At 44.5% G+C, this 72,089-nt stretch overlaps 1 long non-coding RNA gene across 2 annotated transcripts; it reads left to right on the top strand.

Annotated features, from left to right (window-relative positions):
* The first annotated feature begins 8,128 nt into the window (after positions 1-8,128).
* LOC142665879 (uncharacterized) lies at positions 8,129-44,481 on the top strand. Of its 2 annotated transcripts, none has more exons than XR_012851593.1 (4): positions 8,129-8,458; positions 20,251-20,340; positions 24,365-24,429; positions 43,730-44,481. It is a non-coding gene; the product is annotated as an uncharacterized LOC142665879 (long non-coding RNA). The 2 variants fall into 2 exon arrangements; XR_012851592.1 differs by having other exon boundaries at positions 24,365-24,417.
* Positions 44,482-72,089: the final 27,608 nt, after the last annotated feature.

Here is a 72,089-nt window from a genome sequence, read left to right on the forward strand (position 1 = left end):
GGATAGACAGGGGGTGAACGAGGATAGATAGGGGGGTGAACGAGGATAGATAGGGGGGTGAACGAGGATAGATAGGGGGGTGAACGAGGATAGATAGGGGGGTGAACGAGGATAGATAGGGTGTGGGCAAGGATAGATAGGGGGGGTGGGCAAGGATAGATAGGGGGGTGAACGAGGATAGATAGGGGTGGGCAAGGATAGATAGGGGGGTGAACGAGGATAGATAGGGGGTGGGCAAGGATAGATAGGGGGGTGAACGAGGATAGATAGGGGGTGGGCAAGGATAGATAGGGGGGTGAACGAGGATAGATAGGGGGTGGGCAAGGATAGATGGGGGGGTGAGCGAGGATAGATAGGGTTGTGCGAGGATAGATAGGGGGGTGAACGAGGATAGATAGGGGGGTGAACGAGGATAGATAGGGGGTGAACGAGGATAGATAGGGGGGTGAACGAGGATAGATAGGGGGGTGAACGAGGATAGATAGGGGGGTGAACGAGGATAGATAGGGGGTGAACGAGGATAGATAGGGGGGTGAACGAGGATAGATAGGGGGTGGGCAAGGATAGATGGGGGGGTGAGCGAGGATAGATAGGGGGGTGAACGAGGATAGATAGGGGGTGGGCAAGGATAGATGGGGGGGTGAGCGAGGATAGATAGGGGTGTGCGAGGATAGATAGGGGGTGAACGAGGATAGATAGGGGGGGTGAACGAGGATAGATAGGGGTTGAACGAGGATAGATAGGGGGGTGAACGAGGATAGATAGGGGGGTGAACGAGGATAGATAGGGGGTGAACGAGGATAGATAGGGGGTGGGCAAGGATAGATAGGGGGGGTGGGCAAGGATAGATAGGGGGGGTGGGCAAGGATAGATAGGGGGGGTGAACGAGGATAGATAGGGGGGTGAACGAGGATAGATAGGGGGGTGAACGAGGATAGATAGGGGGTGGGCAAGGATAGATGGGGGGGTGAACGAGGATGGATAGGGGGTGGGCAAGAATAGATAGGGGGTGAACTAGGATAGATAGGGGGTGGGCAAGGATAGATAGGGGTGTGCGAGGATAGATAGGGGGTGAACGAGGATAGATAGGGGGGTGAACGAGGATAGATAGGGGGGTGAACGAGGATAGATAGGGGAGTGAACGAAGATAGATAGGGGGTGGGCAAGAATAGATAGGGGGGTGAACGAGGATAGATAGGGGGTGGGCAAGGATAGATAGGGGGGTGAACGAGGATAGATAGGGGGTGAACGAGGATAGATAGGGGGTGAATGAGGATAGATAGGGGGTGGGCAAGGATAGATAGGGGGGTGGGCAAGGATAGATAGGGGGGGTGAACGAGGATAGATAGGGGGTGGGCAAGAATAGATAGGGGGGTGAACGAGGATAGATAGGGGGTGGGCGAGGATAGATAGGGGTGTGCGAGGATAGATAGGGGGGTGAACGAGGATAGATAGGGGGTGAACGAGGATAGATAGGGGGGTGAACGAGGATAGATAGGGGGGTGAACGAGGATAGATAGGGGGGTGAACGAGGATAGATAGGGGGTGAACGAGGATAGATAGGGGGGTGAACGAGGATAGATAGGGGGTGGGCAAGGATAGATAGGGGGGTGAACGAGGATAGATAGGGGGTGGGCAAGGATAGATAGGGGGGTGAACGAGGATAGATAGGGGTGGGCAAGGATAGATGGGGGGGTGAGTGAGGATAGATAGGGGTGTGCGAGGATAGATAGGGGGTGAACGAGGATAGATAGGGGGGTGAACGAAGATAGATAGGGGGTGAACGAGGATAGATAGGGGGGTGAACGAGGATAGATAGGGGGGTGTGCGAGGATAGATAGGGGGGTGAACGAGGATAGATAGGGGGGTGTGCGAGGATAGATAGGGGGTGAACGAGGATAGATAGGGGGGGTGAACGAGGATAGATAGGGGGGTGTACGAGGATAGATAGGGGTGAACGAGGATAGATAGGGGGGTGAAGGAGGATAGATAGGGGGGGTGAACGAGGATAGATAGGGGGGTGAACGAGGATGGATAGGGGGGTGAACGAGGATAGATAGGGGGGTGAACGAGGCTAGATATGGGGGGTGAACGAGGATGGATAGGGGGGGTGAACGAGGATAGATAGGGGGGTGAACGAGGCTAGATATGGGGGGTGAACGAGGATAGATAGGGGGGTGGGTGAGGATAGATAGGGGGGGTGAACGAGGATAGATAGGGGGGGTGAACGAGGATAGATAGGGGGTGAACGAGGATAGATAGGGGGGGTGAACGAGGATGGATAGGGGGGGTGAACGAGGATAGATAGGGGGGGTGAACGAGGCTAGATATGGGGGGTGAACGAGGATAGATAGGGGGGTGGGTGAGGATAGATAGGGGGGGTGAACGAGGATAGATAGGGGGCTGAACGAGGATAGATAGGGGGGTGAACAAGGATGGATAGGGGGGGTGAACGAGGATAGATAGGGTGGTGAACGAGGATAGATAGGGGGGTGAATGAGGATAGATAGGGGGGTGAACGAGGATAGATAGGGGGTGAACGAGGATAGATAGGGGGTGGGCAAGGATAGATAGGGGGGGTGGGCAAGGATAGATAGGGGGGTGAACGAGGATAGATAGGGGGTGGGCAAGGATAGATAGGGGGTGAACGAGGATAGATAGGGGGTGGGCAAGGATAGATAGGGGGCGAGCGAGGATAGATAGGGGTGTGCGAGGATAGATAGGGGGTGAACGAGGATAGATAGGGGGGGTGAACGAGGATAGATAGGGGGTGAACGAGGATAGATAGGGGGGTGAACGAGGATAGATAGGGGGGTGAACGAGGATAGATAGGGGGGTGAACGAGGATAGATAGGGGGTGGGCAAGGATAGATAGGGGGGTGAACGAGGATAGATAGGGGGTGGGCAAGGATAGATAGGGGGGTAAACGAGGATAGATAGGGGGTGGGCAAGGATAGATAGGGGGTGAACGAGGATAGATAGGGGGTGGGCAAGGATAGATGGGGGGGTGAGCGAGGATAGATAGGGGTGTGCGAGGATAGATAGGGGGTGAACGAGGATAGATAGGGGGGTGAACGAGGATAGATAGGGGGTGAACGAGGATAGATAGGGGCGTGAACGAGGATAGATAGGGGGGTGTGCGAGGATAGATAGGGGGGTGAGCGAGGATAGATAGGGGTGTGTGCGAAGATAGATAGGGGGTGAACGAGGATAGATAGGGGGGGTGAACGAGGATAGATAGGGGGGTGTACGAGGATAGATAGGGGGGTGAACGAGGATAGATAGGGGGGTGAAGGAGGATAGATAGGAGGGGTGAACGAGGATAGATAGGGGGGTGAACGAGGATGGATAGAGGGGTGAACGAGGATAGATAGGGGGGTGAACGAGGCTAGATATGGGGGGTGAACGAGGATGGATAGGGGGGTGAACGAGGATAGATAGGGGGGGTGAACGAGGCTAGATATGGGGGGTGAACGAGGATAGATAGGGGGGTGGGTGAGGATAGATAGGGGGGGTGAACAAGGATAGATAGGGGGGTGAACGAGGATGGATAGGGGGGGTGAACGAGGATAGATAGGGTAGTGAACGAGGATAGATAGGGGGGGTGAACGAGGATAGATAGGGGGGGTGAACGAGGATAGATAGGGGGGTGAACGAGGATAGATAGGGGGTGAACGAGGATAGATAGGGGGGTGAACGAGGATGGATAGGGGGGTGAACGAGGATAGATAGGGGGGGTGAACGAGGCTAGATATGGGGGGTGAACGAGGATAGATAGGGGGGTGGGTGAGGATAGATAGGGGGGGTGAACGCGGATAGATAGGGGGCTGAACGAGAATAGATAGGGGGTGAACGAGGATGGATAGGGGGGGTGAACGAGGATAGATAGGGGGGTGAACGAGGATAGATAGGGGGGGGGTGAATGAGGATAGATAGGGGGGGTGAACGAGGATAGAGGGGTGAACGAGGATGGATAGGGGGGGTGAACGAGGATAGATGGGGGGTGAACGAGGATAGATGGGGGGTGAACGAGGATAGATATGGGGGGTGAACGAGGATAGATAGGGGGGTGGGTGAGGATAGATAGGGGGGTGAACGAGGATAGATAGAGGGGTGAATGAGGATAGATGGGGTGGGTGAGGATAGATAGGGGGGCTGAAAGAGTATACATAGTCGGGGAGCGAGGATAGATAGGGGGGTGAATGAGGATACATATGGGGTGGGCGAGGATAGATGGGGGCAAGGATAGATAGGGGTGGGCGAGGACAGATTGGGTGGTGTGCGAGGATACATAGGCGGGGAGCGAGGATACATATGGGGGTGGGCGAGGATAGATAGGGGGGTGAGCGAGGATACATAGCTGGGGTGCGAGGATACATAGGGGGGTGAGTGAGGATAGATAGGGGCATGGGCGAGGATAGATAGGGGGGTGGGCGAGGAAAGTTAGGGGGTGGGCGAGGAAAGATAGGGGGTGAGCGAGGATAGATAGGGGGTGAGCGAGGATAGATAGGGGGGTGAGCGAGGATAGATAGGGGGTGAGCGAGGATAGATAGGGGGGTGGGGCGAGGATAGATAGGGGAATGGGCGAGGATAGATAGGGGGGTGGGCGATGAAAGTTAGGGGGGTGGGCGAGGAAATATAAAGGAGTGTGTGAGGAAAGATAGGGGGGTGGGTGAGGAAAGATAGGATAGATGGGGGGGTGGGTGAGGATAGATAGGGGGGTGGGTGAGGATGGATAGGGGGAGGGCGAGGATAGATGGGGGAGTGGGTGAGGATAGATAGGGGTGTGGGCGAGGATAGGTAGGAGGAGTGGGCGAGGATAGGTAGGAGGGGTGGGCGAGGATAGATAGGGGTGTGGGCGAGGATAGATAGGGGGTGGGCGAGGATAGATAGGGGGTGGGCGAGGATAGATAGGGGGTTGGCGAGGATCGATGGAGGGGTGGGCGAGGATAGGTAGAAGGGGTGGGTGAGGATAGATAGGTGGGTGGGCGAGGAAAGATAGGGGGTGGACGAGGATAGATAGGGGGTGGGCAAGGATAGATAGGGGTATGGGCGAGGATAGATAGGGGTGTGGGTGTGGAAAAATAGGGGTGTGGGTGAGGATAGGTAGGAGGGGTGGGCGAGGATAGATAAGGGGGAGTGGGCGAGGATAGATAGGAAGGGTGGGCGAGGATAGATACGGGGGATGGCAAGAAGGAGGGAGGGGCTTGTGGAGGGAGGGGCATAATTGTTGTTCAACGTTGACAAAATTATTTTATTTTTGTTACATTTTTGCAACACTTTTTTCTCAGTGTAATGATCCCCGTGTCCTTCTCTTATACACCCACAACAGCGCATTAATCAGGTGAAGTCCAGCTTTCCATATAGTGCGCCAAAAGGTCTAAAACGATATCTAGTGAGACCTAGTTCCTTCCCCTGCTTAAGTTTCCATGATATATCTGAAACTAATATTCTTATATACCTTCCATTATTCCATTCCTTCTCCCCATAATATATTTATTTAGTCCCTGACCTATCTTTTCAATCTTCCGGAGGTCCCATAATCCTAGTTTTAGTACAAAAACCTAAGACAGTTGTCTACTCGCCTTCAATATGCATGACATCATTGTGGGGGCGTGGCCTGGACTACTTTGGCTACACTAAAACATTATAAGACTAATCAGGAGCAACTTTGACCATAAACTGCAAAGGTCTATAAACTCTGACCGCACGCGACATATAGATCAGAGCGGGTTAAATCTAATTAAGAAAAGAACATTCCGGAGGTTAGTATCCCTTTAAATCTATCCGTACAGAGTCGCTCCATCTCCGCTCTACAGTGAGACGTATGAATTAGTAAAGAAAACGCTTTGAACAAGGAAAAAAAAAGATTTTAATTAGATAAATACATTAAAAAAAGATTTAGTGACTCTCGTTGCCGCTAGCAACTGTAATAATCATTAAAATTTCGTGTCGGGGTAAAAGAGGGAAGAGACGTCTGAGGCGTTAGAACATTTTTTTCTAATGTTATCATTTATTGACTAGACTCGAGTAAACTAATATTACAGATACAGTTCAGTCTATTCACGATAATGCGCGAGCCGAGCAGCGCCGACGCCTCGTCCGGGAGGAAACTGATTAATCCTCGCAATAAGGTATAACACTCACTGATAACTAGTGTAAGACGTTCGCAGAGCCGGCAGCTGCGCCGCAAAAAAAAATCAACGCCCATAAAAAGAAGTTACCACTAATTGACTTTGAAAAAAAAATATTTCTACAAATTTCCGATTTTTTTATTCTGGCAAAGCCGGATCGGCGCGGTCGTTAGGGAGATGCTGTTATCGGCTCCCACGCCCTGACTTCGTAATTGATCATATTTTAAAGTTGACTTTCTACATAGGAAAAGTAAAAATCTGTGTCGAGTCGTTTCTGTCATCTCCGTATATATCAGTATAATATCAGCATCTAATAATTCCTGTACTGATGGGGCAGGAGAAGAGGCCAATCCCCACTTCATTCCCCATCCCACCCCGTGACTGGCATTTTAAGTTCATAGGTGGGGGGTAGACAATCAGAGGTAATCGGAAGGGACAGGCACTTTGGCAAGGTCATGAGAGCAGCAACTTAAATAATGTTTTTGGCCTTCTATGTTGACGTATTGAATTGCTGTGATGTCACTGACTGCAGTTATTTGAGCTGCTGTGATGTCACTGACTGCAGTTATTTGAGCTGCTGTGATGTCACTGACTGCAGTTATTTGAGCTGCTGTGATGTCACTGACTGCAGTTATTTGAGCTGCTGTGATGTCACTGACTGCAGTTATTTGAGCTGCTGTGATGTCACTGACTGCAGTTATTGAGCTGCTTTGATGTCACTGACTGCAGTTATTTGAGCTGCTGTGATGTCACTGACTGCAGTTATTTGAGCTGCTGTGATGTCACTGACTGCAGTTATTTGAGCTGCTGTGATGTCACTGACTGCAGTTATTTGAGCTGCTGTGATGTCACTGACTGCAGTTATTTGAGCTGCTGTGATGTCACTGACTGTAGTTGTTTGAGCTGCTGTGATGTCACTGACTGCAGTTATTTGAGCTGCTGTGATGTCACTGTCTGCAGTTATTTGAGCTGCTGTGATGTCACTGACTGCAGTTATTTGAGCTGCTGTGATGTCACTGACTGTAGTTGTTTGAGCTGCTGTGATGTCACTGACTGCAGTTATTTGAGCTGCTGTGATGTCACTGTCTGCAGTTATTTGAGCTGCTGTGATGTCACTGACTGCAGTTATTTGAGCTGCTGTGATGTCACTGACTGCAGTTATTTGAGCTGCTGTGATGTCACTGACTGTAGTTGTTTGAGCTGCTGTGATGTCACTGACTGCAGTTATTTGAGCTGCTGTGATGTCACTGTCTGCAGTTATTTGAGCTGCTGTGATGTCACTGACTGCAGTTATTTGAGCTGCTGTGATGTCACTGACTGTAGTTCTTTAAGCTGCTGTGATGTCACTGTCTGCAGTTATTTGAGCTGCTGTGATGTCACTGACTGTAGTTCTTTAAGCTGCTGTGATGTCACTGTCTGCAGTTATTTGAGCTGCTGTGATGTCACTGACTGCAGTTATTTGAACTGCTGTGTTGTCACTGACTGTAGTTATTGAGCTGTTGTGATGTCACTGTCTGCAGTTCATTAAATCACAGCAGCTCAAACAACTGCTGCCAGTGACATCACAGAAGGTCAAATAACTGCAATGACATCACAGCAGCTCAATAATTGCAGTCAATGGAGAAAAGGAACTCAAGAGTGATGGGGATTAACTTGACACATCACAAGAGCTCAAAAAATTCCAGTCAGTGACATCACAGCAGCATTAAAACAACGTAAGTCTTCTACCATCACCAGCGCAGTAGGGATGTTAGAAGCACCATGTCTGGGTAGTAACAATTATATATATTTTCTTTTTTTTAATATCAGAAGATTTCCAATATGCCCCTTTCTGACTATTTCTCCTGGCTTCCTATCAGTATTATTATATAGGGTTTGCGCCAGGGATTCACAGTTGGTGGCAGTTTTTGCTGGTCTATCCCTCCTATGATTCACCCATTAGCTCTGCAGTATGTTAAGCTCTTGAGCATTCCTTAGTAGCTGCCAAGGAGAGATAAGGATTGTATGCGCCCTCAGATATGTTCTCTGTAACACATCCGCTCCCTCGCTTGGCACAGCACCCTATCAGAAGCCGCCACACATGTCACCAGGCCGGGGATTCACTTACAGGGGGACAAGGCCAAAGCAGAAGATAGTGAAGATATGTATTTGTGGCCCTGAAGGAGACGATTGACGTAGACTCACAGAAACTTACCTCTTGTAGATCCCTCTCACTTCACCGCGGCCCATCGGAATACATGGGCGCAGGTGATGAAACTAAAAAGGTGCCCATACCCATTACAACAATAGTCAAAAGTATTGGACCGCTGGTGAAACAGCCCGAGGTATGTAGACTTTATCATCAATTTTTTTGTTATTTATCCAATGCATTTATAATAAAAATTCAACAACTTTGCAAATAGTCTTGATTAGAAAATCTGCTACGGTTTTGTGTATACAGCTCCTATGCAGACCTATGTGTCTCCATGGTGACAGACTACAAACACACCCTGTGTGTAGTCTGATACTGCAGTCATGTGTTACCCCACTCTCTGTTATACTGTCTGTGGGTTAGCACTTAGAGAGGGTAGGGGGAACGGAAGGACTGCCGTTTCAGATTACACAGGGATTGTAGCTTGTAACCATGGAGACACAAAGGTCCGCATAGAAGCTGTATACACAAAACGGTAAGAGATTTTCTAATCAAGACTATTTGCAAGGTGGCTTCTTTTTTGTTTTCGATGCATTGGTGCAATAACAAAAGTGGTTGCAAAAGTATACACACCCTTTCTTTGAATTTTCTTCGTTCACTTGGCCGCGGAAGACCTCTCAGCTTGAGTTGCAAGTTGCAACGTGGGTGAACGTTAACGTCAGCCATTGCACATTGGCGCTTACGATTTCCATTATCTTGTGTCTTATTTTGCTCAAATGCTACCACTTTTTGTACCCCATGTTCAAAAAGAAACTATGGAGTTTTATGAATCGAAATGCGTCAGTATTTTATCACAAATTGCGGCGGAAAAATGGATTACCTTCAGTACGCCAAAGTTATGTGTCTTTTTTCACAAAAAGGCGTGGCTAAGAGGAGTCGTACAATGCGCCAAATCTATTAAGGACGTGTGTCATATTTTGGTGCTATTTATTGGTGTGTCTGTATGCAGCCATGAGGTGGTGTAAGTGACATATTATGCTACCTGCGCTATTTTGATATATTTGGCGCCATTTTCTCCCTTAGTTTATGCCTCTCACCCCTCTATTGATACCTCTCTCCCAGTCGCAATGCGTTTCTGCAGACGGCACCCTTAGTACGGCTTGTACCCATTTCACGAAGTTGTGAGAACTAATTAGTAAGTTCGGAGCTTATCGCCTGCGCTGATCACGCTGAATAGTAACACAGCAAAGAACTTACAAAAAAAACATTTTCTTATTTTAGTACAAAAGGCGACAGATGAAAAAAAAACAAAACTCATTACCGACTGTGGAGAATAAAATGCTAATATCCAGTATACTGTAAATCGAATTGGCTTAAAAGGGCAACTCCACCTTGAACGGGTGCCATGAGCAGACACTGCGGCAGGTGTGGGTAACACTTGTCCCATCGCAGCACCTGTTGTCTATGATATACATTTGTTGAACAGATGGCTGTAGGGTCTGGTGTGCATTGATCGCCAACTGCTGCAAAACTACTACTCCCAGCATGACCTGACATCCTACAGCTGTCAATGAAAGTTGTAGTTTTGCAACAGCTGTAGATCCAAAGGTTGGAAACATTGGCCTGGTGCCATATCTTGTCTCTCCTTGAAAGCCTTGAAGGTGGCTGTGCCGCTTGCCTTCATGACCAGCACGACATGACAGCACTGGGGTCAGGAGTCAAAGAAGTTCAGTTTACTTTCCATAGCATAACCACTATGTGACAGGCACAATTGCCGCAAGAAGCACCCACAGAGTTTACAGCAGCTTAAATAACTGCAGTCAGTGACATCACAGCAGCTCAAATAACTGCAGTCAGTGACATCATAGCAGCTCAAATAACTGCAATGACATCACAACAGCTCAACTAACTGCAGTCAGTGACATCACAGCAGCTCAAATAACTGCAGTCAGTGACATCATAGCAGCTCAAATACCTGCAGTCAGTGACATCACAGCAGCTCAAATAACTGCAGTCAGTGACATCACAGCAGCTCAAATAACTGCAGTCAGTGACATCACAGCAGCTCAAATAACTGCAGTTAGTGACATCACAGCAGCTCAAATAACTGCAGTCAGTGACATCACAGCAGCTCAATAACTGCAGTCAGTGACATCACAGCAGCTTAAATAACTGCAGTGACATCACAGCAGCTCAAATAACTGCAGTCAGTGACATCACAGCAGCTCAAATACCTGCAGTCAGTGACATCACAGCAGCTCAAATAACTGCAGTCAGTGACATCACAGCAGCTTAAATAACTACAGTCAATAATATCACAGCAGCTCAAATAACTTCAGTCAGTGACATCACAGCAGCTCAAATACCTGCAGTCAGTGACATCACAGCATCTCAAATAACTGCAGTCAGTGACATCACAGCATCTCAAATAACTGCAGTCAGTGACATCACAGCAGCTCAAATAACTACAGTCAATGACATCACAGCAGCTCAAATAACTGCAGTCAGTGACATCACAGCAGCTCAAATAACTACAGTCAGTGACATCACAGCAGCTCAAATAACTGCAGTCAATGACATCACAGCAGCTCAAATAACTGCAGTCAGTGACATCACAGCATCTCAAATAACTGCAGTCAGTGACATCACAGCAGCTCAAATAACTACAGTCAATGACATCACAGCAGCTCAAATAACTGCAGTCAGTGACATCACAGCAGCTCAAATAACTACAGTCAGTGACATCACAGCAGCTCAAATAACTGCAGTCAATGACATCACAGCAGCTCAAATAACTCCAGTCAGTGACATCACAGCAGCTTAAATAACTACAGTCAATTACATCACAGAAGATTGCTAAACTAGTCAGTGATATCACAGCAACTCAAATAACTGCAGTCAGTGACATCACAGCAATTCGAGACACGTTGGAACTGGAAAAAAAAAGGTTAATGGGACCCATATTAGGCTAGGTTCACAACTCGTTTTGGGCAAACGTTTGTGGTATACGACAACGTATATGTTTTTAAAGTTACAAAAACGTATGCTTTTGTAACATCCGTTTCTGGTTTTCCGTCGTATACATTTGCGTACGTTTTAACCTCTTCCCAACATTTGTCGTATGGATACGTCAAGGAAAGCTAGTGCTTCCCATAATTTGCCGTATCCATACGACGGAAGCTGAGTCGGTGTCATCATCTCCGGGAGTCTGCTGTATGTTACAACGGACACCCTGCTGTAATGGCGGGGACCGATTAGCTCCGATCCCTGCCATTAACCCCTTAAATGCAGAGGTCAAAAGCAATCGCTGCATTTAAGGTGTTTGCATCTAATCGCCACCCCAGCAACGAAATTGCCGGGGTGCCGATGGCTACAATGGCAATCGGAGGCTTAATACATGCCTCCCGGTCTGCCTAATACGGAAGCCTTCAAGGCCACGCCAGGAGGCGGTGCTTAATAGGCTTCCGGTACCGACAGCAAGATGGAGCGGGCTCAGAAGCTGAGTCTGTGGAATCAGCGGCGGGTGTTAGCTGTATGTTACAGCTGACACGCTCCTGTAACGGCAGGAACCGGTGCTAGCTCCGATCCCTGCCATTAACCCCTTTGATGCAGCGATCGGAAGCGATCGCTGCATCTAAGTGGTTTGCTGCAAATCGTCAACCCTGCCATGTGATCGCAGGGCTGCCGACTGCTGCTATGGCAACAGGAAGACTAACAATGGCCTCATGGTCTGCCATTACGGAAGCCCATTAGGCCCCAATGGAGGCTGAGCCTCATCGGCTTGCTGTCAGTTAACGACTGACAGATCTAATACATTGCACTACATAGGTAGTGCAATGTATTAGAAAATAAATCAGACAGTTGGACCTTCAAGTCCCCTTGTGGGACTTAAAAAAAGTGTGGAAAAAGTGAAAAAAAAAAAAGTTGTAAAAAATATAATAAAAGTTTCAAGTAATAAAACACAAATCGCCCTATTTCCCTTATCAAGTCTTTTATTATTGAAAAAAATAATATAAACCGTACATATCTGGTATCGACCATAACGGCCTGAACTATAAAAATATTATGTTATTTATTCCACGCGGGGAACGCCGTAAAAAAAAAGCCCCCTAAAATGCAATGCCAGAATTGATGTTTTTTGGTCACTTTGACCTACTAAAATTGGAATAAAAAGTGATCAAAAAGTCGCACGTACCCAAAAATTATACCTATAAAAACTACAGCTCGTCTCGCAAAAAACAGGCCGCCATACACCTCCGTCGACGAAATTTTTTAAAAGTTATGGTTCTCACAACATGGCGACATTCTTTACAAAAGTAGATTTATTGTGCAAAAAGTTGTAAAACATAAAAAAGTGCCATAAATTTGGTATCGCCGGAATCGTACTGACCCGCAGAGTAAAGGTAACATGTCATTTATAACGCGTGGTGAACGCTGTATAAAAAAACGAAAACATGATGTCAGAATTGCTGTTTTTTTGGTCACCTTACCTCCCAAACAATAGGATAAAAAGTGATCAATAAGTCGCATGTACCCCAAAATGGTACCAATAATAACTACAGAAAAAAAACAGCCCTCATACCACTACGTCTATGCCCGAGGGGAATATTTCTTCTGTTTCAAGAGGCGAAGGGGAGTGCCCAAACATATCTGCTGGCAGCGAGGGCGCCCGTATTATACCAGGACAACACTTCCCGGGCAAAACTCCCCAAACTGTTAGGCCTTATTCACACGAACGTGAAAATCACGCGCTTCGCACGGACCTATGTTAGTCAATGGGGCCATTCAGACAGTCTGTGATATTCCCGCTGCGTGTGTCCGCTGCGTAAAACTCACGACATGTCCTATATTTGGCCGTTTTTTGCGCATCACGCACCCATTGAAGTCAATGGGCGAGTGAAAATCGTGCACGGCACACAGAAGCACTTCCGTGTGTCGCGCGTGATTCGCGCAATAGTAGATAAAGAAATGAAGGGAAAAATAGAAGCACTTCCTTCATTTCATTTTCTAAACATCAAAACCGCGTGTCATAAGGCTGACATATGCGTGAAAATCAGCGTTTTGCGCGCGTGGCAGCAGCGTGTCAGCTCCGTGTGCCCTGTTCATATGGATGCGCGGCTGCGTGCTTTTCGCGCAGCCTCCATCTTTATGACACTCCATTTGGATGTTTGTAGCACGTGGTGCTTTCCTGTTTACATTCATTCTTTTACAGCTGTTGCGCGAATAACGCGCGTCCCACAGAAGTGCTTCCGTGTGGGGCATGCGTGATTTTCACGCACCCATTGACTTCAATGGGTGCGTGATGCGCGAAAAACGCAGAAATATAGAACAGGTCGCAAGTTTTACGCAGCGGACAAACGCTGCGCAAAAAACACAGACTGTCTGCACTGCCCCATAGACTTGTATTGGTCTGCGCGAGTCGCGTGAAAACCACGCGGGCTGCACGGACGCAAATCACGTTCGTGTGAATCCGCCCTAACACATTAACAATACTGAAGTGTTTAGACAGTGAATAGATATTCCACGGGATGTCTATTCACAATCTCTGCACTTCGTTACTCTGTCTGTGGTAGTTACAGCAGAGGAAGCGTGATCTCGTTGTAACCTGTCATTTACCGCGTAATCTCGCGAGATCGCGCGTCCTCGGCTGTAACTAGCACAGACAGAGTAACGAAGTGCAGAGATTGTGAATAGACATCCCGTGGAATGTCTATTCACTGTCTAAACACATCAGTATTGTTAGTGTGTTAGTATTAGGGCATGTGCACACGATATCGACAATTAGGACTGAAATTACGGAGCTGTTTTGAGGAGAAAACAGCTCCTGAATTTCAGACGTAATTGCTCGTACTCGCGTTTTCCGAGGCGTCAATTACGGCCGTAATTTGGAGCTGTTCTTCATTGAAGTCAATGGAAAAACGGCTCAAATTACGTCCCAAGAAGTGTCCTGCCCTTCTTTGACGACGCTGTTATTTTACGTGCCGTCTTTTGACGTTTGGAATTTTGAGGCAGATTTTGATCTGCCTGCATGTCGTTTGCCGCGTTTTTCGCCACTGAGCGCCAATGGGCAAAAACGCAGCGAAATACGCTTTCTCTGCCTCCCATTGATGTCAATGGGTGGTCAGAGACGTAAACACCCGAAGAAAGGGCATGTCGCTTTTTACCCGCGGGGCGGTTTTTCCGGAAGCCATTTGCACCGGATGCGTCAATGGTGATGCAAATCCTATGGTTTCCATTTGTTTCCGCTTGGATTCCGTTCATGGGTTCAGCCGACGTATCGGGGTACGGGTTCATAGACTTTCAACTCCAATACATTGATTTCCGGAAAAAGCCGAACAGAAACTAAGCGGCTCTGCGCTCACACGAGCGCTCCTGCCGCTACGTTTTAGCGATCGGTGGGGGTCTCAGTGCTGTTTTCCGTGCGATTGTCTTGTGAAACGAACCTCAAAGGGGGCGGAACTTATGCAAATATTTCCAAAAGTGCCATTTTTAAATGTTGGGAGTTTTGATCCTATCTGACCACCATTATCACCATGATTAACGTCATTATAATCCGGTTGGATATGGGGGATGCCAGAGATTGGGACCCCGTGTAGTGGATTACTCCGCATGGCTATGGTCTATGTTGGCGTCTTGTTCCAGCCTCATTGTATTTGTGGCAGGTGATTGATCAGCCACCCTGCTGTAAGGGGTTAATGCCGTCTGCCAGGTCGGGATGTGCCAGTCTAGGCTTGTCTGTCCGCTGTTCTGCCCAGCTGCCGCCTCTTTAGTTTTCTGAAGAGCTGGGGGGGGGGGGGTGTTCTGTCGCCCCGAAGGACATCTCGCCCTGTCAGCTCAACATGACTCCCAATAATGTTCCATCAGAAGAGACGTCTAATTGCCGGCACTTACAAAGCGGCTGACCTGACGCGCTGGCCCCGGCTTTGTGCGAACGCTACGGGGACAGCCGCCGGCCTCTGTTCTATAATGGACCTCCACGCTTTATGCCGGCAGAGTACGGACCTCCATGTAATGGGAGAATATTATTCTATCCACCAGAAGAAAAAACGGCAAAGGCGCCGCACATCTCCGCTACGTCTATACGACGCCCCTCTCAGGGTCTGCTGCATTGGACAAAAGGTATACAATAAAAAGCGTTGCTGGGTGACAACCAATAAGGCTCCTAATTGAACTGTAATCCAACTTTCCGAACATCCTGAAGGGCAAAATCTGATTATTTAGCCAGAAATATCATAGGGAGGGATGAATCGCTGCATAACCAGGTTGATTTGGAAATCAGGAGTCAAGGAAAGCTGGGTGACACAGTGTGCTAATAAATATCCTGGACATTGCATAGAAGAAAATATTTGTGTAGTTTATAAAAAACAACAACCCTGACTATAAATATTCCAAAAACAGCTGAGATTTGACCACTTTTTCTTATCCTCCAGTCACTTCCAGAGCTGCATTTAAAAATCTGTTGCTTCCATTACCAGAGTGCAGTGAATTATGGGAGCCCAGTGAAAAAGTTATGTAGTTCGATCTCAGTCGATCGCAGTCTGTGTTAAAAAGCAGACAGCAGAATTGCGAATGCTGCTCTGGATGGGACTGGAGTATAAAATAGTATGTAACCCAAGATCAGTGACTCAACTTAAATTGTAAATTTAAACAGTGAACTATAGTTACTCCTGGTGCTTTGCTATATGACGAGTGCTCTGTGACCACACTTTAGCAAATGCTTTTATGTCACAGCGCCCCCGCTGGCCTGGAGCTGTAATTTTCCAGCAGTTTTTTTTTATTATCTTTCTACTCAATAGACATTATATCTGTCTGTAATGTGGAGCTTTTAGAATCTACGTTGGGAAGATTCAGGCGCGGAGCTCACACGCTGCATTGTCTGCGCCGGGAGGAGTCGTGATTGACGCTTCCACGAGATACATTGGATTGCTTCCCAACATTCACATATAGATTTTCCCTGCTGGGTAAAATGCTGGGACTCCCGCTGCTGCCTGTACCGGCATTATCCAGGTATTGCCTGCCAGGAGCAGAAGTGCCGACCATTTGCTCAGAGGGAGAACTTCTATGAAAATAAGTTTTCTTTTGAAAATAAAGTTTTCTGGTAAACAGACGGCTCAGTTCTATCTGCTTCTTCACGGCCAAAGAACTACAGACGATGCAGAAACCTTAACAGATACATCAAATATATCCATCCATCTATCTATCTATCTATCTCATATCTATCTATCTATCTATCTATCTATCTATCTATCTATCTATCTATCTATCTCATATCTATCTATCCATCTATCTATCTATCTATCTATCTCATATCTATCTCATATCTATCTATCTATCTATCTATCTATCTATCTATCTATCTATCTATCTATCTATCTATCTATCTATCTATCTATCTATCTCATATCCATCCATCCATCTATCTATCTATCTATCTATCTATCTATCTATCTATCTATCTATCTATCTATCTATCTATCTATCTATCTATCTATCTATCTCATATCTATCTATCTATCTATCTAATATCTATCTATCTATCTATCTATCTATCTATCTATCTATCTATCTATCTATCTATCTATCTATCTATCTATCTATCTATCTATCTATCTATCTATCTATCTCATATCTATCTATCTCATATCTATCTATCTCATATCTATCTATCTATCTATCTCATATCTATCTATCTATCTATCTATCTCATATCTATCTATCTATCTATCTATCTATCTATCTCATATCTATCTATCTATCTATCTATCTATCTATCTATCTATCTATCTCATATCTATCTATCTATCTATCTATCTATCTATCTATCTATCTATCTATCTATCTATCTATCTATCTATCTATCTATCTATCTATCTATCTATCTATCTATCTATCTATCCAATGTAATTCCTTTAATCCAGAAAGTCTGAAAATCCGGCATTTATTCCTAAAACAGATCTGCAATATAATGTGGAATTTCACAAGACTAATAGTAGAAGACTTGATCGAAGAGCTTGCAATCAAAATGTTGCTTGCACCCGGCCTCTCCACCCGAGTGGGTGTCTGTAACTTTATACCCCCCACTCACCATGCCGCTTACTAATGTGGGACAGCTGGATATTGCAGCCGCCAGTGTTGTGGGAGATGACTTCTTGTTTACCCAGGAGGCATGCATGGCACGAATGACTGTCCGCCTTGGCCAGACTGCTGCGGGCAGACCCCCTGCCAGTTGAATGTAAGGGCATGGATCTTTTTGCATAGTGTGGACGTCTGGCATCGCAGAGCTATTTCAATTGCGCTTATGACTGTGCCACAGAGCGGCTGCACTTTGTGTCATACTAGATGCTGGTTGTACAATTTAAAGGGAAAGTGGCACAAGGATGAGGCCCTTAGATTATCCACTTAATTGACCCCCAAAGTGCCAGTCAGGGGCTGGAAAGCACAATACAGATGCCCATTGTTGTATATGGCGGCTTCCCTTCTTTGCCCCACTAAATGTAGATGACGACGCCAACTTCCAATCCAATAGCTCCTGAAAGTCGTGCAGACCGGAAAGTGGGTGCCCTGCTATTTCCAGCCTCAGCGCTGCTGTTGTCAGTTGTGCCCGCTAGTTTAGCATCTGTAAGATATCCTCATTTAAAAGGGATGTCCCACCAGGATTAGAAAAACATGGCTGCTTTTTTCCAAAAACAGCGCCACACCTGTCCACAGGTTGTGTCTGGTATTGCAGCTCAGTCACATCAATGGAGTTGAGCTCCTTGACCGACATTTGCATACAACATCCATAGGACATCCATACCAGTGAGACTCCCTTGACCCTATGGAAAGTGCAGACCTCCACACGACACCCCCCTTTTCCTTAGACCCCACAATGTTATCTTCAGGAAGTGTGATTGGTTAAACAGACACCAGGAGGGGGCGCCACTTTGATCACAACTCTGTGCCCCTGGGCCTGGGGATCTGAATTTCAATACAAGGGCAGCAGCTCCAGTGATGGGGGGGATTTTTCCGGCCCCTATTATTGCTCTTTGAACGTCCGCTTCCATATCGTCACATGACTACAAAAATATTTTCTCAAAAATGGGAAACTTTTGTCTTTTTCTGTGTTTTTTGCCGGCCTTATAAAAATTAAAGAAGGTAATTAAGAAGAGGCTTCTAGTTTATAGCGGAGGGGAACGTGCGCAGAAATATCATTAATGGTCACCTGACTCGTTAATATAATTGATTGTCTTACTGGACCCAGCAGGGCGTCACAATGGGGAAGCGCAGCACAGGCTATATTTACTGAAGAGCACAAAACACACACAGCATCCGGCAACGCTACAGAAAGCCGCTAATGTCCCTGTAAAAATCTAATCATGACCACCGAGCGGTAAGAAGATGGCCGGCCAATTATTTCAGGTTTAAATTTATAACCTCCGGGTCATAATAAAACAATTCACCATCATCTTAGAATTTTTTTCTACAACTTTACAGTCTGTAGCTTTATACAACTTGCCTGGACCCCTGAATCCTTATAGGCTGTAACTGGGACTAGTTGTCCTGTATTCAGTCTCTGGGACAGGAAGTAGCTATCTGACACCTGTATTTAGTCTCTGGGACAGGAAGTGGCTATCTGACACCTGTATTCAGTCTCTGGGACAGGAAGTAGCTATCTGACACCTGTATTCAGTCTCGGAGACAGGAAGTAGCTATCTGACACCTGTATTCAGTCTCGGAGAGAGGAAGTAGCTATCTGACACCTTTGTCAGCCATATTAGCCCTATTGGGTCTGCTTTTTCTGTCTCTGAAAGGATTCCCCGCCCCCCTCCTCTTGCTCTCTCAGGTTTCCCTGGCAGCCAATCAGGGTGAGAGAAACCTGCCATTCCTCTCACAGACGCAAACAGAGTCTGATCTCTGTATTAGTAACCAAAGGTTTCTATGGCTAGCGATGTGTCAGACAGACTGGAGATTTCATCCTTATTTATAGCCTAGAAGTTACAAGTTCTTGTGTTTTACTTTTTTTTTAAAAAACACTTTATAAAACAAGGAACGAGGCAATTTTAGTACAATGGGGACATCAGCGATAAAGGAAGTAGCTAACTTCTCCTCCTACAATATAAATCAATATAGATGTGGATAAGTCATTGTATAAAGAAAAGATCTGCGACTTTCTTACAGCCTTTTTGCCTTAAACACTCATTTATAAGATCTCTACTTGCGGTCAGTGAATGAGAACATTCGGAGGGTGAAAACCTGTATGAACCTAATACTCGAAGTTGAGGATTTGTTACAACAGCATACAGTCTAGAGAATCCATTAGTACTGCGGCTGTGTTTAGCTCATCGACGATTATCTAGTCTGGATTTTAACAAACATTCTGCTGTGAGAAGTATTAGGTCTGATCAGTTCTCATGCGCAAACAGCAAGCAGAGATCTTGAAACACAAAGTCGATTCGAAACTTGCAGAACTTTCCATTATACAATGAATCAGCTTTCTTGACATGACTGGACACCGGCCCTTTAATTCTTTGTATCTATTCCCCTCCTGAATACATGAAACCCCCTCCCGGTCCTGTATATTGAATATAATTCCCGCCGTGTGTTCTTTTGCTCTAAATTCTATTCAATCTTATTGATGTTGACTATTAAGACACAATGGAATTGCATTGCGGTCGTCTCCAGTCGTCATGCCCTGCTGGAGGTTGTAGTGTCACATGTCTACGTGGAGCGCCTTGTGTATACTGAACATGAGAATACAAATAACTATAGCAAATAATAGCGCTTGTCATCTTCTCTGAATTGACTCAATAGCAGCCGCCGCCCCCCCCCCTCCGTATTTTATCTGCGGCGCCTCGGCTCGCGCTATTCCCTTCCATCTTGTTACTTTGTACAGATTGATTTCATTAATCACATGTGCCATTTACTTTGTCAATGTTTAATTGCTCTAATCGGCTAATTAAATGCTCGGCTGCAATCATAAAGCATTTCCACAATTATCTTTTGCAGTCATTTTATTTCCAGAAGCAACGCCGTTCCGCGGCTACGAGGACACCGACAACCCGCATAGCGCTGCATGCCATCTCCATGGACTTAGAGGTATTTTTGCTATTTTTCTAGGACTCTGTTCACATCTGCGTCGTAGCTTCCGAACACCAGCGTCGGCCGATGGACCGAATGGAGTTACAATGGTGTCCGTTGTGTTGCGATTGGCGGCCATTTATTTTTTTTAATGTTTTTTTCAAAATTCTGCTCTCAACTACTAGTAGAACGGAACTGGATCCAACTACAAATCGAACATGATCCTTTTCTTAAGCCAAAAAAAAGTCTCTCCACCATGCTTTATACTGCAGTTCTGTTTCATTTGGGTTCCAATTAGTGATTCCAGCTTAGCTATATTATCTATTAGGTCTCATTTAAACATCCGTAATATGGCTGCATTTAAGCGATTGGACTAAATTATTAGACCCGCATCTGGGCGGGGACTTGCAGCCGTAATACGGATCCTAAAATGCGGCTGTATTATCACCATCTCAATAAGGCCTTGAGTAAGTAGTCTGAAATCCAAAACTAGCTCATCTGAGCCTCAAGCTGCTCTATTCCTACTTCATGCTTTACACTGCAGCTTTGCTTGTTCAGGTAAACTCAGCAAGTAGTCAGAGCCGATTTCCAATGCAGTAAAGGCACAATGATTATAATCCACAAGTAATTAAACCCCAAGTGAGAAGATTATCAGGAAGCTGCCCCACATAAAGTAAGGGGAGTGGCCTTGACAAATAGGCGGGGCTTAGAATATGCTTTAATTTTAAGGTAAAGAAAAAGTCTTCTAAAATATGCTCAATTTCCAGCTGATGAGTGGCTGGAGAAGCACCCACTGCTTTCACCCTACTAAGAAGAGTGTGTGGGACGCAGAATTCCTATGAGGGACTAAGCAGGGGTGGATTTGGAGGTGGGGTCAGGCTATTCGGGGGCGGGTCTTATCGCTCAAAAACCTTGTTGTGTATCCACCCTCATCCCCTTTTCCAATGGGAGAAAGCTGGGTTAGGTTAGCTAGGTGCTATGTCGGCGTTCACAAGTCAGAAAGGGCAGAATCCCCCCATTTCAAAAATATTCACCCCCCCCCTCCCAGTATCTAAAAATGACATTGCGGAAAACAGAAGCAGTATAGTTGAACTTCTATTTGCAGGCATCACGGAGGAAGGCGCTTGCTTTACCCTGCGGTCGTCTTGTCTCTTTGCCAATGAAATCCTTGGCCTGATTTGTGCAAGTGACCTAAATAGACAGTAGTGCAGCGAAAAAACCGGCAGAGCGCGCTCCACCGCAGACAACCGAAGGTTAGGAAGATCGCGCTCGCCATCTGCATGTCGGGCAAATCAATAAGAGAAGTGGTGAACGGGAAAATGATTCTTGAGGAGCTTTATTTACAGAAGCTTTTGTGTTCCTCCAGACTTCTCTGAATGGGAACGCGTGCAGCTGCAGAAAAAAAACAAAAAAACTTTTCCAGACTTTGGCGGTGGCGGCGCTCAACGTGAGACAATGAAAGGTTGACTTCCTTTTGATCTGATAGGTCACTCCATCATCCCCACGCGTTTCGCTTTTTTTTTTTTTTTTTTATTTCCTCTTGTTCTGACCTTTCCATTTTGGATGACACCGTAAGATTTCCAAACCGGTTCCCTGTGACAGAGGCTGAATAGTAATCAGGTTAATGCGAACACTTTGTGCCTGTGTTGGCTTTGTTAATGCCCGCGGGCGGCACCTGATGTACTTAGCCTCGACGTGGTAACTTCATTGATATCAGTCTGTGCCTAAGCTGGGAGGAGGCTGCGGAAAGAGGGGATTAGACAGGACGAGGGGGAAACAGAAAAACGAAAACGACTCAAACTGCAACTTTTACTGTACGCAGCAGCTGTCATGTTCTGCTGAATCACAGCAGTGTCCGCAGGGGTTGTCATACGGCTTTCCGCACATCCTGAATGGCAGATGAACATGCATTATTATACAGAGTCGCATCCCCTATTTGCTCCCTCTCTCCTACTGCTCTGGCTGTGTAAGTGTCAGTCTTAACCGTAGTTCTGGCATTCTATTCATAAACCAGACGGCTCAGGATAAATAATGGAATAGGTCATGTTCAGGTAGGGGAGTGTAGGAATAGAGCGGGGGACACAGAAAAAGTGAATATAAATGGTATTATTAAGATATATAACTAACAACCAGTACTCAATGCTGTATGGGTGGGCTTCCTTACAGCACCAAGGAACAGGTGGGATTGCAACACCTGGTGGAGGTTCACAGCACTGCAGTCCTGCCAATCCTAGGGGCAGAGGATGGGGATCAATCAGGATTAGGAGAGGGCGTTTTGGGTGATTTTGGGGCAACTCTCTGTGATTTTGCTTTTTTTTTTGTAGCACAGTCGCCATTCGTCCATATCTACATTTAGTTACAACCTTAATAGCAGCCACAGCAACAGGTATTTTCCATAGGAATGCCAGAACTGCAGTAAAGACTGACACGTGCACAGAGAGAGCTGCAGGAAAGCGTGATGGAGGGGAATGGAACTCTTCAGAACAAATGATGTATTAATCAGATTGACATACCAGTCAGGGTCTACGGAAAAGCTGGGTGTCAACCCTAACGGCTGTCATGAGTGGGTAAGGTCTAACCCCTCTTACCCATGTACGAGACCAAGACAACAGAAATGACTAAAAAGTATAATTAAAAAAAGACTTCGTTTTTCCCAACAATTGAATCTTAAAGTGCGGGGCGAATTGATCTACTACCCCGTTTCGTCCCAAAACGGTCTAGAAACGCCCATTTATGTAAATCGACACAAGCCCCGCCTCCTTGTAGTTTGTAACTAAAAAAAGACACATGCCATTAAAAAAAAAATTAAAAAATAAAAGCGCCTTTAAATTTGTGTACTTTGTTTATTATAAAATTTTATTTTTTTCCAGTAATTATTTAACGGATTTGACTTTTACGTATTATAAATTCTATATTCATTCGGTCAATTTATTTATATTACGTTTGTTTTTTTCCATTGTAATAAGTTTAACCCCTTAATGACACGGCCAATTAGAGTTTTTTCATTTTCGTTTTTTCCTCCCCACCTTCCAAAAGCCATAAACTTTTTTTTTTAATCGACATATATGAGATATATCGCCATATGAGGGCTTGTTTTTTGCGGGACAAGTTGTCGTTTTTCATGGCACCATTTATTGTACCGCATAATGTACCGGGAAGCTGAAAAATTGTTATTTGTGGGGTGAAATGGGCAAAAAAACAGCGATTACGCCATTTTTTGGGGAGTTTTGTTTTTACGGCGTCGATCAGGCGGAAAAAACGACATATTCACCTTATTCTACAGGTTGATACGATTACGGCGATACCAAATTTAGCGATGTGTGCGTTTAAATTTTGCGGGGCGAGCTGTAGTTTTCACGGATAACATTTTGGGGTACATCAGACTTTTTGATCACTTTTTATTCCATTTTCTTTGGAGATCGAAGCATTTGCATGTTTTATATATTTTTTTTTACGGCATTCACCAAACGGGGTTAAACAACGCTATATTGTGATAGTTCGGACTTTAACGGTCGCGGGGATACCAGTTATGTTAACTTTTATTTTTACAACATTGCCTTAGGGGAAAAAATGAGAAAAGGGAGCGGTTCTAATTTATTTTTTTTTTAACATTATTAAAATTGTATTGAACAGTTTTTTACTTTTTTTATTGGTCCCCCTAGGGGACTTGAACCAGCAATCATTGGATCACATGCATGATATGTATTGCAGTATATCGTGACACAGAGGCAGGGCTTCACAGGAGTACAAAGATGGCAGCACAGGGGCCTTTATTAGGCCCCCAGGTCTGCCATAACAACCATTGTCACTCACCGATTGCGTCGTGGGGGGAGGGCGCAATGGTGGGGGCCGCCCCCCTGATCCTAACAATTTAAATGCAGCAGTCACAAATGACCGCGGAATTTAAGGGGTTAAACGGGCGGAATCAAAGTGATCTTTGATTCCGCCCGTTGCAGTGAGGTGTCGGCTGTGTATGGAGCCCATTATCACCGTTTCCATTTTTCGGGGTACTTTTTTAACATTTTTCCACTTTTCTCTACAGACTACATGCACACGTTGCAGAATTTGATGCGAAAAATCCACATCAAAACGCAGGTAATTCCGCAGGTAAAATCCTCACTTAATATTGTGGGTTTTTAATGCTTTTTTAGGTTCAGATTTTACTTTTTGATGTGAAAACAGGAGCGGCTCTAATTCTGCGTTTTTTAAAATAAACTTGTCAGATACAATTATGAGTCGAAAACGCAAGATAAATGGCCACACGGCATATCCGCACGTAATACGCATCGTGTGTACGTGGCCTTAACCGTCTCTTTTGCTTAAACAACAACTAATATTAGTTTCCATGGAAAGGAAAGTTCTTTAAAAAAAAAAATGATCTCACTTTTTTTTTTATATACATAAAACCTATTTAAGTTTTTTTTTTATTCAGAATTTTTCAATAAATATTTATTTTTATAAAGCAGCCATTTCTTTTTTCTCCATTTTTTTTTCCTCTGTAATTCGAAAAAAAAAAAAAAAAATTATTTTTTTTTTTTTATAAAAAGTCTCCATTTTTCTCTCTAAACATTTAATCTTTTCTTTTGCACAGCAAAAACGATCATTAGTCCCGACCAAAAAAAGAAAAAAAAAATTGAATAAAATGTTCATATATGTTTCCATATATGAAACTAACCTGAATCCCATCATCACCGAATCCATGATCCAATTTTTTTAATTTTATTATTTATTCATTTTTATACAATTTTTATTCAATTTTATTATTTATTCTTTTTTTTTTTTTTTAAAAGTGTCCATTTCCTTTGCAAACTTTTCACTTTCTCCTTTGCTCAGCAACAACTAACATTAATTTCCATGAGGAGACATCTAAAAAAAAAAAAAAAAAAAAAAAAAAAAAAAAATGTTTTTTTTTTTTTTTTTTATATCATATATCTTTAAGAAGTTGAAAAATATTACCTCCAGCCCATCATCACCTTATCCGTTATCTGATTTGGACAAAAGACACAGCGAGTACCCTCAGAAGCCAACACTGCAGCAAAACCCTTGAAACAGAAGTGCTAATCAGTAAGGCACAAGGCTGAATACTCCTGCAGCGTTAGGCTGGCATAGAAAATTTGCTGTCTGTCTACAGCTATGAGGTAACGTCTGGATTTTCTGCCAAGCTGCCAGAGACACTCCCTGGAACAACATTTCTTCAGAAAAAAAAAAAAAGAAAGATAGAAATAAATAAATAAGAAAAAAGTTCGACAAGAAATGATCTTCTGGATGCTTCTTTTCCGCTCCCCCCCCCCCCATCCGGTGGACAATGCCCTCCCCGGCTGCCATCAGTTCTATAAGTAAGAGCTGTGTGCAATGCAGTAGATCAGGAGCGCAGGTTCATATTTTGGGTTATTTAGTTGTCTCTTAAAAAACATAAAACATAAAGAAAAAATCATCTGCAAAAAAAAAAAGAATCTGGCATTCACTACGACCGCTGTAGGAAAATCACCTCCGTGCAAAGAAGGGAAAAAATAAAAAGGTTTCTACTTTACATCTTCTAATTTTAGGCATAAAACTCCAACGCCTGCAAATTATGTGCTTACAAGTCGGGTTTCTGTGGGACTGCGGGCGAAAAATGAAACCCAAGGATTATTATTTTGGGGGCAAATTACTGCAGTGGTGATAGATAGATAGATAGATAGATAGATAGATAGATAGATAGATAGATAGATAGATAGATATGAGATAGATATGAGATAGATAGATAGATAGATAGATAGATATGAGATAGATAGATAGATATGAGATAGATAGATATGAGATAGATAGATAGATATGAGATAGATAGATAGATAGATAGATAGATAGATAGATAGATAGATAGATAGATAGATAGATAGATAGATAGATAGATAGATAGATAGATAGGATATAGATAGATAGATAGATAGATAGATATGAGATAGATAGATAGATAGATAGATATGAGATAGATAGATAGATAGATAGATAGATAGATAGATAGATAGATAGATAGATAGATAGATAGATAGATAGATAGATAGATAGATATGAGATAGATATGAGATAGATAGATAGAGATAGATAGATGATAGATAGATAGATAGATAGATAGATAGATAGATAGATAGATAGATAGATAGATAGATATGAGATAGATAGATAGATAGATAGATATGAGATAGATAGATAGATAGATAGATAGATAGATAGATAGATAGATAGATAGATAGATAGATAGATAGATAGATAGATAGATATGAGATAGATAGATAGATAGATAGATAGATAGATAGATATGAGATAGATAGATAGATAGATAGATATGAGATAGATAGATATGAGATAGATAGATATGAGATAGATAGATAGATAGATAGATAGATACGAGATAGATAGATAGATAGATATGAGATAGATAGATAGATAGATAGATAGATAGATAGATAGATAGATAGATAGATAGATAGATAGATAGATAGATAGATGATAGATAGATAGATAGATAGATAGATAGATATGAGATAGATAGATAGATAGATAGATAGATAGATAGATAGATAGATAGATAGATAGATAGATAGATAGATAGATAGATAGGAGAACCCTGTATGTGTGTTATAGTGGGTGAGGGGCGTAATACCACACATAGCGCCATGATCCAAGGTCAACACAACATATAGCGCCTATAAATCTTAAATTTAAAAGAAAACTTTGGTAATAAGCACAGATATTGACACTTTCCTCCACTGCAGAATTCTGTCCAATCCTTTTCTTTCCCCTTATTTTTGAGTGTGTTGGAGCTTTATTTATCCGAAACTCGATGGGGGGCATCTCTTGGCCTGCGGTTTCCCAAAGAAGATGTTTTTAAAGATGAGCGAACATGTAAGCTTTTATCCAAGCCGCTACCTCTCAGGATCCAGCAGATTCATGCCTGATGTGTCTGTCTGTAAATCTGCAGAACAAACCAACTAAATATCCAGTCCATACTTATCCAGAATTTGTTTCTACTACAGAAAGATACCCAGGTTATACCAGCATGTTCCATATCACTATATACAAGAAGATGTATAACTTATACCAGCTGTACATATATAATTATATACAGAAGATACCCAGGTTATACCAGCATGCTCCATATCACTATATACGGGAAGATGTATAACTTATACCTGCTGTACATATATAATTATATACAGAAGATACCCAGGTTATACCAGCATGCTCCATATCACTATATACAAGAAGATGTATAACTTATACCAGCTGTACATATATAATTATATACAGAAGATACCCAGGTTATACCAGCATGCTCCATATCACTATATACAAGGAGATGTATAACTTATACCAGCTGTACATATATAATTATATACAGAAGATACCCAGGTTATACCAGCATGCTCCATATCACTATATACGGGAAGATGTATAACTTATACCAGCTGTACATATATAATTATATACAGAAGATATCCAGGCTATACCAGCATGCTCCATATCACTATATACAAGAAGATGTATAACTTATACCAGCTGTACATATATAATTATATACAGAAGATACCCAGGTTATACCAGCATGCTCCATATCACTATATACGGGAAGATGTATAACTTATACCAGCTGTACATATATAATTATATACAGAAGATATCCAGGCTATACCAGCATGCTCCATATCACTATATACAAGAAGATGTATAACTTATACCTGCTGTACATATATAATTATATACAGGAGATACCCAGGTTATACCAGCATGCTCCATATCACTATATACAAGAAGATGTATAACTTATACCAGCTGTACATATATAATTATATACAGAAGATACCCAGGTTATACCAGCATGCTCCATATCACTATATACAAGGAGATGTATAACTTATACCAGCTGTACATATATAATTATATACAGAAGATACCCAGGTTATACCAGCATGCTCCATATCACTATATACAAGGAGATGTATAACTTATACCAGCTGTACATATATAATTATATACAGGAGATACCCAGGTTATACCAGCATGCTCCATATCACTATATACAAGAAGATGTATAACTTATACCAGCTGTACATATATAATTATATACAGAAGATACCCAGGTTATACCAGCATGCTCCATATCACTATATACAGGAAGATGTATAACTTATACCAGCTGTACATATATAATTATATACAGAAGATGCCCAGGTTATACCAGCATGCTCCATATCACTATATACAAGAAGATGTATAACTTATACCAGCTGTACATATATAATTATATACAGAAGATGCCCAGGTTATACCAGCATGCTTCATATCACTATATACAAGAAGATGTATAACTTATACCAGCTGTACATATATAATTATATACAGGAGATACCCAGGTTATACCAGCATGCTCCATATCACTATATACAAGAAGATGTATAACTTATACCAGCTGTACATATATAATTATATACAGAAGATGCCCAGGTTATACCAGCGTCCTCCATATCACTATATACAAGAAGATGTATAACTTATACCAGCTGTACATATATAATTATATACAGAAGATGCCCAGGTTATACCAGCGTCCTCCATATCACTATATACAAGAAGATATATAACTTATACCAGCTGTACATATATAATTATATACAGAAGATACCCAGGTTATACCAGCATGCTCCATATCACTATATACAAGAAGATGTATAACTTATACCAGCTGTACATATATAATTATATACAGGAGATACCCAGGTTATACCAGCATGCTCCATATCACTATATACAAGAAGATGTATAACTTATACCAGCTGTACATATATAATTATATACAGAAGATACCCAGGTTATACCAGCATGCTCCATATCACTATATACAGGAAGATGTATAACTTATACCAGCTGTACATATATAATTATATACAGAAGATGCCCAGGTTATACCAGCATGCTCCATATCACTATATACAAGAAGATGTATAACTTATACCAGCTGTACATATATAATTATATACAGAAGATGCCCAGGTTATACCAGCATGCTTCATATCACTATATACAAGAAGATGTATAACTTATACCAGCTGTACATATATAATTATATACAGGAGATACCCAGGTTATACCAGCATGCTCCATATCACTATATACAAGAAGATGTATAACTTATACCAGCTGTACATATATAATTATATACAGAAGATGCCCAGGTTATACCAGCGTCCTCCATATCACTATATACAAGAAGATGTATAACTTATACCAGCTGTACATATATAATTATATACAGAAGATGCCCAGGTTATACCAGCGTCCTCCATATCACTATATACAAGAAGATATATAACTTATACCAGCTGTACATATATAATTATATACAGAAGATACCCAGGTTATACCAGCATGCTCCATATCACTATATACAAGAAGATGTATAACTTATACCAGCTGTACATATATAATTATATACAGAAGATGCCCAGGTTATACCAGCATGCTCCATATCACTATATACAGGAAGATGTATAACTTATACCAGCTGTACATATATAATTATATACAGAAGATACCCAGGTTATACCAGCATGCTCCATATCACTATATACAGGAAGATGTATAACTTATACCAGCTGTACATATATAATTATATACAGAAGATACCCAGGTTATACCAGCATGCTCCATATCACTATATACAAGAAGATGTATAACTTATACCAGCTGTACATATATAATTATATACAGAAGATACCCAGGTTATACCAGCATGCTCCATATCACTATATACAAGAAGATGTATAACTTATACCAGCTGTACATATATAATTATATACAGAAGATACCCAGGTTATACCAGCATGCTCCATATCACTATATACAAGAAGATGTATAACTTATACCAGCTGTACATATATAATTATATACAGAAGATACCCAGGTTATACCAGCATGGTCCATATCACTATATACAAGAAGATATATAACTTATACCAGCTGTACATATATAATTATATACAGAAGATACCCAGGTTATACCAGCATACTCCATATCACTATATACAAGAAGATGTATAACTTATACCAGCTGTACATATATAATTATATACAGAAGATACCCAGGTTATACCAGCATGCTCCATATCACTGTATACAAGAAGATGTATAAATTATACCAGCTGCACATATATCATTATATACAGAAGATGCACAGGTTATACCAGAATGCTCCATATCACTATATACAGGAAGATGTATAACTTATACCAGCTGTACATATATAATTATATACAGAAGATACCCAGGTTATACCAGCATGCTCCATATCACTATATAGAAGAAGATGTATAACTTATACCAGCTGTACATATATAATTATATACAGAAGATACCCAGGTTATAGCAGCATGCTCCATATCACTATATACAAGAAGATGTATAACTTATACCAGCTGTACATATATAATTATATACAGGAGATACCCAGGTTATACCAGCATGCTCCATATCACTATATACAAGATGTATAACTTATACCAGCTGTACATATATAATTATATACAGAAGATACCCGGGTTATACCAGCATGCTCCATATCACTATATACAAGAAGATGTATAACTTATACCAGCTGTGCATATATAATTATATACAGAAGATACCCAGGTTATACCAGCATGCTCCATATCACTATATACAAGAAGATATATAACTTATACCTGCTGTACATATATAATTATATACAGGAGATACCCAGGTTATACCAGCATGCTCCATATCACTATATACAAAAAGATGTATAACTTATACCAGCAGTACATATATAATTATATACAGAAGATACCCAGGTTATACCAGCATGCTCCATATCACGATATACAAGAAGATGTATAACTTATACCAGCTGTACATATATAATTATATACAGAAGATACCCAGGTTATACCAGCATGTTCCATATCACTATATACAAGAAGATGTATAACTTATACCAGCTGTACATATATAATTATATACAGAAGATAACCAGGATATACCAGCATGCTCCATATCACTATATACAAGAAGATGCATAACTTATACCAGCTGTACATATATAATTATATACAGAAGATACCCAGGTTATACCAGCATGCTCCATATCACTATATACAGGAAGATGTATAACTTATACCAGCTATACATATATAATTATATACAGAAGATACCCGGGTTATACCAGCATGCTCCATATCACTGTATACAGGAAGATGTATAACTTATACCAGCTGTACATATATAATTATATACAGAAGATAACCAGGATATACCAGCATGCTCCATATCACTATATACAAGAAGATGCATAACTTATACCAGCTGTACATATATAATTATATACAGAAGATACCCAGGTTATACCAGCATGCTCCATATCACTATATACAGGAAGATGTATAACTTATACCAGCTATACATATATAATTATATACAGAAGATGCCCAGGTTATACCAGCATGCTCCATATCACTATATACAAGAAGATGTGTAACTTATACCAGCTGTACATATATAATTATATACAGAAGATACCCAGGTTATACCAGCATGCTCCATATCACTATATACAAGAAGATGTATAACTTATACCAGCTGTACATATATAATTATATACAGAAGATACCCAGGTTATACCAGCATGCTCCATATCACTATATACAGGAAGATGTATAACTTATACCAGCTGTACATATATAATTATATACAGGAGATACCCAGGTTATACCAGCATGCTCCATATCACTATATACAAGAAGATGTATAACTTATACCAGCTGTACATATGTAATTATATACAGAAGATACCCAGGTTATACCAGCATGTTCCATATCACTGTATACAGGAAGATGTATAACTTATACTAGCTGTACATATATAATTATATACAGAAGATAACCAGGATATACCAGCATGCTCCATATCACTATATACATGAAGATGCATAACTTATACCAGCTGTACATATATAATTATATACAGAAGATACCCAGGTTATACCAGCATGCTCCATGTCACTATATACAAGAAGATGTATACCTTTTACCAGCTGTACATATATAATTATATACAGAAGATACCCAGGTTATACCAGCATGCTCCATATCACTATATACAGGAAGATGTATAACTTATACCAGCTGTACATATATAATTATATACAGAAGATACCGAAGATACCAGGTTATACCAGCATGCTTCATATCACTATATACAAGAAGATGTATAACTTATACCAGCTGTACATATATAATTATATACAGGAGATACCCAGGTTATACCAGCATGCTCCATATCACTATATACAAGAAGATGTATAACTTATACCAGCTGTACATATATAATTATATACAGAAGATGCCCAGGTTATACCAGCGTCCTCCATATCACTATATACAAGAAGATGTATAACTTATACCAGCTGTACATATATAATTATATACAGAAGATGCCCAGGTTATACCAGCGTCCTCCATATCACTATATACAAGAAGATATATAACTTATACCAGCTGTACATATATAATTATATACAGAAGATACCCAGGTTATACCAGCATGCTCCATATCACTATATACAAGAAGATGTATAACTTATACCAGCTGTACATATATAATTATATACAGAAGATGCCCAGGTTATACCAGCATGCTCCATATCACTATATACAGGAAGATGTATAACTTATACCAGCTGTACATATATAATTATATACAGAAGATACCCAGGTTATACCAGCATGCTCCATATCACTATATACAGGAAGATGTATAACTTATACCAGCTGTACATATATAATTATATACAGAAGATACCCAGGTTATACCAGCATGCTCCATATCACTATATACAAGAAGATGTATAACTTATACCAGCTGTACATATATAATTATATACAGAAGATACCCAGGTTATACCAGCATGCTCCATATCACTATATACAAGAAGATGTATAACTTATACCAGCTGTACATATATAATTATATACAGAAGATACCCAGGTTATACCAGCATGCTCCATATCACTATATACAAGAAGATGTATAACTTATACCAGCTGTACATATATAATTATATACAGAAGATACCCAGGTTATACCAGCATGGTCCATATCACTATATACAAGAAGATATATAACTTATACCAGCTGTACATATATAATTATATACAGAAGATACCCAGGTTATACCAGCATATTCCATATCACTATATACAAGAAGATGTATAACTTATACCAGCTGTACATATATAATTATATACAGAAGATACCCAGGTTATACCAGCATGCTCCATATCACTGTATACAAGAAGATGTATAACTTATACCAGCTGCACATATATCATTATATACAGAAGATGCACAGGTTATACCAGAATGCTCCATATCACTATATACAGGAAGATGTATAACTTATACCAGCTGTACATATATAATTATATACAGAAGATACCCAGGTTATACCAGCATGCTCCATATCACTATATAGAAGAAGATGTATAACTTATACCAGCTGTACATATATAATTATATACAGAAGATACCCAGGTTATAGCAGCATGCTCCATATCACTATATACAAGAAGATGTATAACTTATACCAGCTGTACATATATAATTATATACAGGAGATACCCAGGTTATACCAGCATGCTCCATATCACTATATACAAGATGTATAACTTATACCAGCTGTACATATATAATTATATACAGAAGATACCCGGGTTATACCAGCATGCTCCATATCACTATATACAAGAAGATGTATAACTTATACCAGCTGTGCATATATAATTATATACAGAAGATACCCAGGTTATACCAGCATGCTCCATATCACTATATACAAGAAGATATATAACTTATACCTGCTGTACATATATAATTATATACAGGAGATACCCAGGTTATACCAGCATGCTCCATATCACTATATACAAAAAGATGTATAACTTATACCAGCAGTACATATATAATTATATACAGAAGATACCCAGGTTATACCAGCATGCTCCATATCACGATATACAAGAAGATGTATAACTTATACCAGCTGTACATATATAATTATATACAGAAGATACCCAGGTTATACCAGCATGTTCCATATCACTATATACAAGAAGATGTATAACTTATACCAGCTGTACATATATAATTATATACAGAAGATAACCAGGATATACCAGCATGCTCCATATCACTATATACAAGAAGATGCATAACTTATACCAGCTGTACATATATAATTATATACAGAAGATACCCAGGTTATACCAGCATGCTCCATATCACTATATACAGGAAGATGTATAACTTATACCAGCTATACATATATAATTATATACAGAAGATACCCGGGTTATACCAGCATGCTCCATATCACTGTATACAGGAAGATGTATAACTTATACCAGCTGTACATATATAATTATATACAGAAGATAACCAGGATATACCAGCATGCTCCATATCACTATATACAAGAAGATGCATAACTTATACCAGCTGTACATATATAATTATATACAGAAGATACCCAGGTTATACCAGCATGCTCCATATCACTATATACAGGAAGATGTATAACTTATACCAGCTATACATATATAATTATATACAGAAGATGCCCAGGTTATACCAGCATGCTCCATATCACTATATACAAGAAGATGTGTAACTTATACCAGCTGTACATATATAATTATATACAGAAGATACCCAGGTTATACCAGCATGCTCCATATCACTATATACAAGAAGATGTATAACTTATACCAGCTGTACATATATAATTATATACAGAAGATACCCAGGTTATACCAGCATGCTCCATATCACTATATACAGGAAGATGTATAACTTATACCAGCTGTACATATATAATTATATACAGGAGATACCCAGGTTATACCAGCATGCTCCATATCACTATATACAAGAAGATGTATAACTTATACCAGCTGTACATATGTAATTATATACAGAAGATACCCAGGTTATACCAGCATGTTCCATATCACTGTATACAGGAAGATGTATAACTTATACTAGCTGTACATATATAATTATATACAGAAGATAACCAGGATATACCAGCATGCTCCATATCACTATATACATGAAGATGCATAACTTATACCAGCTGTACATATATAATTATATACAGAAGATACCCAGGTTATACCAGCATGCTCCATGTCACTATATACAAGAAGATGTATACCTTTTACCAGCTGTACATATATAATTATATACAGAAGATACCCAGGTTATACCAGCATGCTCCATATCACTATATACAGGAAGATGTATAACTTATACCAGCTATACATATATAATTATATACAGAAGATGCCCAGGTTATACCAGCATGCTCCATATCACTATATACAAGAAGATGTGTAACTTATACCAGCTGTACATATATAATTATATACAGAAGATACCCAGGTTATACCAGCATGCTCCATATCACTATATACAAGAAGATGTATAACTTATACCAGCTGTACATATATAATTATATACAGAAGATACCCAGGTTATACCAGCATGCTCCATATCACTATATACAGGAAGATGTATAACTTATACCAGCTGTACATATATAATTATATACAGGAGATACCCAGGTTATACCAGCATGCTCCATATCACTATATACAAGAAGATGTATAACTTATACCAGCTGTACATATATAATTATATACAGAAGATACCCAGGTTATACCAGCATGCTCCATATCACTATATACAAGAAGATGTATAACTTATACCAGCTGTACATATATAATTATATACAGGAGATACCCAGGTTATACCAGCATGCTCCATATCACTATATACAAGAAGATGTATAACTTATACCAGCTGTACATATATAATTATATACAGAAGATACCCAGGTTATACCAGCATGCTCCATATCACTATATACAAGAAGATGTATAACTTATACCAGCTGTACATATATAATTATATACAGAAGATACCCAGGTTATACCAGCATGCTCCATATCACTATATACAGGAAGATGTATAACTTATACCAGCTGTACATATATAATTATATACAGGAGATACCCGGGTTATACCAGCATGCTCCATATCACTATATACAAGAAGATGTATAACTTATACCAGCTGTACATATATCATTATATACAGAAGATACCCAGGTTATACCAGCATGCTCCATATCACTATATACAAGAAGATGTGTAACTTATACCAGCTGCACCTATATAATTTTATACAGAAGATACCCAGGTTATACCAGCATTCTCCATATCACTATATACAAGAAGATGTATAACTTATACCAGCTGTACATATATAATTATATACAGAAGATACCCAGGTTATACCAGCATGCTCCATATCACTATATACAAGAAGATGTATAACTTATACCAGCTGTACACATATAATTATATACAGAACATACCCAGGTTATACCAGCATGCTCCATATCACTATATACAAGAAGATGTATAACTTATACCAGCTGTACATATATAATTATATACAGAAGATACCCAGGTTATACCAGCATGCTCCATATCACTATATACAGGAAGATGTATAACTTATACCAGCTGTACATATATAATTACATACAGAAGATACCCAGGTTATACCAGCATGCTCCATATCACTATATACAAGAGGATGTATAACTTATACCAGCTGTACATATATAATTATATACAGAAGATACCCAGGTTATACCAGCATGCTCCATATCACTATATACAAGAAGATGTATAACTTATACCAGCTGTACATATATAATTATATACAGAAGATACCCAGGTTATACCAGCATGCTCCATATCACTATATACAAGAAGATGTATAACTTTTACCAGCTGTACATATATAATTATATACAGAAGATACCCAGGTTATACCAGCATGCTCCATATCACTATATACAAGAAGATGTATAACTTATACCAGCTGTACGTATATAATTATATACAGAAGATACCCAGGTTATACTAGCATGCTCCATATCACTATATACAAGAAGATGTATAACTTATACCAGCTGTACATATATAATTATATACAGAAGATACCCAGGTTATACCAGCATGCTCCATATCACTATATACAGGAAGATGTATAACTTATACCAGCTGTACATATATAATTATATACAGAAGATACCCGGGTTATACCAGTATGCTCCATATCACTATATACAAGAAGATGTATAACTTATACCAGCTATACATATATAATTATATACAGAAGATACCCAGGTTATACCAGCATGCTTCATGTCACTATATACAGGAAGATGTAGAACTTATACCAGCTGTACATATATAATTATATACAGAAGATACCCAGGTTATACCAGCATGCTCCATATCACTATATACAAGAAGATGTATAACTTATACCAGCTGTACATATATAATTATATACAGAAGATACCCAGGTTATACCAGCATGCTCCATATCACTATATACAAGAAGATGTATAACTTATACCAGCTGTACATATATAATTATATACAGGAGATACCCAGGTTATACCAGCATGCGCCATATCACTATATACAAGAAGATTCATAACTTATACCAGCTGTACATATATAATTATATACAGGAGATACCCAGGTTATACCAGCATGCTCCATATCACTATATACAAGAAGATGTATAACTTATACCAGCTGTACATATATAATTATATACAGAAGATACCCAGGTTATACCCGCATGCTCCATATCACTATATACAAGAGGATGTATAACTTATACCAGCTGTACATATATAATTATATACAGAAGATACCCAGGTTATACCAGCATGCTCCATATCACTATATACAAGAAGATGTATAACTTATACCAGCTGTACATATATAATTATATACAGAAGATACCCAGGTTATACCAGCATGCTCCATATCACTATATACAGGAAGATGTATAACTTATACCAGCTGTGCATATATAATTATATACAGAAGATACCCAGGTTATACCAGCATGCTCCATATCACTATATACAAGAAGATGTATAACTTATACCAGCTGTACGTATATAATTATATACAGAAGATACCCAGGTTATACTAGCATGCTCCATATCACTATATACAAGAAGATGTATAACTTATACCAGCTGTACATATATAATTATATACAGAAGATACCCAGGTTATACCAGCATGCTCCATATCACTATATACAGGAAGATGTATAACTTATACCAGCTGTACATATATAATTATATACAAAAGATACCCGGGTTATACCAGTATGCTCCATATCACTATATACAAGAAGATGTATAACTTATACCAGCTGTACATATATAATTATATACAGAAGATACCCAGGTTATACCAGCATGCTTCATATCACTATATACAGGAAGATGTATAACTTATACCAGCTGTACATATATAATTATATACAGAAGATACCCAGGTTATACCAGCATGCTCCATATCACTATATACAAGAAGATGTATAACTTATACCAGCTGTACATATATAATTATATACAGAAGATACCCAGGTTATACCAGCATGCTCCATATCACTATATACAAGAAGATGTATAACTTATACCAGCTGTACATATATAATTATATACAGAAGATACCCAGGTTATACCAGCATGCTCCATATCACTATATACAAGAAGATGTATAACTTATACCAGCTGTACATATATAATTATATACAGAAGATACCCAGGTTATACCAGCATGCTCCATATCACTATATACAAGAAGATGTATAACTTATACCAGCTGTACATATATAATTATATACAGAAGATACCCAGGTTATACCAGCATGCTCCATATCACTACATACAAGAAGATGTATAACTTATACCAGCTGTACATATATAATTATATACAGAAGATACGCAGGTTATACCAGCATGCTCCATATCACTATATACAAGAAGATGTATAACTTATACCAGCTGTACATATATAATTATATACAGAAGATACCCAGGTTATACCAGCATGCTCCATATCACTACATACAAGAAGATGTATAACTTATACCAGCTGTACATATATAATTATATACAGAAGATACCCAGGTTATACCAGCATGCTCCATATCACTACATACAAGAAGATGTATAACTTATACCAGCTGTACATATATAATTATATACAGAAGATACCCAGGTTATACCAGCATGCTCCATATCACTATATACAAGAAGATGTATAACTTATACCAGCTGTACATATATAATTATATACAGAAGATACCCAGGTTATACCAGCATGCTCCATATCACTATATACAAGAAGATGTATAATTTATACCAGCTGTACATATATAATTATATACAGAAGATACCCAGGTTATACCAGCATGCTCCATATCACTATATACAAGAAGATGTATAACTCATACTAGCTGTACATATATAATTATATACAGAAGATACCCAGGTTATACCAGCATGCTCCATATCACTACATACAAGAAGATATATAACTTATACCAGCTGTACATATATAATTATATACAGAAGATACCCAGGTTATACCAGCATGCTCCATATCACTACATACAAGAAGATATATAACTTATACCAGCTGTACATATATAATTATATACAGAAGATACCCAGGTTATACCAGCATGCTCCATATCACTATATACAAGAAGATGTATAATTTATACCAGCTGTACATATATAATTATATACAGAAGATACCCAGGTTATACCAGCATGCTCCATATCACTATATACAAGAAGATGTATAACTCATACTAGCTGTACATATATAATTATATACAGAAGATACCCAGGTTATACCAGCATGCTTCATATCACTATATACAGAAGACGTATAACTTATACCAGCTGTACATATATAATTATATACAGAAGATACCCAGGTTATAGCAGCATTGTCTATATCGGTATAAAGAAGAGATAAAACTTTGGATAAAGTAACGTATAATAACGTATTCTCGGTGAAGCATTTTCCTCCATTTCTTCAAAGTCTTTAAAGCCTATTTGTTCTTGTTTATCCAATTACAGCATTACCTGAAACATTGTATTAAAGTTGGAACAAATATATATATTACCTGTGAGAACTCAATTAACCTTATAGCAGAGGCCACAGGAGAACGCGGAAGTGCCGCTATTTATACCGAAAGGTAACGATTTGTGCTTAAAAGGGGATTTAGAGTGGAACATAACGAGTGCGGAGAGAACGACAACACAATTATAGCTCCCCAAGTCTAAAGTGAGCAAATAATTAGTACATAAGAGTCCATCACAGAAACGACGACAACGCACCGCGCCAATCTACTCACAATATCAGCATTAATGGCCGCCTACAATATTCCAATGGGGCTTTGCTCTGCAGCTCCTTAAAAGCTGGTGTATCTAAGCCGTATGTGTGATACTGTCTGCTGAGCTGTGTATCTAATCCTATCATGTGTGATACTGTCTGTTGAGCTGTGTATCTAAGCCTATCATGTGTGATACTGTCTGCTGAGCCGTGTATCTAATCCTATCATGTGTGATACTGTCTGCTGAGCCGCTGTATCTAATCCTATCATGTGTGATACTGTCTGCTGAGCTGTGTATCTAATCCTATCATGTGTGATACTGTCTGCTGAGCTGTGTATCTAATCCTATCATATGTGATACTGTCTGCTGAGCCGCTGTATCTAATCCTATCATGTGTGATACTGTCTGCTGAGCCGCTGTATCTAATCCTATCATGTGTGATATTGTCTGCTGAGCTGCTGTATCTAATCCTATCATGTGTGATACTGTCTGCTGAGCTGTGTATCTAATCCTATCATGTGTGATACTGTCTGCTGAGCCGCTGTATCTAATCCTATCATGTGTGATACTGTCTGCTGAGCTGCTGTATCTAATCCTATCCTGTGTGATACTGTCTGCTGAGCTGTGTATCTAATCCTATCATGTGTGATACTGTCTGCTGAGCTGTGTATCTAAATCTAGTATGTTTGATAATGACTTGCTGAACTGCTGTATCTAATCCTATCATGTGTGATACTGTCTGCTGCGCTGTGTATCTAATCCTATCATGTGTGATACTGTCTGCTGAGCTGTGTATCTAATCCTATCATGTGTGATACTGTCTGCTGAGCTGTGTATCTAATCCTATCATGTGTGATACTGTCTGCAGAGCTGTGTATCTAATCCTATCATGTGTGATACTGTCTGCTGAGCCCCTGTATCTAATCCTATCCTGTGTGATACTGTCTGCTGAGCTGCTGTATCTAATCCTATCATGTGTGATACTGTCTGCTGAGCTCTGTATCTAATCCTATCATGTGTGATACGGTCTGCTGAGCCGTGTATCTAAATCTATCATGTGTGATACTGTCTGCTGAGCTGTGTATCTAATCCTATCATGTGTGATACTGTCTGCTGAGCTGTGTATCTAATCCTATCATCTGTGATACTGTCTGCTGAGCTGTGTATCTAATCCTATCCTGTGTGATACTGTCTGCTGAGCTGCTGTATCTAATCCTATCATGTGTGATACTGTCTGCTGAGCTGTGTATCTAATCCTATCATGTGTGATACGGTCTGCTGAGCCGTGTATCTAAATCTATCATGTGTGATACTGTCTGCTGAGCTGTGTATCTAATCCTATCATGTGTGATACTGTCTGCTGAGCTGTGTATCTAATCCTATCATCTGTGATACTGTCTGCTGAGCTGTGTATCTAATCCTATCATGTGTGATACTGTCTGCTGAGCCGTGTATCTAAATCTATCATGTGTGATACTGTCTGCTGAGCTGTGTATCTAATCCTATCATCTGTGATACTGTCTGCTGAGCTGTGTATCTAATCCTATCATGTGTGATACTGACTGCTGAGCTGTGTATCTAATCCTATCATGTGTGATACTGTCTGCTGAGCTGCTGTATCTAATCCTATCATGTGTGATACTGTCTGCTGAGCTGTGTATATAATCCTATCATGTGTGATACTGTTTGCTGAGCTATGTATCTAATCCTATCATGTGTGATACTGTCTGCTGAGCTGTGTATCTAATCCTATCCTGTGTGATACTGTCTGCTGAGCTGTGTATCTAATCCTATCATGTGTGATGCTGTCTGCTGAGCTGTGTATCTAATCCTATCATGTGTGATACTGTTTGCTGAGCTATGTATCTAATCCTGTCATGTGTGATACTGTCTGCTGAGCTGTGTATCTAATCCTATCATGTGTGATATTGTCTGCTGAGCTGTGTATCTAATCCTATCATGTGTGATACTGTCTGCTGAGCTGTGTATCTAATCCTATCATGTGTGATACTGTTTGCTGAGCTATGTATCTAATCCTATCATGTGTGATACTGTCTGCTGAGCTGTGTATCTAATCCTATCATGTGTGATACTGTCTGCTGAGCTGTGTATCTAATCCTATCATGTGTGATACTGTTTGCTGAGCTATGTATCTAATCCTATCATGTGTGATACTGTCTCAGAGCAGGAACATGCCATGATGGGGATTGTAGTGCCGTCTCTATTTGGGGGCTGTGATCCCTTAAATACGGAGTCGTTGTCAGGGAACGTTCTATAGCTGAGATCAGCGGCGCTCTGCAGTAAGATGATTAGCGGCTGTAGATCGTGCTCCGCAGGAGGAGATGTCTCAACCACTAATTATATTTTCCAAGTGAAATTTAAACTTCTCCGGAGCCTCGTGCCTCTCAGTCCTGTACGTCGCAGCTAAGTGATCGTCTTTCTTTCAATTTGCACATTTTACATCTATAAATTGTCATTGTTAATAATTCAGCCTCGCTGATGTACGGTATAGAGGGCGCCGCTCATCTCCAGCGACACATTCAGGGTAATGTATGTAATTGTATCAGTTACCTGTGAGGCCTGAAGGACGACCACGTACAGATGATGGAGACCTTATAGAGCGTTTCTCCCCGAAATACAGAAATATCCACAGTAAATACAAGTCCTTGAGTCGTCAACTTCTCTTCAGCCGTTACTTAAATATATCTGCATCTAGGAAAGCTGGGTGACAAGCAAAATGGCCACCAGGAAGCTTCCTAAGGGCTGGTAACCAGCTTTCTCAGTGACAATAAATACAGGAGGAGCACAGGTGGTAACACTAAATAGGTTGACATTCAGGCATCTGGGAAAGCTGGGTTGAAGCTGTGATGGCGGCCATATTGGTTGTCACCCGGCTTTTCTTTGAATATCAGCTGTAATTTTCCTTCTGCTTATAAGTTTCTTTTCTTTGGACAGTTCCTAGAGATAAATCGGCAGCGGCCACGGATTACTGAAGGGGTTAATGTGGTGGTGACATCTATTTACCCCCCCCCCCCTCGCTTCATATTTTGCAGCAATTAGCAGATTCAGCATCATGGACCCGAACGTCTCAGACGAGAGCGGAAGAGAAACATGAAGACAAACTAAACAAGAAAGAAAGTTATTCCATAGACTTGTGTGCTTCTCCTGAAACACTCTGTGCTGCTTAGACTGCCCTTCTTCTTCACAACATTAGCACACTAATCTCCTGAAATACTCTGTGCTGCTAGGGGACCCTACTTCTACTATTAGTCTGTGACCTCCCACATGATCATGACACTGCTCTCCTGAAACACTCTGTGCTGCTGGAGACCATGCGCCTTACCCTATGTAAATTCCAATGTCTGTGCTAACACAAGATCAGAGCACTCCTCTCCTGAAATACTCTGTGCTCCTGGGAACTTTGCTCCTTCCTATATGTAACTACCAGTTTCTGTGCTAACACAAGATAAGAACACTCCCCTCCTGAAACACTCAGTGGAAAGAGCAGGATCCCACAGCAGCACAGAGTATTTCAGGAGGGGAGTGTTCTGATCCTGTGTTACCACACTGGGAGTTACATACTGGAAAGGGCAGAATCCCACAGCGGCAACATCTCCCAGTATCTGTGCCAACACAAGAGAAGAACACTCCTCTCCTGAAATACTCTGTGCTGCTGAAGGACCCTGCTTCTTCCACCATGTAACTCTCAGTCAGTGATCTCCCCTAAGATCAGCCCACTGATCACGCCTTTATATCCTGTATTTTATTCCCCCGACGCCTCACAAAAATGTAATCAAATAAATATCCGAGATAAAACACAAAAAAATTGCGCCTATTGAACGTTTTTGGAACATCAAAAACAACGGCAAAATCCTGACAGCTACACAACAGCCAAAAAGAGGTAAAAGGTCACGACTGCGACAATTTTTCCATTTGAAGCAAGATTTTTAAAAAAAAGAAATAAAAAAAAAACTTTTCCCAAAAAATTCTCAAAAAGTTACAAATAATAATTAATAATTTTTTTGTCATTTTTGGGTGACAAAGGGAAGCTGAGCCGACTTCATTAAAACTAATAAGCGGAGCAAAATGGAAGCCTCGGCTTATTCCGTTCTGCGCTCTAACCTATAGCTGGGAGCCATATTTTTTTCCAGCTCCTCAAACCGCTCGCTTTTTTTTTTTTTTTTTTGTCTGAAGTCCGTTGTTTCCCAAGAGGCTGGAAGACTGTTCCAAAAAAAATAAAAAAAAAAATTGCCCAGCAGTGGAGTTAACTACCAGACCTAATTAAACCGCGTCGTCTCGTGTGAGAGGATGAAATTCATACCCTCTGAATACAAATTACCCCCCGATTCTCTCTGCATTCAGATCCTCCAGTCGCCGCGCGGCCGCGCACCTTGCTCACCACCCGTCCAAAGTGATTTCAAAGTCAGCCGGAACGATCTTCAATTTTTTTTTGTTCCAAAAAAGCTGCTTATTGCGGTATTTTTTTCCCCCGGCCGCTTTTGAAGCTTTTCCATTAAGACAATTAAATATTAAGAACAAAAGTTTCTGCAAGAGTGAGGCAAAAAGTTACCTTAACCCATTAGCGGCGGAAAAAAAATAATCTTTTTGGTTTGTCATGTCTTAAAGGGGCAGAGCCGGGCCTATGGTGGGGCCCATAGCAAGTACACGACAGCCCCCCATCTATGGCTGACAGTGGGGTTTATCGCTTTCTTCTCTGTCCCACGGCTCGTGAACTATGATGACATCACCGCTCAGAGGTGGGGCTGTATTTTTTGGGAATATCCGCCCCCGCCTTTGACCCTCTTTGGCTGTAGAGTCCCTACATATAAAATACGACCTCTGTAACGGATCTTTACTATCTTTTTGGTGTTTTTATTCTTTACATTTTTTTGTTCATAAAAAGGAAATGAGTTATGTGGAAACAGTCAGCAAGCAGGTTAGTTGCTGATGACAGATCTCAATTTGGGATCTGATTTTTCTTTCAACACTTTTTGTGAATCTTTTCATTAACGCGTTAACAACGAATAGTCGGAGGACCAAATGAATATTTAAAGGGGTTGTCCAGTTTTTGTCTTTTTTTAATTTATTTGTAGAATAGGAAATATTATAAATTCTGCTGACACACATTTATTATAACAGTACAGGAGCCCCTGTCACGGTAGAATGGTACAGCCCACAGATCAGCCCTGTGTAATGTAACACTAACTGAATAGGACGAAACATAGCGTCTGTCAAGTGACCCACCAACGCATCGAGTGACCCCCCGACACATCAAGTGACCCACCGACGCATCAAGTTACCCACAGACGCATCAAGTGACCCCCCGACGCATCAAGTGACACTCCGACGCATCAAGTGACCCACCGACGCATCAAGTGACCCACCGACGCATCAAGTGACCTCCCAACACATCAAGTGACCCTCCGACATACATTATGTGACCCCCATCATGTGACACCACAACACACATCATTTGACCCTCCGATACATCAAGTGACCCTCCGACACGCATCATGTGACCCCACAACACACAACATGTGACCCCCATCCGACACACTACATGTGACCCCCATCCGACACACTACATGTGACCATACCACCCAATTTTTGAATTCGGAAAAGAGGGACATTTTAAGCCACGCCCCCTAACCACGCCCAATATCCGGCATAAACACATCAAATCACGGCCAGATCCTTCTGCAAATAACGCGCGCACATTCTCACTGCGGATCTCTGGACTGTCCGGATATCACAGATATTATGGATCCGGTTATATCGTCTTTGTGTTAGGGCTTATTCAGACGAACGGGATATACGTCCGTGCAACGCGCGTGATTTTCACGTGCGTCGCACGGACCTATATTAATCTATGGGGTCGTGCACACAGTTGCGTGATTTTAACGCAGCGTTGGTCCGCTGCGTAAAAGTCACGACATGTCCATTCTTTGAGCGTTTTTCGCACATCACGCACCCATTGAAGTCAATGGGTGCGTGAAAACCACGCATGCCACACGGAAGCAGTTCCGTGTGACAAGCGTGATTCGCGCAACAGCTGTGAAAAGGATGAATGAAAACAGAAAAGCACCACCTGCTACAAACATCCAAACGGAGTGTCATAATGATGGCGGCTGCGCGAAAAGCATGCAGCCGCGCATCATACGGGGCTGACACACGCAGCTGTCAAGTGCCTTTTGCGTGCGCAAAATGCAGCGTTTTTTGCGCGCGCAAACGTACACGCTCGTGTGAATCCGGCCTTACTTTTCCTATCTTGGGTATAACATTTGCTCATCACGGCGGCAGCGGCTGCAGGACAAACCAAAGGGCTGAGAACAATGAAAGTCAAGAGGGAGACCCTGTAGTGGATGACTTTTCAATTGACAGGTAGCAGAGTTACATGATGGGGATTTTTTTTTCCATTTGTGTAACTCTGCTACCGGTCAATGGAAAAATCATCCACCAGAGCCCCCCTTTAGATAGCGCCAGACACAGTCCCCCTGTAGATAGCGCCACACACATAGCCCACCTGTAGATAGCGCCAGACACAGTCCCCCTGTAGATTGCTCCACACACAGCCCCCCTGTAGATAGCTCCACACAGCCCCCCAGTAGATAGCTCCACACACAGCCCCCCTCTACATAGCGCCAGACACAGTCCCCTGTAGATAGCGCCACACACAGCCCCCTGTAGATAGCTCCACACACAGCCCCCGTGTACATAGCGCCAGACACAGTCCCCTGTAGATAGCTCCACACTCAGCCCCCCTGTAGATAGCTCCATACACAGCCCCCCCCTGTAGATAGCTCCACACACAGCCCCCTCCTGTAGATAGCTCCACACACAGCCCCCCTGTAGATAGCTCCACACACAGCCCCCCTGTAGATAACTCCACACACAGCCCCCCCCTGTAGATAGCTCCACACACAGCCCCCCTGTAGATAGCTCCACACACAGCCCCCCCCTGTAGATAGCTCCACACACAGCCCCCCCTGTAGATAGCTCCACACACAGCCCCCCTGTAGATAGCGCCACACACAGCCCCCTGTAGATAGCGCCACACACAGCCCCCGTGTACATAGCGCCAGACACAGTCCCCTGTAGATAGCTCCACACTCAGCCCCCCTGTAGATAGCTCCATACACAGCCCCCCCTGTAGATAGCTCCACACACAGCCCCCCTGTAGATAGCTCCACACACAGCCCCCCTGTAGATAGCTCCACACACAGCCCCCCCTGTAGATAGCTCCACACACAGCCCCCCCTGTAGATAGCTCCACACACAGCCCCCCTGTAGATAGCTCCACACACAGCCCCCCTGTAGATAGCTCCACACACAGCCCCCCTGTAGATAGCTCCACACACAGCCCCCCTGTAGATAGCTCCACACACAGCCCCCCCTGTAGATAGCTCCACACACAGCCCCCCTGTAGATAGCTCCACACACAGCCCCCCTGTAGATAGCTCCACACACAGCCCCCCTGTAGATAGCTCCACACACAGCCCCCCTGTAGATAGCTCCATACACAGCCCCCCTGTAGATAGCTCCATACACAGCCCCCCTGTAGATAGCTCCATACACAGCCCCCCTGTAGATAGCTCTATACACAGCCCCCCTGTAGATAGCTCCATACACAGCCCCCCTGTAGATGGCTCCACACACAGCCCCCCTGTAGATAGCTCCACACACAGCCCCCCCTGTAGATAGCTCCACACACAGCCCCCCTGTACATAGCTCCACACACAGCCCCCCTGTAGATAGCTCTATACACAGCCCCCCTGTAGATAGCGCCACACACAGCCCCCCTGTAGATATCTCCACACACAGCCCCCCTGTAGATATCTCCACACACAGCCCCCCTGTAGATATCTCCACACACAGCCCCCCTGTAGATATCTCCACACACAGCCCCCCTGTAGATATCTCCACACACAGCCCCCCTGTAGATATCTCCACACACAGCCCCCCTGTAGATATCTCCACACACAGCCCCCCTGTAGATATCTCCACACACAGCCCCACTGTAGATAGCTCCACACACAGCCCCCCCTGTAGATAGCGCCACACACAGCCCCCCGTGTAGATATCTCCACACACAGCCCCTCTGTAGATATCTCCACACACAGCCCCCCCCTGTAGATAGCGCCACACACAGCCCCCCCCTGTAGATAGCTCTACACACAGCCCCCCTGTAGATAGCGCCACACACAGCCCCCTGTAGATAGCTCCACACACAGCCCCCTGTAGATAGCTCTACACACAGCCCCCCTGTAGATAGCTCCACACACAGCCCCCTCCTGTAGATAGCTCCACACACAGCCCCCTGTAGATAGCTCCACACACAGCCCCTCTGTAGATATCTCCACACACAGCCCCCCTGTAGATATCTCCACACACAGCCCCCCTGTAGATATCTCCACACACAGCCCCACTGTAGATAGCGCCACACACAGCCCCTCTGTAGATATCTCCACACACAGCCCCACTGTAGATAGCGCCACACACAGCCCCCCGTGTAGATAGCGCCACACACAGCCCCCTGTAGATAGCGCCACACACAGCCCCCTGTAGATAGCGCCACACACAGCCCCCCTGTAGATAGCTCTACACACAGCCCCCCTGTAGATAGCTCCACACACAGCCCCTCTGTAGATAGCTCCACACACAGCCCCCCTGTAGGTAGCGCAACACACAGCCCCTTATACTTTGTGCGGAGAGCGGTAGAGGTAGCCGGCCCTACTGCTGACACTCTCCGCTCTGCTTTCACACTCCGTCAGAAAGCAGGAGTCTTGCAGCGGTTTTCTCACTGGGATCGATGCCGGCCCGGAAGTGGACCAGTCCAGTCATCTGACCGGTGAGGTCAGATGACAGGTCAGGGGACTGGACTGGTCCACTCCCGGGCCGGCATCGATCCCAGTGAGAAAACCGCCGCAAGACTCCTGCCTTCTTCTGATCGCAGCTGCAGTCAGCAGCGATCAGCTGTTTTGATGCATCGACCACCGGGACATTTTGAAGACAGGCCGGGACGGCGAGACAGCGGTGAGAAACCGGAACTGTCCCGCCGGAATCGGGACGGTTGAGAGGTATGCATGTGACCCCCATGACACACCATGTGACCCCCACGACACATCATGTGACCCCCACGACACATCATGTGACCCCCACGACACATCATGTGACCCCCGCCCACATCGTCTGTCGGGGGTTCATATGATGTGTGTTGGGGGGGTCACATAGTGTGTGTTGTGGGGGGAGTTTACAAATCTGTTCCATCTTCCTCAAGTGGCGCAGAAAGCTATCGCCAGTCTTAGGCCCTGTTCACACGGTGTGTATTTGACATGTATTTTGGTGCGTTTTACACACTGAAATACGTGTTAAAAAACGCTTGAATAAGCTACTCATTCAAATCAATGGGAAAGCGCGCCATTAGTACACGTGTTTTTTTACACAAGAGTATTTAAAAAACGCGTTGTCTAAAAAAAAAAAGCATCAGGTCAATTCTAAAACGCGCCAAATTTTCCCATAGTCAATGGAAGTCCTAATTGCGCATCAAAAACTAAGCAAAAAGCGCACACGCACAATGCGTCAAAAAACACGCGGAAAACGCCCCAATAACGCCTGTATTTTAAAAAGCGCTACGCAGGAAACGCTAGCATATGTGACACATTTACACATCTTTTCTTTCTAGCACCGTGTGAACATGACCTTAGTAAATCTGCCCCACTGTCTGTAGGGGATTTAAAAAATGGCCGCCTGTCTCTAGGGGATGTTGTTATGTTGTTAATAAAGTTTACTGTAAAAAGAAAACAAAACACCACAGAGGAGACAGGAGAAGAATGTAAGGGCGGCTCCTCACAGACATGACAGACACCATGATGAGACGCTCCGGAGGTAGAAAAACTTTATAACTTCTGCTCCTCAATAATCTATTATTCACCTGTGATTACCTGTGTTACCTGAGTGCCAGGGGTCACATGACGCGTGGCTGCTGGGTCACATGACGCGTGGCTGCTGGGTCACATGACGCGTGGCTGCTGAGTCACATGACGCGTGGCTGCTGGGTCACATGACTGCCGCCATCTTTAGTCCATTCAGTTAGGCCTCATGCGCAGATCCTTCACCGTTTTCACGTCCGTTTAATACGGACCCATGTCTCCGTTGTGACATCCGTGTGGTTTCCGTTGTGACTCCGCGTCCGTTCCGGTTTAAATGGATGTTGTGCTTCCGTTTGTCTTCCGTTTTATACAGTCCATTAAAATCCATCTTGCGTGCTGAATGCAGGGAACTTTGGCACGTCCCCTGCCGTTGCTTAGCAACGGATCCGTAAAAAACCGACGGCACACAGATGCCTTCCGTGTGCCGTCCGTTTTTTTGGACCAACTCCTAGACTTCAATGGGCCCCGAACGGTCACTGAACGACGGACAAAAGTAGGACGAGCACTAATTTTGACGAAACAGTTGAACGGAACCATTAAAACAACGGAAGTGCGTGGCCCCATAGACATGAATGTGTCAGGGTGCGATCAGTTAAAACCACGGATCTTAGGGCCTGTTCACATCAGCGTTGGCTTTCCGTTCCGGGGTTCCGTCGGAGGTTTCTGTCGGGTGAACCCCGCAACGGAAAGTCAAACAAACCACAGCTTCTGTTTCCGTCAACATTGATATCAACATTGCTAATGGTTTCCGTTCGTCACTGTTCCGGCAGGTTTCCGTTTTTCCGACGGAATCAATAGCGGAGTCGACTTTGCGTAAATTCGAAAATCTGAACATAGTATAAGGCTGTATATAGCACGCAGTGTATCCCCAGGGAATTCCAGGTGAAAAAGGTCACTAAACTGTGGCGCAGTTTTTCCGCCGGAATGTCCGCTGCGGAAAACTGCAGCACTTAACTTAGCCTCCTGGGATGACATTGTGATTGGCTGCAGCGGCAGTCACATGGGATGAAACGTCATCCCAGGAGGCCGCGCTGGAGGGAGGATCACAGACTTCTGGGTAAGTATTGCAGCGTTTTTTTGCAGCAGGATCGCTGCGAACCCGCCGCAAAAATCGCAACAACTGCTATTAGTTGCGGGTTCAATGAGGAAACCCGCAACAAGTAAGCAGCGTTTACGCAAATACAATTTACTTACTGCGGAATAAAATTCCGCACCGCACGTGAATTTGAGCGTTTTTTCCGCTCACTATTTACGCAGCGTGTGGAGATTTGTTTTATCTCATCCACTTTGCTGCTACTGGATTTGCTGCGGATTTTCCGGAAAAACCGCAGTATTTACGCAATGTGTGATCTGACCCTAAAGGTTCGTGTTACCCGCGAATTTTCACGGACCAATCAGAGCAATGTGGCTCCTGGACGTACGATTAGGTCATGATGACCTAATAGTACCTTGACCGGCCATTCCGGCCCCCCTCCCGGCGCATACAATAGCTGTGACAGCTGCGGTCTCATACAGCAGTTGCCGCAGCTCCTTCAGCAGGGGCCGATCGCGGTCGCCCCCGCTGATTAACCCCTTAGAAGCCGCGTTCAATAGCGATCGCGACTCCTTAGGGGTTAAATCACCATTGACGCCCCGCGACATAGTCGCGGGTGTCGATGGTTGCTATGGCAACCGGAGGCCTAACAATGGCCTCCGGCTATGCCATCTACAGAAGACTAGTCTTCATAAGTAATAAAATTAATAATCCCCCGTTTTCCCTTATGAGTCTTTACTATTAAAAAAAACCAACATAAAAACGATACATAATTGGTATCGCCGCGTCCGTAACGGCCGGAACTACAAATCTATTTCGTTATTTATCCCGCGCTGTAAAAGAAAACAATAAACCATGTCAGAATCACTGTTTTTTGGTCACTACATCTCCCAACATTTTTTATAAAAACAGATCACAAGGTCGCAGGCACCCCATGAAAACTACAATGAATTCCTCAAGGGGTCTAGTTTCCAAAATGGGGGTCACTTTTAAGGGGTTTCCCCTGTGCTGGTACCTCAGAAGCTCTGCAAGTGCGACATGGCGCCCAGAAACCAATCCAGCAAAATGTACATGGAGCCCGGCCGTTTGTCCAATCTGCGGTGTGTGAGCACATGTGGGGTATCGCCGTAATCGGGAGAAATTGCTTTACAAATGTTGGGGTGTTGTTCCTCCTTTATTCCTTGTAAAAATCAAAAATCCGTACCTTTTATCTGAAAAATATGGGATTTTCAATTGCACAGCCTAATTCCACAAAATGCAGCAAAACCTGTGGGGTCTAAATGCTCACTATACCCCTCAATAAATTCCTTTAGGTGTGTAATTTGCCAAATGGGGTCACTTTTGGGGGGGGGGGTTTCATGGTTTTGGGACCGCAGGATCTCTTCAAACCAGACATGGTGCCTAAAATATACATACCTCCCAACCATCCCGGATCCGGCGGGACAGCCCTCAGTTTCTCACCGCTGTCCCGGGCAGTCTGCAAAATGTCCCGCTAGGCGCTGCATCCAAACAGCTGATCGCTGCTGACAGCAGCAGCGATCAGAAGAAGGCAGGAGTCTTGCGGCGGTGTTCTCACTGGGATCGATGCCGGCCCGGGAGTGGACCAGTCCAGTCACCTGACCTGTCATCTGACCTCACCGGTCAGATGACTGGACTGGTCCACTCCCGGGTCGGCATCGACACCAGTGAGAAAACCGCTGCAAGACTCCTGCCTTCTGACGGTGAGTGATGTCAAAAGCAGAGCGGAGAGTGGCAGCAGTAGGGCCGCTCTGGCGGCAATGTGGCACCTACAGGGGGCTGTGTGTGGCGCTATCTACAGGGGGCTGTGTGTGGCGCTATCTACAGGGGGCTGTGTGTGGCGCTATCTACAGGGGGCTGTGTGTGGAGCTATCTACAGGGGGCTGTGTGTGGAGCTATCTACAGGGGGGCTGTGTGTGGCGCTATCTACAGGGGGCTGTGTGTGGCGCTATCTACAGGGGGCTGTGTGTGGCGCTATCTACAGGGGGCTGTGTGTGGAGCTATCTACAGGGGGGCTGTGTGTGGCGCTATCTACAGGGGGCTGTGTGTGGCGCTTTCTACAGTGGGGCTGTGTGTGGAGCTATCTACAGGGGGGCTGTGTGTGGAGCTATCTACAGGGGGGCTGTGTGTGGAGCTATCTACAGGGGGCTGTGTGTGGCGCTATCTACAGGGGGCTGTGTGTGTGGCGCTTTCTACAGTGGGGCTGTGTGTGGAGCTATCTACAGGGGGCTGTGTGTGGAGCTATCTACAGGGGGCTGTGTGTGGAGCTATCTACAGGGGGCTGTGTGGCGCTATCTACAGGGGGCTGTGTGTGGCGCTATCTACAGGGGGGGCTGTGTGTGGAGCTATCTACAGGGGGCTGTGTGTGGAGCTATCTACAGGGGGGCTGTGTGTGGCGCTATCTACAGGGGGCTGTGTGTGGCGCTATCTACAGGGGGCTGTGTGTGGCGCTATCTACAGGGGGCTGTGTGTGGAGCTATCTACAGGGGGGCTGTGTGTGGCGCTATCTACAGGGGGCTGTGTGTGGCGCTTTCTACAGTGGGGCTGTGTGTGGAGCTATCTACAGGGGGGCTGTGTGTGGAGCTATCTACAGGGGGGCTGTGTGTGGAGCTATCTACAGGGGGCTGTGTGTGGCGCTATCTACAGGGGGCTGTGTGTGTGGCGCTTTCTACAGTGGGGCTGTGTGTGGAGCTATCTACAGGGGGCTGTGTGTGGAGCTATCTACAGGGGGCTGTGTGTGGAGCTATCTACAGGGGGGCTGTGTGTGGAGCTATCTACAGGGGGGCTGTGTGTGGCGCTATCTACAGGGGGCTGTGTGTGGCGCTATCTACAGGGGGCTGTGTGTGGCGCTATCTACAGGGGGCTGTGTGTGGAGCTATCTACAGGGGGCTGTGTGTGGAGCTATCTACAGGGGGGCTGTGTGTGGCGCTATCTACAGGGGGCTGTGTGTGGCGCTATCTACAGGGGGCTGTGTGTGGCGCTATCTACAGGGGGCTGTGTGTGGAGCTATCTACAGGGGGGCTGTGTGTGGCGCTATCTACAGGGGGCTGTGTGTGGAGCTATCTACAGGGGGGCTGTGTGTGGAGCTATCTACAGGGGGGCTGTGTGTGGAGCTATCTACAGGGGGCTGTGTGTGGCGCTATCTACAGGGGGCTGTGTGTGTGGCGCTTTCTACAGTGGGGCTGTGTGTGGAGCTATCTACAGGGGGCTGTGTGTGGAGCTATCTACAGGGGGCTGTGTGTGGAGCTATCTACAGGGGGCTGTGTGGCGCTATCTACAGGGGGCTGTGTGTGGCGCTATCTACAGGGGGGGCTGTGTGTGGAGCTATCTACAGGGGGGCTGTGTGTGGCGCTATCTACAGGGGGGCTGTGTGTGGCGCTATCTACAGGGGGCTGTGTGTGGCGCTATCTACAGGGGGCTGTGTGTGGCGCTATCTACAGGGGGCTGTGTGTGGAGCTATCTACAGGGGGGCTGTGTGTGGCGCTATCTACAGGGGGCTGTGTGTGGCGCTTTCTACAGTGGGGCTGTGTGTGGAGCTATCTACAGGGGGGCTGTGTGTGGAGCTATCTACAGGGGGGCTGTGTGTGGAGCTATCTACAGGGGGCTGTGTGTGGCGCTATCTACAGGGGGCTGTGTGTGTGGCGCTTTCTACAGTGGGGCTGTGTGTGGAGCTATCTACAGGGGGCTGTGTGTGGAGCTATCTACAGGGGGCTGTGTGTGGCGCTATCTACAGGGGGCTGTGTGTGTGGCGCTTTCTACAGTGGGGCTGTGTGTGGAGCTATCTACAGGGGGCTGTGTGTGGAGCTATCTACAGGGGGCTGTGTGTGGAGCTATCTACAGGGGGGCTGTGTGCGGAGCTATCTACAGGGGGCTGTGTGTGTGGCGCTATCTACAGGGGGGCTGTGTGTGGCGCTATCTACAGTGGGGCTGTGTGTGGAGCTATCTACAGGGGGCTGTGTGTGGCGCTATCTACAGGGGGCTGTGTGTGGCGCTATCTACAGGGGGCTGTGTGGCGCTATCTACAGGGGGCTGTGTGTGGCGCTATCTACAGGGGGCTGTGTGTGGCGCTATCTACAGGGGGCTGTGTGTGGCGCTATCTACAGGGGGGCTGTGTGTGGCGCTATCTACAGGGGGCTGTGTGTGGCGCTATCTACAGGGGGCTGTGTGTGGCGCTATCTACAGGGGGCTGTGTGTGGCGCTATCTACAGGGGGCTGTGTGTGGCGCTATCTACAGGGGGCTGTGTGTGGCGCTATCTACAGGGGGCTGTGTGTGGCGCTATCTACAGGGGCCTGTGTGTGGCCCTCAAAGCCACTTCAGAACTAAACTGGTACCTAAAAAAAAGGCTTTTGAATTTTACTTCAAAATATGAGAAATTGCTGCTTATGTTCTAGGCCTTGTAACGTCCTAGAAAAATAAAATAATGTTCAAAAATTGATGCCGACAGATAGTAGACATATGGGAAATGTGAACTAGTAACTATTTTGTGTGGAATTACTAACTGTCTTACAAGCAGATACATTTTTCAAAATTTTCTATCAATTTAGCTATTTTTCACAAATAAATACTGAATATATCGACCACATTTTACCACTAACATAAAGTCCAATGTGTCACGAGAAAACAATCTCAGAACCGCTTGGATAGGTATAAGAATTCCAGTTATTTGCACATAAAGTGACACGTCATATTTGAAAAATGGACTCTGAGCAGAGGCTCTGTCACCAGATTTTGCAGCCCCTATCTGCTATTGCAGCAGATCGGCGCTGCAATGTAGATTACAGTAACGTTTTTATTTTTAAAAAACGAGCATTTTTGGCCAAGTTATGACCATTTTCGTATGTATGCAAATGAGGCTTGCAAAAGTACAACTGGGCGTGTTGAAAAGTAAAAGTCCAAGTGGGCGTGTATTATGTGCGTACATCGGGGCGTGTTTACTACTTTTACTAGCTGGGCGTTCTGACGAGAAGTATCATCCACTTCTCTTCAGAACGCCCAGCTTCTGGCAGTGCAGACACACAGCGTGTTCTCCAGAGATCACGCTGTGTCGTCACTCACAGGTCCTGCATCGTGTCAGACGAGCGAGGACACATCGACACCAGAGGCTACAGATGATTCTGCAGCAGCATCGGCGTTTGCAGGTAAGTCGATGTAGCTACTTACCTGCAAACGCCGATGCTGCTGCAGAATCAACTGTAGCCTCTGGTGCCGATGTGTCCCCGCTCGTCTGACACGATGCAGGACCTGTGAGTGACGTCACAGATCTGCACTGCCAGAAGCTGGGTGTTGTGAAGAGAAGTCGATGATATTTCTCATCAGAACGCCCAGCTAGTAAAAGTAGTAAACACGCCCCGATGTACGCACATAATACACGCCCACTTGGACTTTTACTTTTCAACACGCCCAGTTGTACTTTTGCAAGCCTCATTTGCATAAATACGAAAATGGTCATAACTTGGCCAAAAATGCTCGTTTTTTAAAAATAAAAACGTTACTGTAATCTACATTGCAGCGCCTATCTGCTGCAATAGCAGATAGGGGTTGCAAAATCTGGTGACAGAGCCTCTTTAAGGCCAAAACTAGGCTGCGTCGTTAAGGGGTTAACGAGCGAAGCAGACCCACAGCCCTAAGGGTGTGTTCACACACTGAGTCAAAAACTTCTGAAAATACGGAGCTGTTTTGAAGGGAAAACAGCTCCTGATTTTCAGACGTTTTTAAGCCACTCGCGATTTTCGCTGCGTTTTTCACGGCCATTTTTGGAGCTGTCGCGGTTTTTCCCATTGAAATCAATGGGCAGATGTTTGGAGGCGTTCTGCTTCCGATTTTTCGGCCGTTTTCAACCCAAAAAACGGCCGAAAATAGGCCGTGTGAACATACCCTAATGGGAAACCATTATGTGCTCAAAGTTCTAAAGAGGACCACATAATAGGAATACTGGATCAGTCAACAGCAACTTGTTGATGGTTTCCAGGTAGCAAAAACTTGAGGTTTAAAGACAGCAAAAATAGTAATGCTATGAATATTATAAAGATACTGGACTTGATATTTGATGACCCTGGAACCAGTTAATTAAAGGCGGAGCTTCATTTTAATAAGAGAAGAAAAAGTTCCTCTTAAAGGAACAGAAGCGTGGACGTAATTATAACTATTGTGCGTAATATCTAGGGCAGAGTTCAAAAAATCCAAGACGATGTATGACTAAGCGCTCAGCGGCAGGGCACGACGCCCCATCTGGGACACATAGTTTTAGAACGTCTCACTGCGGTCGCTGACTATGACACCCTGAGCCAGCCGACAACACTTATCCCGCTATTAATAACCGTGTGGTTAAACAATGACCGCAGTTAAGTGAGATCCTGGGCAAATATAAGGAATCGAGAATCCCAGAGCCCCGGGACACGTGTTCGCGCTTCGCCCAGACGTAACACCTGTGAGTCACGTTGCTTATTATGATTCACAGAAGCTCCAGGAATAAGTCAGGACACGTTATCTGCTCCAAGTCGTTATCTCACAAGCAGCAGCTCCTGCACTTTTTATAGCTTTGTTCTCACAAGGAATCCATCTTTGTACCCGGTTATTTTGGTATTTTTGTTTCTGAAGGTATTGTCATACATTAAAAAAAAAATGGACTGTCCCTTTAAGGAGGCCACTCAACCTCTTCTACTTAAAGGGGTCCAGGAAGCTGAGATTCGGGGTGCTGTTTGATGGGCCCGCACACTATAGAAGTATATAATCTATTCATGTGCCTGCCTGGGATGTGGAGGGAACGCTGTAGGGATTTTCTTTTTTTCCAAAAACAGCACCACCCCTGTCCACAGGTTGTGTGTGGTATTGCAGCTCAGCCCAATTCACTTGAATGTAGCGGAGCTGCAATACCAGACACAACCTGTGGACAGGAGTGGTGCTGTTTTTGGAAAAAAGTAACAATGTTTCTAATCTGGACCCACCCCCCTTTAACATGTTAAAGGAGCAGTGCAGCGCTATGAGGAATAAAAGAATAAGAAGTCCCCTGCAGGGAAGCCACAACCTCCTCCCCATTCTATAGTTGTCTCCAAAGCTGCAGCATACAAAAACTAAATAAAAAGTAAGGCCAAGGCAGGTAAACCACGCAGTCAGATAGGGGCCACTACGTATGTCTGTACCCTTACAGACAAATCCAGACAATTCTGTCATTAAAGGAACACTCCTGATAAAACGGATACAGCACAGGGTCACAGGGGGCGGAGCATGACAACGGGATTCAGAGAATACCAGAGAGAGAATCCTGGTGTCACGCTCCGCCCCCTCAGATTTGTCTGCTCCACCTACTACACATTCAGTTTTGCTGCAAGCAGTAAAAAGAGATGCTGTTATCTAACAGTCAACCGTGCAGCTTCTTGTACTGCCACCTAGTGGTCGATGTGAAAAGTGCCATTATGTAATGAAACGTTACAGAATAAAAAAAAAATGTAAACAATTATTACGAAAAAATAAACAACTTTTTGATGGTGGTGTCCCTTTAAGGTACCCAGGTGGAGCGGGTGACTTGTCTCTTGGCTGGGGCCGGTCTTGAGATGCATTCCTGAGGATTTCCTGTATATGGAGAGCATTGATGTAATGGGAGGGGGTGCAGTATTTACTCAGTCCCCTATACGGATACGCCACTCACATTCCTAATAGTAGATTCACTATCATCAGCAGGTAAATGAGGAAACAGATATGGCGGCCGCTGCGATTCATCCAGGAGTATCACATGCCGGGTGACAACCACTGATGGCTGCCATTACAGTGCCCCCTAGGGGTCGTCACCTGAGTATTGACTTCTGCAGATTTCCATTCCCCGTCCCTCCCGCCTCCATCTCTCCCAATGCTCGGTCTGTGTCACTATAGTTGTTACTGTTATGGGGTAAATGTGGCTGGCACGGCTATGAGTGCACATTTAGGGAGGCACGACAGGGGTTCATTTAGGTTGGCTAAGCTGCTAGCTACGTGTTGCTGCATCTGTAGCATTCAACCAGGAAGAGGAAATCTGGTGTTGTAAGTTGAAGGCGCTATGGCAGGCATTATGGGGGACTAAAGCTGTGGGTAATATGGGGGACTACAGCTGTAGGTAATATGGCGGGCGTTATGGCTGTAGGTAATATGGCAGGCATTATGGGGGACTACAGCTGTGGGTAATATGGCAGGCATTATGGTTGACTACAGCTGTAGGTAATATGGGGGGCGTTCTGGCTGTAGGTAATATGGCGGGTGTTATGGCTGTGGGTAATATGGCGGGCGTTATGGCTGTGGGTAATATGGCGGGTGTTATGGCTGTAGGTAATATGGCGGGTGTTATGGCTGTGGGTAATATGGCGGGCGTTATGGCTGTGGGTAATATGGCGGGTGTTATTGCTGTAGGTAATATGGCGGGCGTTATTGCTGTAGGTAATATGGCAGGCGTTATGGCTGTAGGTAATATGGCGGGTGTTATGGCTGTAGGTAATATGGCGGGCGTTATGGCTGTGGGTAATATGGCGGGCGTTATGGCTGTAGGTAATATGGCCGGCGTTATGGCTGTAGGTAATATGGCGGGCGTTATGGCTGTGGGTAATATGGCGGGCGTTATGGCTGTAGGTAATATGGCCGGCGTTATGGCTGTAGGTAATATGGCGGGTGTTATGGCTGTGGGTAATATGGCGGGCGTTATGGCTGTGGGTAATATGGCGGGCGTTATGGCTGTAGGTAATATGGCGGGCGTTATGGCTGTGGGTAATATGGCGGGCGTTATGGCTGTAGGTAATATGGCGGGTGTTATGGCTGTAGGTAATATGGCGGGTGTTATGGCTGTAGGTAATATGGCGGGCGTTATGGCTGTAGGTAATATGGCGGGTGTTATGGCTGTAGGTAATATGGCGGGCGTTATGGCTGTGGGTAATATGGCGGGTGTTATGGCTGTAGGTAATATGGCGGGTGTTATGGCTGTAGGTAATATGGCGGGCGTTATGGCTGTAGGTAATATGGCGGGTGTTATGGCTGTAGGTAATATGGCGGGCGTTATGGCTGTGGGTAATATGGCGGGCGTTATGGCTGTAGGTAATATGGCGGGCGTTATGGCTGTGGGTAATATGGCGGGTGTTATGGCTGTAGGTAATATGGCGGGTGTTATGGCTGTAGGTAATATGGCGGGCGTTATGGCTGTGGGTAATATGGCGGGCGTTATGGCTGTGGGTAATATGGCGGGCGTTATGGCTTTAGGTAATATGGCGGGCGTTATGGCTGTAGGTAATATGGCGGGTGTTATGGCTGTAGGTAATATGGCGGGTGTTATGGCTGTAGGTAATATGGCGGGTGTTATGGCTGTAGGTAATATGGCGGGCGTTATGGCTGTGGGTAATATGGCGGGCGTTATGGCTGTGGGTAATATGGCGGGCGTTATGGCTGTAGGTAATATGGCGGGCGTTATGGCTGTAGGTAATATGGCGGGTGTTATGGCTGTAGGTAATATGGCGGGCGTTATGGCTGTGGGTAATATGGCGGGCGTTATGGCTGTAGGTAATATGGCGGGTGTTATGGCTGTAGGTAATATGGCGGGCGTTATGGCTGTAGGTAATATGGCGGGCGTTATGGCTGTGGGTAATATGGCGGGTGTTATGGCTGTGGGTAATATGGCGGGTGTTATGGCTGTGGGTAATATGGCGGGCGTTATGGCTGTAGGTAATATGGCGGGCGTTCTGGCTGTAGGTAATATGGCCGGCGTTATGGCTGTAGGTAATATGGGGGACTACAGCTGTAGGTAATATGGCGGGCGTTCTGGCTGTAGGTAATATGGCGGGTGTTATGGCTGTAGGTAATATGGCGGGTGTTATGGCTGTGGGTAATATGGCGGGCGTTATTGCTGTAGGTAATATGGCGGGCGTTATTGCTGTAGGTAATATGGCAGGCGTTATGGCTGTAGGTAATATGGCGGGTGTTATGGCTGTAGGTAATATGGCGGGTGTTATGGCTGTAGGTAATATGGCGGGCGTTATGGCTGTGGGTAATATGGCGGGCGTTATGGCTGTGGGTAATATGGCGGGCGTTATGGCTTTAGGTAATATGGCGGGCGTTATGGCTGTAGGTAATATGGCGGGCGTTATGGCTGTAGGTAATATGGCGGGTGTTATGGCTGTAGGTAATATGGCGGGCGTTATGGCTGTGGGTAATATGGCGGGCGTTATGGCTGTAGGTAATATGGCGGGTGTTATGGCTGTAGGTAATATGGCGGGCGTTATGGCTGTAGGTAATATGGCGGGCGTTATGGCTGTGGGTAATATGGCGGGTGTTATGGCTGTGGGTAATATGGCGGGTGTTATGGCTGTAGGTAATATGGCGGGTGTTATGGCTGTGGGTAATATGGCCGGCGTTATGGCTGTAGGTAATATGGCGGGCGTTATGGCTGTAGGTAATATGGCCGGCGTTATGGCTGTAGGTAATATGGCGGGTGTTATGGCTGTAGGTAATATGGCGGGTGTTATGGCTGTAGGTAATATGGCGGGTGTTATGGCTGTAGGTAATATGGCGGGTGTTATGGCTGTGGGTAATATGGCGGGTGTTATGGCTGTGGGTAATATGGCGGGTGTTATGGCTGTAGGTAATATGGCGGGTGTTATGGCTGTGGGTAATATGGCCGGCGTTATGGCTGTAGGTAATATGGCGGGCGTTATGGCTGTAGGTAATATGGCGGGTGTTATGGCTGTGGGTAATATGGCCGGCGTTATGGCTGTGGGTAATATGGCGGGCGTTATGGCTGTAGGTAATATGGCGGGCGTTATGGCTGTGGGTAATATGGCGGGCGTTATGGCTGTAGGTAATATGGCGGGTGTTATGGCTGTAGGTAATATGGCCGGCGTTATGGCTGTAGGTAATATGGCGGGTGTTATGGCTGTGGGTAATATGGCCGGCGTTATGGCTGTAGGTAATATGGCGGGCGTTATGGCTGTGGGTAATATGGCGGGCGTTATGGCTGTGGGTAATATGGCGGGCGTTATGGCTGTAGGTAATATGGCGGGCGTTATGGCTGTGGGTAATATGGCGGGCGTTATGGCTGTAGGTAATATGGCGGGTGTTATGGCTGTAGGTAATATGGCGGGCGTTATGGCTGTAGGTAATATGGCGGGCGTTATGGCTGTAGGTAATATGGCGGGCGTTATGGCTGTAGGTAATATGGCGGGTGTTATGGCTGTGGGTAATATGGCCGGCGTTATGGCTGTAGGTAATATGGCGGGCGTTATGGCTGTGGGTAATATGGCGGGCGTTATGTGGGTAATATATTCCTGTATTACATGGTCACTATGGCTGATATGACTGGCACTGTTTTATATATACCACAGCTGGCACATGCTGATGTCATGCTATATACATTATGGCGGTGACTTATTAGGGGGTGTGGTCACGGTTTGGGGGTGGGGCTTATGTATGAACAATGTGATTTGGTGCATGTAGCTTTTTTTTTGCATTTTGTAACAATGGACGAGTTTGTTCTCCCAGCAAGTCCGGCGCGGCCGCCGCGGGTCACGGAATATGATACATTGTAGATACGGGATAGATAGAAATGTAACATAGAAGCCACAAATACTAAACAGCAACATAGAGACGAGGCCCCGCCCTGCTGACATACATCGCTCTGCTGCTCTCTGGTAGCAGCCGGCACTTGTGTCTGGAGCAGCAGCAGGTGAGGACGTGATCTCCTTATAAGACGATTATCCTGCGTTACCGACTGTAATATTTCGCTCTCTCACCGGCCGCATTAACCCCTGCTCTGCCTCGCTGGACTGTGTATAAATGGATCTAGTCACTGTGGAAACTTTTAGGCCAAGCAAATGAATTGACCCATTAGAAACAATAGACGGTGAAATTCCTTTAATCCGGCGCCAATAACGTGGAAAGCCTGATATTCCAGCGCGGGAGAGCAGACTTTGTGTTACATCGCCGGCGGTCTTCCTCAAGGTCGCACGTACTTTCCTATGACCGTCTGATAATCCGGCAATGGATAATTCTGGTGCGGCATCCGATACGTAGGAGAAAACCCTGCACTATCGCCCACTTGTACCCCTGGAACCCGGTTGCTATGGTAATATTTATTTGTGATACTTTGTTTCGTGAAGCAACAAATCTGTTACAATGGTCATTTAAAGGGGGTCTCCGCTGGCGGCCAATGGTGATGGTTTCTTACCTGCCTTGCTGACTTCTTCCTCCGCTGCTACAAGTTTACGCCTTCGTTCCCCCTCCCCCATAACAATCACCTGCTCGCAGCTAATTAGCCAGTTAAAGGGGACATTCACAGAAAATTGAAGTCGTTCTCGTAAGGGTATGTTCACACGCAGTGTTTTTGGGGCGTAAACACCTTAAAAAACGCCTGAAAAAAACGGAAGCTACAAACATCTGCCCGTTGATTTCAATGGGAAAAACAGCGTTTCATTCAGACAGGGCATTTTTTTACGCGTCTGTTTGAAAAAACGCATCAAAAAAACGTTTGATGCTTTAAAAACGAATGAAAATTAGACTCTGTTTACCCTTGAAAACCGCTCCCGTATATTACGGCCGTTTTTACTTTGGCGTGTGAACAGAGGCTAAGACTGGGGGCCACAAAAAAAACAACGTATTTTAACCGCGACGAGTGAAGCCAGGCAAGATTAATTTACATGAGACGTTTTTGGCTTCACGATAAAAAAACGCATAAAAGCGTTTTTACCGCGAATTGCGGAGGTTTGCGTTGCGGTTTTTACAGATGAAGCAGGTCAAATAAATGTATCACCTGCAATCACCGTACAGACAAAAACCGCCTCGCAGATAGTGATAAAACGATCGCGATTTTTACCAAATGCGTCTCATGTAAACGCAGCCAAAGATCAATGCAAATGATTTTCAGGCACAGAAATTTCTGCAACAAATCTGCTGCGTGTGAACTCACCCTGAGGCTATGTTCCGTGAATGGCCCGAAAAACGACTGAAAAATCGGAAGCAAAACGCCTCCAGACATCTGCCCATTGAAAAACGGCGTTCTGTTCCGACAGGGCGTTTTTTATGCTGCTGTTTTTCAAAAGTGCATGTCACTTCTTCAGCCGTTTTTTTTAGACTCTATAGAAAAACAGCCGCGAAAAACGCGACTTTGAATAAAAAACGTCTGAAAATCGGGGGCTGTTTTCAAGGTAAACCAGGACCTGCCACATATTTGGCCCAGGTGATTTTAATTCAGGAATGACCTCATAAGTGTTTCCGCTCCGGCCTGTGCTCTTGTTTGGCCACTGCGGGCGCAAGGTGAGCGTGTGCAATGTGTGCACAGGTTGTGCGGTTGTGTCTGTCGCTGCGGTTGTGTCTGTGGCTGCGGTTGTGTCTGTGGCTGCCGTTGTGTCTGTGGCTGCGGTTGTGTCTGTGGCTGCCGTTGTGTCTGTCGCTGCGGTTGTGTCTGTCGCTGCGGTTGTGTCTGTCGCTGCGGTTGTGTCTGTGGCTGCCGTTGTGTCTGTGGCTGCGGTTGTGTCTGTCGCTGCCGTTGTGTCTGTGGCTGCGGTTGTGTCTGTCGCTGCCGTTGTGTCTGTGGCTGCCGTTGTGTCTGTGGCTGCGGTTGTGTCTGTCGCTGCCGTTGTGTCTGTGGCTGCCGTTGTGTCTGTGGCTGCCGTTGTGTCTGTCGCTGCCGTTGTGTCTGTGGCTGCCGTTGTGTCTGTGGCTGCGGTTGTGTCTGTCGCTGCGGTTGTGTCTGTCGCTGCGGTTGTGTCTGTGGCTGCCGTTGTGTCTGTGGCTTCCGTTGTGTCTGTGGCTGCCGTTGTGTCTGTGGCTGCCGTTGTGTCTGTGGCTGCCGTTGTGTCTGTCGCTGCCGTTGTGTCTGTCGCTGCCGTTGTGTCTGTCGCTGCCGTTGTGTCTGTCGCTGCCGTTGTGTCTGTCAGTGTTTTACTGGTGAACCCAATTATTTAGCATTTTTCACCTTTAGAAACCGCACGTGCGAAAACCATGACAATTCATTGTAAATTGCGCACAGTTTGATGCGGTTTTTACCTGTAAGTCGACCCTCCGGGTATATTCAGACGTAGCAGTCGTATTGTTTGTTTCTTGCTGCAACTACTGCAAAATGATGGCAAAATGCGGCAATAAACCGCGATATTCACACAGAGAGGTCAAATCGTGTCAATTTCCGTGTTTTTTTTTCTCACTAAATTGTGGCAAAACCATGATTTGATTGCACCATTTGTAAAGACCTTAGTGGTAGGGATACATTTGGCGGCTCCTTCCAGTCAACGTGCCATTTTACCACATATCAGCGTGGTTTTAAACGATTGTTGTCCGCGCTCTTTTACCTGCAATCCTCACGTTTTTTCCACGCACAGCGCCGTACATTTTGTTGTGGCTGCGCCAGGTACTGCAGCTCTGTCTCTTTTACTAGTGTAGGATTGAGCTGCAGTACCAGGAACAGCCACAACCAAATGTACGGCGCTGTGCCTGGTAAACAATGATGGAGACACCGCGCTCACAGCAGGCCATTGTCAGCTGACTGGCGGGGGTGCCAGGAATTGGACCCCCACAGATTTGATATTGATGGGCGATCAGTCCCGGAGAACCCCTTTAATCTGTAAAGACTTTCGGTAATACCGTTGCCGTCGCGTTCTATAGGAGTACGATGAACATCAGGGAGATTTACAGATCGCTGCAACTTTTTTTTTTATTATTTTAGCTACATTTCGTAAAGAATTCCTCTTTTGCGGCGGCCGTGCCCCTTCGCTCTCTGTGTACGCAGCCGCTGAGCAATCTGACGAGGCGTTTGACCTCTTTACCTCTCGCCGTCTCGCCCCGTCTCTCCGGCTGCTTCTGCGTGACTCTCATCTTTGGTAAGCAGAATAATTTAGCCTCTTAATAACCGGAGAGACAGAGGACGGCTCCAGTGAACTCTGCCACCGCCGCCGCAGCGGGCGCACAACTGAGCAGCCGGCCCTCGGACCCAAACAATGTCTAGACAGTCACAAAGCAGATAAATTAGCGAGCGGGGAGCTGCGGAGGCCACGGCGAGGATGCTGGAGAGAAGCTGTCACCTCGCTGATGGCAGAAATGAAGATCCGCGGTCATACTGGGCGTCCTCACCGCGCTCCCGGACCCTCTAACCGCGACCAGCACGTTCTTATTTTATCCTCATTAACCACTGCACGGCTTACGGTTTTTGCAGCGGTTTTGCCGCAGTCGTCGTCCTCTTGAGTGAAGTGTTTTACTAGGCCATTCATTGGTGGGGGTGGGGGGGGGGGTCAATCTTGTGATGTAGTTGCGCTATTTTACAGATCTGCAAAGATCTGAGAGGCGGGAACTATCCCATGTATGTAGCGGTGCCTGCAAATGCACTGATCTCTATAAGCGGCCATATTGTTTGGGTACCAATTTAAAGGGCCCCCCGTTACAGCATTAATGATGACATCACTGTCTTAGTGCCCCATTACATCCACATTGCCCCCTTCATTAGTCACATTGCCCCCTCCCCTTTATTAAAGCCGCAGTGCCCCCTTTACATCCACATTGCCCCCTTTACATCCACATTGCCCCCTTTACATCCACATTGCCCCCTTTACATCCACATTGCCCCCTTTACATCCACATTGCCCCCTTTACATCCACATTGCCCCATTTACATCCACATTGCCCCCTTTACATCCACATTGCCCCTTTGCATCCACATTGCCCCCTTTACATCCACATTGCCCCTTTACATCCACATTGCCCCTTTACATCCACATTGCCCCCTTTACATCCACATTGCCCCTTTACATCCACATTGCCCCTTTACATCCACATTGCCCCTTTACATCCACATTGCCCCCTTTACATCCACATTGCCCCTTTACATCCACATTGCCCCTTTACATCCACATTGCCCCTTTACATCCACATTGCCCCCTTTACATCCACATTGCCCCCTTTACATCCACATTGCCCCCTTTACATCCACATTGCCCCTTTACATCCACATTGCCCCCTTTACATCCACATTGCCCCTTTACATCCACATTGCCCCCTTTACATCCACATTGCCCCCTTTACATCCACATTGCCCCTTTACATCCACATTGCCCCCTTTATATCCACATTGCCCCCTTTACATCCACATTGCCCCCTTTACATCCACATTGCCCCTTTACATCCACATTGCCCCTTTACATCCACATTGCCCCCTTTACATCCACATTGCCCCCTTTACATCCACATTGCCCCCTTTACATCCACATTGCCCCCTTTACATCCACATTGCCCCCTTCATTAGTCACATTGCTCCCTCCCCTTTATTAAAGCCACCGTGCCCCTTAACTACAGCCATGGTGCCCCCATAACAACTTGTTGCTATACTCTCCAGATGATATTAGTAATTCTACCTTCAAGACAACAATGGCGGACACGTGCGCAGTCCTGACCCTGAGCAGCCGCCGCGATTCTTCTTATAATAGAAAACTGATTATGTAACCGGAGTGTAAAAAGTTGTAATTACAGCAGGCGCCGCTTATCTGCGGGAAAACTGATTCAAAGTTAACAAAATCAAAGTTTAGATTGCAGGAAAGAGAAGACAAAGGGAATCGGTGGCGGCGGATATCTGTAATTTTTTTTTTTCTGTTTCTTTTGAATAATTTGAATAATGATCTGACTTCTCCGCAATTCTCATTGTGTTTGTCTGAATGCAGGAAGGTCGTGTTTAACGCTGACGGGTTCTGGCGTCTACACATTACATGATGCGAAATCACACGTTCTAATGCAGCTCAGGCTGCTGCTCTGTCCAACACCATGCTTTACACTGCAGCTCTACTTTATTAGTGCTCAACTAATCAGTTAGTCCAGTTTAGCTGTATTGTCTGTTGGAGTCTGAGGTATTCTGTAATCCAATCCCTGTCTCATCAGACAATCCGGTAGTTTTTCTGCCCACCACAGTGCTTTACACTGCAGTTCTGCTCCATTAGGGTCCAGCTGCAATCAGTAACTCCAGTTTACCTGCAATGTCTATTGGAGTCTGAGGTAGTCTGTAATCCAATTCCTTTCTCGATGACCTAATTTAAAACTCCTGTAAAAAGGCCCCCGCCAACCATGTGTCATTTCGAATACTTTTTTTTTTTTTTGGGGCCCCTGCAAGAAGCAGTGCATGGGTGTAACGGTTTCCTCCGCATCCCGTATAGCTTTGTCATTGTCCTGTCTCATGATCTCAGGCTGCTGTAATTTCCCTCCCCCATGCTTTACACTGCAGCTCATCTCATTGACATTTGTCCTCCCCTAATACTTATCATAGTTGAAGGTTTGTTGCGATTGTGTTCAGTCTAGACAATACTCTCTCAGGTAAGCAGGCTGCTCCACAGACTGATACATTTTACCTGCACTGATACACTGTAACAAACTAACAGGACAGGAGAGAGATTTGTGCTGCTGATGTGTTTAGACTGGATACATTGTAACAAACCCTCAGTTGTGAGAAATAATAATTAAGTTGCTATGGAAAGCGTTCCGACATGAATGTCTGCTGACAATGGGCAGTCGTGTTCTATAAACAACCGTCGCTATTTCTTGGGTTTGTATAACTCGCGGCCGCGTCTTCATGCAGCGCGGTAACGGTCACCTTTAGGGTATGTTCACATGTAGTCAACAAAAACGTCTGAAAATCCAGAGCTGTTTTCAAGGGAAAACAGACCCTGCTTTTCAGACGTTTTTTTTACCAACTCGCATTTTTTGCGGCGTTTTTCGCGGCGTTTTTTACGTCCGTTTTTGGAGCTGTTTTCATTGGAGTCTATGAGAAAACAGCTCCAAAAACGTCCAAAGAAGTGTCCTGCATATAATGTATATAAGTGTCCTGCACTTCTTTTGACGAGGCTGTATATTTACGCGCCGTCGTTTGACAGCTGTCAAACGACGACGCGTAAATAACAGGTCGTCTGCACAGTACGTCGGCAAACCCATTCAAATGAATGGGCAGATGTTTGCCGACGTATTGGAGCCCTATTTTCAGACGTAAAACGAGGCATAATACGCCTCGTATACGTCTGAAATTTGGCCGTGTGAACATACCCTTATAGAATCTCATAATGCTGCTCAGTCTACTGAGTAAAAGTTTGTGACCCTGAAAGTCTTTAGAAGATAATTACACTGGAGATGCGGATAAAAGTAAGAAGTTGTTACGTTGCGTCGCTGCCTTGTTCCCCTGCGTCGCTGCCTTGTTCCCTTGCGTCGCTGCCTTGTTCCCCTTGCGTCGCTGCCTTGGTCCCCCTGCGTCGCTTCTTTGTTCCCCCTGCGTCGCTGCCTTGTTCCCTTGCGTCGCTGCCTTGTTCCCCTGCGTCGCTGCCTTGTTCCCCCTGCGTCGCTGCCTTGTTCCCCTGCGTCGCTGCCTTGGTCCCCCTGCGTCGCTGCCTTGTTCCCCTGCGTCGCTGCCTTGTTCCCCCTGCGTCGCTTCTTTGTTCCCCCTGCGTCGCTGCCTTGTTCCCTTGCGTCGCTGCCTTGTTCCCCTGCGTCGCTGCCTTGTTCCCCCTGCGTCGCTGCCTTGTTCCCTTGCGTCGCTGCCTTGTTCCCCTGCGTCGCTGCCTTGTTCCCCCTGCGTCGCTGCCTTGTTCCCCCTGCGTCGCTTCTTTGTTCCCCCTGCGTCGCTTCTTTGTTCCCCTTGCGTCGCTGCCTTGGTCCCCCTGCGTCGCTTCCTTGTTCCCCCTGCGTCGCTTCCTTGTTCCCCCTGCGTCGCTGCCTTGTTCCCCCTGCGTCGCTGCCTTGTTCCCCCTGCGTCGCTGCCTTGTTCCCCCTGCGTCGCTTCTTTGTTCCCCTTGCGTCGCTGCCTTGGTCCCCCTGTGTCGCTTCCTTGTTCCCCCTGCGTCGCTTCCTTGTTCCCCCTGCGTCGCTGCCTTGTTCCCCCTGCGTCGCTGCCTTGTTCCCCCTGCGTCGCTGCCTTGTTCCCCCTGCGTCGCTTCCTTGTTCCCCTTGCGTCGCTGCCTGGTTCCCCTTGCGTCGCTGCCTGGTTCCCCTTGCGTCGCTGCCTTGTTCCCCCTGCGTCGCTTCTTTGTTCCCCTTGCGTCGCTGCCTTGTTCCCCCTGCGTCGCTTCTTTGTTCCCCTTGCGTCGCTGCCTTGGTCCCCCTGTGTCGCTTCCTTGTTCCCCCTGCGTCGCTGCCTTGTTCCCCCTGCGTCGCTGCCTTGTTCCCCCTGCGTCGCTGCCTGGTTCCCCTTGCGTCGCTGCCTGGTTCCCCTTGCGTCGCTGCCTGGTTCCCCTTGCGTCGCTGCCTGGTTCCCCTTGCGTCGCTGCCTGGTTCCCCTTGCGTCGCTGCCTGGTTCCCCTTGCGTCGCTGCCTGGTTCCGGGAGAATCTGAAACTTAAAGTCAAACTCCGCTCAAAACTACAAATTGAGGTGAGACTGCAGTGATAGAGGAGCGGTCGCCTCTCCTGACGTGTATGTACAATGTGTCTCCGCGTGAAGACCTCCAGGGGGTCACGAGCCACTCACCAATAGTCCTGGTTTCAACAGGTTTTTTAAAAAAAAAAAAATGATTTCAATTAAAAAAAAAATCTATTTTTTTTAAAACGTTATTATTACCGCCTTATTAATAACCGCTGGCTGATTGACGGCGTCCATTACTAAGGCGGGGCTTGGTGTTAGCCGTGCAGAGGCGAACCCTAACCCCCATTACCCCGGTACCCAGATATTAGATACAGAGCAGATATTACTAATCCCATTATCTCCATATACAATGGCTACGGCTCCTCTAACAATGGCGTCGTTGGCACAGTCGGGGTGATTAGGGGTATTTATCTGGCGCCTCCTCTCCCTGCGCTGCGCAGAATGACATTTTAATAACACTTAGGCGATGTTCACACGGCTTATTTTCGGGCCGTAAATGGCTGAAAATCGGAAGCAGAACGCCTCCAAACATCTGCCCATCGATTGCAATGGGAAAACGGCGTTTTGTTCTGACGGGCCGTTTTTTTTACGCGGCCATTTTGAATAATGGCCGCGTAAAAAAACGGCCATGAAAAAAGTGCAGGTCACTTCTTGGGACGTTTTTGGAGCCGTTTTTCATTGACTCTATTGAAAAACGGCCATAAAAAAACGCCGCGAAAAAACGCGAGTGGCTTAAAAAACGTCTGAAAATCAGGAGCTGTTTTCCCTTGAAAACAGCTCCGTATTTTCCAGACGTTTTTGGTTAAGCGTGTGAACAGAGCCTTAACAGGCCGACTAAATGTGATAATAATTAGAGGGAGCGCTTTAGCGGGCGGCAGCGGCAGCGGCAGCGGCAGCGCAGTCAACACAGTAAAAGTTTTTAAAAATGTAATAAAAAATTTGATGAATTATATAAAATTGGAGCAAGTTGCAAAAAGAAAGTTTGGATATAAAATTACCGGCGTTAATAAGCAGCCTGGCCCTTTAAATAAAAAATGGCCGCCATGTAGAAGTTTATGCCACCAGCTGGCGCTCTCCTACTTTGCTTGTGTGTCAGTCATCACTGTAGATCTGGGATTC

The sequence above is a fragment of the Rhinoderma darwinii genome, chromosome 13, assembly GCF_050947455.1.
Source record: "Rhinoderma darwinii isolate aRhiDar2 chromosome 13, aRhiDar2.hap1, whole genome shotgun sequence".
Lineage (NCBI taxonomy): Eukaryota > Metazoa > Chordata > Amphibia > Anura > Rhinodermatidae > Rhinoderma > Rhinoderma darwinii.